This window comes from Impatiens glandulifera, chromosome 7, assembly GCF_907164915.1.
Source record: "Impatiens glandulifera chromosome 7, dImpGla2.1, whole genome shotgun sequence".
NCBI classification, from domain to species: Eukaryota; Viridiplantae; Streptophyta; class Magnoliopsida; order Ericales; family Balsaminaceae; genus Impatiens; species Impatiens glandulifera.
In genome coordinates, this window is record NC_061868.1 from 34,305,993 (window position 1) to 34,378,081 (window position 72,089).

The window sequence follows — 72,089 nt, forward strand, 5'->3', positions numbered from 1 at the left end:
TGTTTTCTTTAATTTTCGTCCATTGCATTCATCTGTCTAACACTTCAAATCCAACAAATTATTCTGCACTTGAACTTGTTCAATAGTTTGTGTAGAATAGAAACATGTTTTAACTTCTAACATAGTTAAATTCGAATTGAAAGTCATAAGCTGTAAACTATAGTCAGACCCTCGTCTCTACTGTTAACACTGATCCTAACAATTCATGTGTGTGGTGTTTGGATTATTAAATTGATATTTTGTATATAAAAGTAGTTTAGAAACTTTGTGTTCTTACCAAATTTAATAAATCATTCTAGAATAAAAACGCCTAACTTGGTCAAAATATTTTAATTTAGTAAAATCATGTTTGTGGGCCCTTATTCGAGAACAATGGCTTAAGAACATGTGTGTTGTTGTATTAAATGAATGGTGTGTTTGTGGGCTAAAAACGTCTTTTGAATTGACTTAAAAAAATTATTCAAACAATGTACATGTTAATCTTTAATTTCCTTTAATTTTTATGTTAATTTGTTGTTATTGTTTTGTTATTATAGATTAACATGCTTCTTAAAAAGTTTTCGATTTTGGAGTATTTTGAGCTAGTAGGTGTTCTTGGTGTTCTCGACGTTCTCGGCCAAGAACACACCACCGTGATTTTGGACTAGCGAGTGATTTTTGTATCCATAACCTGGCCTTCAACCAAGAAATCTAGCCATTGCTAGGTGTCTTATTTTATTTTGTAGGAGCGACCGAAAAAGTTTGGTTGTGACTTAGTTTTTGACCGAGCGAGAAAACCAGTCAGCCAACCATCCGATTGGGAAAACTTAGTCGCGGTTGAGAAAGTAGATACCCAATCGTGTTTTCATGATGCGACTGAAAAATGAAGCAAGTCGACCAAGATTTTTCGTGAGCCTTGCCTCCGACCAAGTTGTTTAGCCATTGCCTAAGTTTTATCAAGGTTTTTCCCCATGCGAACAAAAAACTGTCCAGCGACCGTGAATCGCCTAGCTGGCCTTCCAGCCCGCCTAAACACGGTCTGGTTTTAGCTCTTAGGCTTTGTTTGTCGTGCAGTTTTATTTTATTTTGTTTATTATTTTTAGTTTCTTGCTTTAGCTATTTTCTAAAAATACCAAAAAAAATAGATAACACTTGAAAATAATATTTCAACAAAAACACAAAAAGAAATTTTGTTAAGGAACTCTTTGACTGAAAACTTAATATTTATTTAAATTTAAAGAGTCAAAACTTCCGAACTACTTGTCCAAAAAATATGAAATCGATATATTTGTTCCCACAAAAATATTTATAAAAATCAATTTTCATATTTTTCTGAGCACTTTGATATTTTTCGACTTTTTCTAATAAGACTTTGTAAACGTTTGAGATGTTAACATTTTTCCAATGCAGGCTTATGTATATCATGTTCATCTAACATATTCTTTTGCAAGATTTTATCGTTTTGTATGTATACATGTATAATTCATGTAGTAATTGTTGTATTTATTTACTTATATATTTGTTTATCACAAACATCAAAAGGGCGATGTTTTTGTATGGAATCTTTTATCATGGGATTATAACTAAGCTTGTTTGTAGACCGGGATGAATATATTTTGGGCGCGGAAAATGACCATAGAAGAAAAGTAGAAAAATTATGAGTGTCCAGGGATTGAAACCCTGACCTTGAGCCATCTAAGTTTGGTCCAAGCCAACTGTTTTGGGTTTGCTCCAAACCTATTCTATTTCCCTAGCCTAGGCCCAAGCCTCCCAAACTTCTTTCAGCCTTTTAGATCTATCCGGACCTGCCCCAAACATCGTAAACCCTTAATCTATCTCGAACCTAGCATAAGGCCAAAGCCCAAGCCTGACTTAGGTCCTATTTGTTTTTTGGTTTTTATTTTTAACCATTTTATATTCATAAATGTCTTCAAATATTGTATTAAATTCTAAAACAAATTTAAAATTGTTGTAAATATTTTTCTTGGCATTTCTATAAATTATCTCGATTTTAGGACACGTTAAGAATAATTTTATCATTTTACCCTACTTTGTGGGCTTATAAATTGAGTTTTACAACTTTAAAAAATAGGAAAAAAATTCATATATAATTCTCATATATTTGTTGACCATTTAATGAACTAACTTTAATTTGTGAAATAATTTCAGGTTTCAACTATTTTTCCTTCCTCCCTCACCACCGGTATAGTTCGTTTTTAATTATGCGTATTCTAATTACAAACTGACTGGTCTAGATGCATGTTTAGGAACAAAATGAGTGTGGTGCCTTAGTTATAAGTTTGAAACTAAACTTTTAATTTTTGAAGTGTACTTAGTTTAAATTATCCATTTAGTGTAAAATTGTCATATTTTATACTTTTTGGAATGCAGATTGGGATTTGAGGAATGCAGATTGAGTTTATAAAATAGAGTAAAAAAAGGAAGCTCACAATAGGCAAAATTTTAAAACTATAAGTTTTATATTTTTGTTATTTATTATGTAATCTCTATTTGTTTGTTTCTAATCAAATACTTTATGATTATTGTTTTTCATTCTTTATTCAAAGATAGGGACTGTCTAACTTTGATTTTGACTATTTCTCCCACTTTTAAGCTTTTTAATTAAATGGCACTCGTTATAGACGAACGCATGGGGGTATAATGTCGAAGTCTTTTTTCCCCACGTAACTGAGTATTGAACCTCCTAGCATTTATGTTAAATATTTTTCCTAGTTTAAAAAAAAAAAATATGTAATGACTTATAAAAATACCTAAAGACGTATCAATCCAATTTTAAACTGAACAATTTTAATTTTATTCAAAATGTTTGCTTATATGATAACGTTTTATCAATAATTATTAGTGATGATTTTGAGTAAATGATGATGATTTTTGATAAAAAAAAAAACTTAAAATGTATTGATATATATAAATAAAATAAGTAATAATAAATTAAAATATATAGTATTTTAATATTTTAATTAATGAATTAATTGATTTGATAAATGAGAGAATATAAAGTGATATTTAATTTTGTTGGATTATTTGAAAAACTTAAATCTGAACCAAGTGAGTAAACTAGTTTTAAGAGCATGTTTGATTTTTTTAATCCAATCATAATAAAATTATATTTTATTCCATTTTATTAATATTATTACTCAATTTATTAATTAAAATACATTATATTTAAAAATAATTTAATTGTATCTATATATATTAATACTTTTAAATTATTTTACAAAAAAAATATCCTCATACTCAAAATCACCATCACTCAAGATTTTATTAAATAAATCAGATTTGTTTACATAAACACAAACCAAACAAGCTAATAAAATAATACTAAAAAGTTAATAAATAACCTTTTTGATTGATGTATGATTTTGACTCACAATTGCTGGAGTGAATGGTTTCAGTTACCTCTACATGATAGTCCCTAGCCGGTCACATCATGGTCAATCCTGTCAATGCATTAAAACGGTAAGGGAATCAAATATAGCTATGACCCACGAATTGACCTAATCCAACAACTGGTCTGGAATAAACAATATGACCAATATTTCACTCTTCATAATACAATAAAATAGTGTTTTTCTTTTGTTTATTAAGTCTCATATAAAGCGATTCTTTTTATTCACATGCGTGGATGCATGGGACGACAAGGGATGTTTAGGAATGTCGACCTAAATGAGAAAACTCCAATCCCTCAATTCAACCGTACATCATCGATTCAAAGGAAAACTTATGGGTCCCATGCGCCCCCATTTGTTGGATTAATCATTCACTTTGTTCAATTATCTGCTCTACATTCAAAATCTAATTTTGCCAATGCCAATCAAATATATATACTTATAAGTCTTTAAGAGTTTAAAATCTTCCTTACTGAAACAGTTGGAAAGAGTTTGGATTTACAAATTGTTATCTCAAACTCAATTATTGTTAAAATTACATTGATTAAAGGGAAGGAAAGTACAATCATTCAAGAAAATAATTGATCAATTTTAAAAATATAATAAATAAATAATATAGCTTCCTCACTTTGTAGAACTAAATAATAATTAAGAAGAAATCTCTCGCCTAGTACAATAAGAGGTGGATACTAACTTTAAATTTCTGAGTTCGGATCCGTCAGACGACAAATTCCGCGTTTGGTTAAATGGTTAAGTGTGTTTGCGGGTTACATACAAAAATATACGAATAATCTTATCTAAATAAATAAATAAAACATACTTCAATCATTTCTCACATATGTTTTTCCTTTTTTTACCCACTATCACCACATCATAATAAGTATGGAGTTATCATTTAGCGAATAGTATGGTTTATTGCTCCGATCAAAGAACTCGGCCCAAGCTATTATGATACTAGTTCTAACATTAGTCACTAGTGAAAAAGTGGTGAAAACCGAGAGTTAAAACTCTCGGTTTTGACCATATAACTCTCGGTAAAGAGACCTTACCGAAGGTTTTAGTAACTCTCGCCATCCCTCGGTAATGACTCTCTCGGGATTTCCACAAAGAGAAAAACCGAGAGTTATATGAAAACTTTCGGATTTTTCTCTTTTGGAAAAACCGAGGGTTTTACAAAGAACTTTCGATTTTTCTCTTTTTGAAAAACCCGAGGGTTGTACAAATAACTTTCGGTTTTTCTCTATATGGAAAAACCGAGGGTTTTGCAAACAACCTTCGGTTTTTCTCATTGTGTGAAAAACCGAGAGTTTTCATATAACTTTCGGTTTTTCTCTGTGTGGAAAAACCGAGGGTTTTACAAAGAACTTTCGGTTTTTCTCTTTGTGGAAAAACCGAGGGTTTTACAAAGAACTTTCGGTTTTTCTCTTTGTGGAAAAACCGAGGGTTTTAAAAATAACTTTCGGTTTTTCTCTGTGTGGAAAAACCGAGGGTTTTGCACACAACTTTCGGGTTTTCTCTTTGTGGAAAAACCGAGAGATATTACAAAACTTTCGGTTTTCCCTTATATGAAAACCGAGAGTTTTCTAATAACTCTCGGTTTTTCCACAAAGAGAAAACCCGAGAGATTTCATTTTTACCTTCGGTTTTTTCATGTAAATTTTTAAAAATGTGCGGATTATTTTGTTCGAAACCAAAACCTGTTCAGCCACCAAACCAATATATCAATGATAAAAGAAATGCAACATACATTAAACGATCACATTAATTGATCATGAACATTACAAAATTCGACACCAAACTAATATTCCGAACAATCTGTTCTAAATTCAACCACTAATGAAAAAAAGTTTTGAATCGAAACAACCTTAGCTTGTGGGGGGAGGAGGTGGTCCTTGCCTCATATACAATTCTATTCTCTCCATTCTTGCGTTCATCTCTGACTTCTCCCTCTCCATTCTTTCCACAATTTCTTCATTTCTCGCTTTCATTTCATCCATTTTGCGCCTTCTTTCTTCATCCCTCTTCTCCAGTTCCTCCAGTTTGAGCTTCATCATTTGATTCTCTTCTAACAATCGCTCATTGTTTCGCTGTGAACTGTTTCCACTACGACGATCCTCACGAAAGTGTGTGGGCCGGACGCCTGATCCCATTCCGAAGACGACCCCGTGTTTTTGTTGTCCGAACACCCTCTCCGTCAATTCAAAATCAGATATTCCCGGTTCGTTACTAACAACCTCCTCCATCTCAGCCTGCACAATTCAAATAAAATATCATTTCTATAATAAAAAAACTAGGCATATTCAATTCACTTACAATTTTCTCTTGCACGTGTTCGTCCGGGACGGGAGTTGGGTTTTCTTGTGTCGGTTTTGGTGTACGGGTCCTCTTGAATACTTCAATTACAGAAGGTGGTCTTCCCATTTCAATCGCCTGTTGAAATAAATGATTTATATAATTAATAACAATCTTTATATTAAGTTATTACAAATAATGTACTTACCAACTCGTCTTCAATTTGTGCAAACGGTCTACTTCCCGTTCGATGCGGGAATTTCAGATTCTTCCGATTCTTCATATTTGTAGTACTGTGTCTCTGTATTTGAAATAACAAATGAAGTTAGATTAATTAATATTAACTCTTATTTGAATTATGAAACCGTACCTTAAACGTTTCTGTGAAGAAATGGTTGCGACACACAAACTCCCAATCATCTCGATCGTAGTCCGGTGGAGGATTAGCCAGTACCGCCGCTTCGTCTCCTTTGTGGACGCGGATATAATTTTTGTTCAAATCCGACCGCCATCTATCCCATATCTGATTGGCGTGTCCCAACCCCGTCGTTCGAAAAGACTCAATGTCACCATTAGTCGCTTCGAACGGATCCTGAAAAAAATAACATCCAAATGTGAAAAATAATTATTTAATGACGTAATGTATAATCAAGTAATAATTATTAACCTTGATAGCAGTCCACAGTGAATCCAATTGGTCTGCACTTAAAGCCTTCCACTTGAGAAGACGGTGTGAGACGGCTGCGGGGTCCCGGATAATCGACCCCACATGTCTAGACCACCGTGTCCTTCCCACGTCTGTACCGCCTGGCCTCCCATCCTTCTCTCTAAACGTTAGAGGGATCCTCGTCCCCGCTAGCCTCTTAGACAGCGCTATATTCTTGTTCTTCCCCCGTCTCTTGCGGGCAGAAGATTCTTCAAAATTATCAAAATCTTAATTAAATATGTCAATCAATTGAAACACTAACTAATTTGTAAACGAAATACCTGTCGATGATGGGTCGGGAGTGGTCCCGTGCTCCTCCTCGTCATCCTGCTCCTCGATAGGCTCCTCAAGACCCTCGTGTTCAGCCTCATCGCTAGGCAGGTTATCAGCGAATGTGCTCTCTATAAACTCTGCGAGGTCATCATCGTCTTCACTCTCGTATGTTCGGGGAGGCGCAGTAGCTATCGGGACCACAGGAATCGGTGGTTGGTCTCTAGAAGACGATCCTCGTCGCTTTAACGACTCGGATTGGGCAAGTAGGTTTTGGTAACTCTTATCCAATTTCTTGGGTGTCTTCCTCATACTCTTCCAAGTTGTTTTAGGACCTTCAGACATTCCTAATTTCACACCATTAATAAAAATGAGTGAATAATTGAAATAAAGTAGTAATAAAAATGAATATAAAGTTAAAAACATAATTAAATCTACCTAATTAATTAATCTCAACTATATGTTTGTAAACCGCGGTTTTATTTTTGTCACAATCTTCCAACCGGGTCGGGCTGACATATCAGGGGCGTAGAATACTTGTTTTGCTTGACTCGCCAATATATACGGGTCTTGACTTTGGGTTTTCAAAATTCGGTTTACATTTACACTTACGAAGCCATATTTATCCACTTTCACTCCTAGTTCCCCCGAGTGTGTATCAAACCACTTACACTTGAATAAAACAACTCGTTTGTGAGAATAGTATTGTAATTCGATTATATCCGTCAAAACTCCGTAGTATGACATAGTTTCAGATCCGTTGAATTCCGGCACGGCATCCTCCGACTGATCATCGTCGTCATCATCATCATCATCATCATCTAAGTCATCGGCATCTTCATCGACATTGTCATTAACCACTTGAGTAGTACGTCTCTTTTCTCCATGAAAATACCAATACTCATAATGAACATTTATTCCATAAATGATGAGGTGAGTCTTCACTTCGTCTATTTCCATAAACGGCGTGTTCAAGCATTTAACGCAGGGACATTTCACGGTTTGTCGGGATGTATTCCTAAGAGCATACTCGAGGAATTTGTCAACGCCTTGTTCGTAATCTGGATGATCTCGACGTAAGGTCATCCAGCTTTTATCGGGTACTTCCATATTTCTAAGAAATTGGAAAACAACCCGCATTATTATTTACTTAAATTTGTCTAAATTAATTAGGCTTACATAATTGTAACATAATCGCTACCTAATCTATCATTATTCCAAAAGAATTCAACATTAATCTAACATTTTCTAACTAAAATTTCACCTAAACAAACAATAATAATCAAATCATTCAAATAATGACACTAACCTAAATCAACAGTAATCAATTGATTCACAAACCTAACATAAATCTAAACTAAATCTAACATTTTCTAACTAAAATTCCACATAAACAAACAAAAATAATCAATTCATTCAATAAATGACTCAAACCTAAATCAACAATAATCAATTCATTCACAAACCTAAATCTAACAAAATATAACATAAATCAAACCTAACATAAATCAAAATTAAATCTAACCTAAATCTAACATAAAAATCCAACATAATTCTGACAAAATCTAACCTCAATCTAACATACATAAACCTAAATTTAACATAAATCAAAAATTAAACTAACCTTGAAAGAAAAGAGCGACGAGAAGAGCGGCGGATGTAGATCGACGGGCGGGCAGCGCGCGGATGAAGGTCCTAATCCAAACCTGATGACAAGAACTTTAACTAATCAAAATTAACCTAAAATCCAAATCTAACCTCAATCTAACTCAAATTAAACCAATAAAATCAAACCTAAATCAAAATCAAACCAATCCAATCTCATATCAAACCTAAAATCAATTTAATTCATACCAAACTCAAATCAAACCTAAATCAAACTCAAACCAATCCAATCTCAAATCAAACCTAAATAAAACTCAAACCAATCCCATCTCAAATCAAACCTAAAATCAATTTAATTCATACCAAACTCAAATCAAACCTAAATCAAACTCAAACCAATCCAATCTCAAATCAAACCTAAATAAAACTCAAACCAATCCCATCTCAAATCAAACCTAAAATCAATTTAATTCATACCAAACTCAAATCAAACCTAAATCAAACTCAAACCAATCCAATCTCAAATCAAACCTAAATAAAACTCAAATCAAACCTAAATAAAAACTGCAATCAAATCTAAATCAAACTGAAATCAAACTAAACTCAAATAAAACCTAAAATCAAATTCATCAAACCAAAATCTAACCTAAATCAAACCTAAAACTAACCTAAATCAAACTCCAATCAAAACAAAAAATCATCATATCTAACAAATTAAATAAATCAAACTATATAAATCAACTAACCTAAAATTATATAAACTAACCTAAATCAAACCCTAAATTGAACCAACAAATAATCTTAATTCAAACATATAACTCAAACTGACCTTTGATGCAGGTGGTGGGGGGTGGGGCGGCGGCTTGGCGATTCTCCAATCGGCGGCGGCGGTAGGAATCCAATCGGGCCGGCGGCAGTGCGATTCTTCAAGCGGCGCGGCGGCGCAGCAGTTCTGCAGTCGTCGTCGAGGTCTTCAAGCGGCGGGCTGTTGGCGGCGTCGTCTTCAATCCGGCGTCGTCTTCAATCGGCGTCGGGGAGAGTGAAGCGGGGCGGCGCGGAAGATGAATCGGGGAGAGAAGAAAGATAGAAAGAAAGAAAGAAAGAAAGAAAAGGAATCGGGCGTTTTGTTTTTTTAATTGGTCATTACCGAAAGTTTTATGAATAACTTTCGGTTTTGATCAATTACTTATTTCCGAAAGTTACTCACAAAACTCTCGGTTTTGATGTTTCATTATCGAAAGTGTTATGATTAACTTTCAGTTTTGATCAATTGATTAATTCCGAGAGTTAATCATAAAACTCTCCTTTTTGATCAATATTTCCGAAAGTAAGGTAATTAACTTTCGGTTTTACAACTTGGCAAATTGTTAAATTTATTGGTTTCTCACTTTCTAATAACCTTGAACAACATTAATTTAACACATTTGATATCCTTAAAACATGTCCCAATCCATATGATCAAACATTACACAAATACATAGGATAATCCTACATAAACATTCATATACACTTCTCTATATGATCAAACACATTCTTGAACACTTCAACATTAAACACAGTCTAAAATTTTCAAATAAAACACACACTTGATAATACTAGATAGGAGTCTAAATTAAAAAGTAGAAAACCAATTAATTTAACAAATTGTGAAATGGTAATTCCGAGAGTTAATGGTATAACCTTCGGTTTTGATGGGTATTTCCGAAAGTTATACCATTAACTCTCGGAATTACCATTTCACAAATTGTTAGATTAATTGATTTATAATCTTCTAATGACCTTGAACATCATAAATTGAACACATTTGATAACCTTAAAACATTAGACAATCCATATGATCAAACGTTATACACATTAATGTGATCATCAAACACAAACATATATATATATGCACACTTCTTTATATAATCAAACACAATCATAAACATTTTAACATTAACACACAATCTAAATTTTTCAAAAACAACACACAATTGATTAGATTATTTAGGAGTCTAGATTAGTAGGTGAAAAACCAATTAAAATAACAAATTATGAAGTGAAAACACCGAAAGTTTTCTATATAACTTTCGGTTTTGAAGTGTATTTCCGAAAGTTCTATATAAACCTCTCGGTCCTAACCTGAAACAGAATGTTTTTGGAAAGGGTGAAAACCGAAGGTTTATTTGAAAACCTTCGGTTTTTACCCTTCCCCATACTTAGAAAAAAATCTGAATTTTTTAATGTAAGGTCAAAACCGAAGGTTTATTTGAAAACCTTCGGTTTTTACCCTTCCCCATACTTAGAAAAAAATCTGAATTTTTTAATGTAAGGTCAAAACCGAAGGTTTATTTGAAAACCTTCGGTTTTTACACTTCCCCATACTTAGAAAAAAATCTGAATTTTTTAATGTAAGGTCAAAACCGAAGGTTTATTTGAAAACCTTCGGTTTTTACCCTTCCCCATACTTAGAAAAAAATCTGAATTTTTTAATGTAAGGTCAAAACCGAAGGTTTATTTGAAAACCTTCGGTTTTTACCCTTCCCCATACTTAGAAAAAAATCTGAATTTTTTAATGTAAGGTCAAAACCGAAGGTTTATTTGAAAACCTTCGGTTTTTACCCTTCCCCATACTTAGAAAAAAATCTGAATTTTTTAATGTAAGGTCAAAACCGAAGGTTTATTTGAAAACCTTCGGTTTTTACCCTTCCCCATACTTAGAAAAAAATCTGAATTTTTTAATGTAAGGTCAAAACCGAAGGTTTATTTGAAAACCTTCGGTTTTTACCCTTCCCCATACTTAGAAAAAAATCTGAATTTTTTAATGTAAGGTCAAAACCGAAAGTTTATTTGAAAACCTTCGGTTTTTACACTTCCCCATACTTAGAAAAAAATCTGAATTTTTTAATGTAAGGTCAAAACCGAAGGTTTATTTGAAAACCTTCGGTTTTTACCCTTCCCCATACTTAGAAAAAAATCTAAATTTTTTAATGTAAGGTCAAAACTGAAGGTTTATTTGAAAACCTTCGGTTTTTACCCTTCCCCATACTTAGAAAAAAATCTGAATTTTTTAATGTAAGGTCAAAACCGAAGGTTTATTTGAAAACCTTCGGTTTTTACCCTTCCCCCATACTTAGAAAAAAATCTGATTTTTTTAATGTAAGGTCAAAACCGAAGGTTTATTTGAAAACCTTCGGTTTTTACCCTTCCCCATACTTAGAAAATTTTCTGATTTTTTTAATGTAAGGTCAAAACCGAAGGTTTATTTGAAAACCTTCGGTTTTTACACTTCCCCATACTTAGAAAATTTTCTGATTTTTTTAATGTAAGGTCAAAACCGAAGGTTTATTTGAAAACCTTCGGTTTTTACACTTCCCCATACTTAGAAAATTTTCTGATTTTTTTAATGTAAGGTCAAAACCGAAGGTTTATTTGAAAACCTTCGGTTTTTACCTCAAGATTTTAAAAAAAAATGGGTCAAAACCGAAGGTTTTCAAATAAACTTTCGGTTTTGGCGATGCTTTTTTTTTTTAAAAAAGATGAAAAGTCAACAAAAACATAATTATTTAAAAATATTAAACCAAACCAAACAAACATAATAAAAATAATTCAAAAAAATTAAAACATAACTGTCATAAACCCATAATAAATCCATAATAAATCTACAAATTAATTATTAGATGGGGTGGAAGGAGGGGGTGGTTGATTTAGTCGACTCCTCAACAAGACAAGTTCCTGTTCGAGATTCTCTAATCTCTGAGACATTTCGGCCCGGTCCGCTTTGATTTCACTGAGCAAACGACCTCTTTCGGCATCCCTTAATCGGATTTGTTCCATTTCCAGCGTCATCTTTCTGACCTCTTCCTCACGTGCCGCAATTTCTGATTGTGTTATCAGATTCTGGTAACACGGATGCAGTTTCTCCGGTGTACGCCGAAGTCTCTTCCATGTCGAATCACCCATATCCTAAATGCATTTCAGATATATGTATATATATATTAATCAAACAAAATAACGTAAACTAACATAAATCTAGATCTATAATATATATTTATATATATAAACTTAAGAAATCTAAATCTTACAATAAACAAAACAAAAAAACCAAATCAAACATATTACCTGAAGAGAGGAGAAGAACCCGCGGCTTGGAGGAGGCAGGCGGCGGCGGCGGAAGAGAGAGAAAGGAGAAATGAGTGGAATGAAAAAGAGAAGGGTTTGGGTTTGTATTTATAGAGGTTGATGCCGAAGGTTTTCATAAAACTTTCGGTTTTGATATTAGTCAAAACCGAGGGTTTATTACAGACCCTTCGAAAAAAACCATAACCAAATTTAGAATTTTTTTTTAATGAGCAAACCCGAAGGTTCTTTGTAAAACTTTCGGAAATGAAATTTTCAAAAAAGGAAAAACCGAAGGTTCTTTGAATAACCTTCGCAATTAAAAAACCAGGGATTTCAAAACCGAAGGTTTTTATAAAAACCTTCGCAATTAACCCACATCCAACACTTAGAATTTTTTTGGGTTTTTTGGGAAGGTAAAAACCGAAAGTTCTTTGTAGAACTTTCGGTAATAATTAATAAACCCGAAGATTTTACACCCCTTTCGGAATCTATTTTTAATCCCGAAGGATTTGTTCCTCTCGGGAGTATTTAGGAGAGGTTTACAAAACCTTCGGGAAAAACCGTCGGTAAAGGTCCTTTTTTTACCAGTGAGTGTCACGTTCATTTTTTTACTTTGTTACATATCAAGCACTTTCGTGTTATATTTACATATTTAATAAACAAATTTTCAGATTCTTTTGTTATAGGAAATTTTAAATAATTTTAAACAGAATTTCAAATCATTATCTAAATAAATAATCTAAGATCGTTTATATTGTATTGTTCATAAAACAATTCATGTTAGATATGTGGATCGCATCAAATTGTGTATAACGTTTGAAGCCATATGTACTTGGATATGGCTGGTAATTTGGTGTCCAATGGGATGATTGCTCGTTCATCAGTTTAATGGCATCTTTCGTGCCATAGTGTTCCTCAATTATTTTTCCCTTAGCCATTTTATTTAGTTGGGCTTGCATCTCTTCCTGCATGGCTTGAACTTGAGTCATCTGGCGTTCATATTCCGTTAGTGGTGGTTGTTTAGCTGTCGGAATTGGTCTTTCCTGTGGTCACAGAGGATTGAGTATTTTTGCATGTGTCTCGTGTTGTTCCTGTGTGGTTTGGTCGAAATCTTCTTTAGAGTCTTCATAAAGAGGGACTTCCTCTTGAGTTCGAGGACTAATAGAACGAGGATTGATGGGAGTGAACACAACCGGATTGGCTGGTTAGGAAATCGAGATGATGAAGACATATTTTGGGATGTGGGCGATATTTAATGACTAACTAAAAAATTTGTGATTAGCGCAAGTTGTTCCATCACATGTTGTAAAGTTGTCTTCATTTCCCTAAATTTGCTCGTAGAGACCGTTGTCATATTATGACGAATAAAGCGTCCAGTTTTTGGATCTCTCTTTCTATGGGGTCGTATTAGTTGTTGTAGTCGTGGATTGTTGCAAAGAGAAATAGGTGAAAGTTTACAATTATAACACAAATATAATGCAATGCATATGCATCAAAAATGAATCCTAGGGAATGACCATCTCCTTGTGATTCAAAAGCCAAACATAGAGTTGTTATACAAAACACACCCGTTAAGTTTGTTACAGACATATCTCTCTTGTTAATATTTACAGAGAGAGTCTAAAAGATAGAGTCCTACTGTAGCATGTTCTTACACTATAAGTTTCCTCCTCTTCATTCTTCTTAAACTGCTCGTATTCTTCGAGAATGGCAGTCATGTAGTTTTTTCGTTTCTTTGGGATGCCCATCTAGGAGGCGTTGTTCCACCTCTCGAGATATCCCACAGGCCTTGTGATCAATCGATGTGTCTATAGCGATGGCATTTCTCGTATAAGGGGGTAGGAGGTGACCCATTCTAAGCCCACAAGCATGATCATAGGTCCATCATCCATCATGTATGCCATCTTTTTGATGCGATACCACAAGATTAACTCCCTGACTTCGTCATCTTTCTCGGCAAAACTTAAATCATCATTCGGTATTGAAGTGTAGGGGACATGATGTCTCTAGAATATATTGGCGAAAGGCGTCCAAGTTTATCTAGTAGTTAGATGTAGAGAACTAAAGGTGAGCATATTTTGCTCACAATGGAGGTTAAGAATAAATCAGTCAACCCTATTAGCGTTTCAGCTAGAATGATACTTAGGGGTCTTTGTTTCTCCTACGCATGTGGTATGCAACCTCTAGGATTTTGGAGGATGGATTGTCATCCGCTGGAGCTAGGAAGAAGTGGCTAACAGGACTGTTATTGTCATCATGGAGGAGATCATAGTTAGGGGGATTTCTCCATTTATGACCTCCATCTTTGTCTATTTTTAGAAGTCGGTGACATTTTTTTAGGATTGTCTCAGGTCTTGTCTTAATATATATATATATATATATATATATATATATATATATATATATATATATATATATATATGTATTCCTCTTATAAGAGCTTCCTCAAGGACATTGATTCCACAAATGACTTCAGATTCAAAATATTATTGTTGTCCATCATCAGGATAGTTCAGAATTCTTCTATGGTCAGGCACATTTTCCTTTCTCTCATAAAGTAAACTGTCTCACGGGGCTCCACCTCCTTTACATTTACATCATGAAGATCTTGTTTATCTTAAAGTTTATAAACCTCATGATGGGGGTCAGTCCATAGATCCCATGGTTCCACTCATTTTTGTGGAAGTTATCAATCAATGGGACCAGGGAGATATCCTTCAGCATGGACATCGTTTGAGATTGAAAATTTAAAACATTTACAAAAATGTGTTTATTTTGAAGAAGAGACATTTTTTAGTTGTTCACTTAGACTATAAATGCATACACATAATACATATATAGTAGTCATATATGTAAGAGTTGTAGTGATGAGGTTTAGTTGTTTGTGCACGACAAACAATCGGCTTGGAGAGTATCTAGGTTTTTTGTGATAAGGGGAATCATAAGAGAGTATCATTCACCGTTAGTGAAGGGAGTAAACCACCGTCATAAACCAGGGAATATCAACTCAATCGGGAATTTCCCCCCACCTCCACAATGCCTATGTCCTATCGGACGGCTCATCGCCAAAGGGTGGTGTCGATCCCATGAATTATAGTTTTTCCTCTCACAACATCACTTATTTAGTAACATGTTGTCGTTCCTCATCGACAATCTTTGCACATATGTGTAGAAGTACCAATTCTAATTGTGTACTTCTTGCAAGTAATGTTAGGGATATGTACCCTTTGCAAGTATAGGAATTTAGTAGGATAAAACATATGCATCCCTTAGGTGTTGTACCTTTTAGGATATGCCCAATAAATTGAAAATGTGATACAAACATTTTTCAAAAACCAAGTTTATGTTTTCGAGTTAAACAATTTAATCCCCAGTAGAGTCGCAAGAAAGTTGTAACCCCCGGAAAACCCTTTTCACGGAAAAACTCGATGTTCGAAAATTTCAACATCATTTTGCGTGTTAGAAATATTTTTTAATAAAACATTATTTTAAAAGATTTTTGATAAATCCTGACTTCTTTGACGTTAATCATAAAAATAATTAATTTGGGGTTAGGTTTAAATAATCCTTAGATTTAAAATAATAAAATTAAAATTAGATTTTAGAAATCTGTTTTTAAATTAATTACAAAATAATTAATTTTAAAAAATTATTTATTTAAAACAAAGTCGTTAATTGATTTTAAATCAATAAAAAGATGTACGTGTACAAATGTATTTATCACTAGAATTTTATTTAGTTTGAAGTTTGGTGATACTCAGGAAAAGTCTTTCACGCTTCATCATTTGTACCCGTTTTAAAACGGTCTCTACTTTTTAAAGTCTTGGTTTTTAAAAATTAGTTTTATAACGTTTTTATTTTAACCAATTATTTTTCTAGTACTAGACATGCATAGATTTTTGTTTTAGGTATTTAAAATCGTAACAACAATATTTACATGATGGTACTGGTTACTAATGATGTTGACTATAGAGAAAAATACCTGAAGAACATTAGTATTTAAAGGCATTAAGGTTTAAAAATAAATCTCAAACGAGCTCTTATCAAAATATGTTTTTATGGAAATATCTCAAAAATATTTTGAAATCAATATCTAATTTTTTAATTTTGAAAAATGGTTTGAAGTCCCAAAATTTAAAAAAAAAAATGAAAATTGAAAAATGCAACCAAACAGGCCCTAGGATCTGTGTCCTCGGTCTTGGGTGTGTTTTTATCAGTTAGGGTCTAAGACCCTCGGTCATGGAATCGGAGATCCACAGTCAAAGTGTTGGAGTCTCTCGGTTGGATGTGGAAATCCTCGGTCCTAGGTTAACCTGGGGATAACTTCATCGGTCTTAGGTTTTAGGAGTTCTTGGTCGGATATAAAAATTATCGTTTGGACCTCTCGATCCTGGATAAAAATCCTCAGTCGGACATCTCGGTCCTAACTGAAATTTCTCGGTCGAACCTCTCGGTCCTAGATGAAATTTCTCGGTCCTGGTCGAATCTGTCGGTCCTCAAGAACATCAAAACTGTAGATTTTTGTAGTTTTGATTAATTCCCAAATCATTTGATCGAATGACTTAGGTAGCTTCACAAAGCTCCTAGGAACATCATGAACATTATCCCAATGTTTGATTTAACCTAGATGTTGTTCGTTTTCATTAAAACAGTTTAGGAACCAAAATCTGATTTTTTTATTTTTAAGTTCTAATGAAGTGTAAGGAGTTTTCCAATAGCTACCTTATACTTACACTTTATATGATTTATTGGTACCAAAACTTGAACATTGGTTATTCATTTGGACCAATTCAAGAACATAGAATTTTCATTTATTTTGGAAATTTTGATTTTGATCAAACATGATCGGGATTAATCAAATAGGGTCGAGATTAATCAAACATGATCTAAATAGGTGTCCAATATCATTGGAAACATGTTGTGAAGCTTTCTAGGCTGTTGTTCTTGAGGATTAACTCAAGAACAGAAAACTCGATTTTGAATATTTCAAATTCAAATTTGGATTTTTTTTAATTTAGATCGATTAATTGTGTTTGGCTTCAACAGAAAGCTCACAAATAATCCTTATCATTTCTCAATCAAGAAATCGATTAACTAGACAGTATACCGAACTGCCAAAATTGAAATGTAAAAATTCCAATTCAAACTTAGAGGATGATTGGAAGCTTACCAAGGATTGGAGAACATTTCTTGGATTCTATGAAAGATTTGGGATTGCATGGATCCAAGCTTTGATGTCTTATACTAAAATTCTAAAACTTCAGAAGTTTTAAAGCTTTTATGGCGGATTTTGTAAGGGTACCCCCGATCTATGTCCCATTTCATATCTTAGCACGTGTCAAGAGACACGTGGCAATAAGGAAAGACTACCGCGAGGAAGCTCGTGGTTCGATGCGTTTCAACCTTGGTTTATGTGTTAGGCATCTTTTAAAACAAAACATTTAGTTTTTAAAAGATTTTGAAAATACTTGGAGCGGTAAAAATTAATTATATAAAATAATTAATCCTTTGTTCAAATTTTAAATAATTTGGGAGGCTAAATAACAATTAACCTAACCCAATTTAAATTAATTAAACATAATCAATTTAAAGATTATTTATTTGAAAATCAGAGTCGCCAAGAGATTTTATGAAATCAATAAAATGATACGTGTACAAACGTATTTATACCAGATTTTCTGAAAAGAGTGGTTCGTTGTCTGTTTACGCTCGGGAGAGGGCGCTATGTCCTCTACTCCCACCTAAGGACGGTTTTCAAAATTCCTCTAAAATAAGCAAAGTCTGGCTTCTATAAATCTAATTATACCATTCCTTATCTTTAATTAGTAGTCTATGGGTCCTAAATGAGGGTAGGCTTTAAATAATTGTATAAAATTATTTAAAAGAGGTGTGTACATGTTGCGTTGATGTTTAAATTTAACAAAACCTGAAAATATCATAGGAGAATGTCAAAATTTAAAAATAATGGTTTGTCCTTTATCCAAAACATTGGTTTAGGAAATATCCCGAAAGTATAAAAAAAAATTATTTTCTGACCTTTCAAGATTATTTGAAAATGGGTATGGGTTCCAAAATTAAAAAAATAATTTTGGATTTTGAAAAGTGCAACCAAATAGGCCTTAGGACCGGAGTCCTAGGGTCTGGGTTCGGTCGAGATCGGTGGGGATCGAACCATGGCTCGGTCGTATGGGTCAAGGGACTGGAGAGCTCGGTCCTAGGCTTGGGAGGCTTGGTCCCAAACTCGGGTGGCTCGGTCGAAGATCGGGGAGGCTCAGTCCCGGGTCAAGTCTACTAGTCTAGGTTATTGGTCCTAGGGTTAGGTAGCGATCGGTCCTAGGTTTGGGGCTAAGGTCAAGTTTACCGGTCTTAGGTCAAGTGAGGGATCGGTCCTAGGGTTAGGTTTATCGGTCTTAGGCTAAGTGAGGGCTCGGTCATATGTTTAGGTTTATCGGTCCTAGGGTTAGGAAGCTCGGTCCTAGGCTAAGTGAGGGATCGGTCCTAGCTAAAGAACACAGGTCCTGCTCCACGATCCTAGCAAAATAACACATGTCCTGCTCCACGGTCCTAGCTGAAGAACACCAGTCTGTTTTCTCGGATCTAGGATAAAATCTTAGGACGGGTGTTCTTATTTTGGTCCAAAATTTCAAAAGTCCATAACGTTTGATTGGAATCATGAAATCATGATCTGTAGGCTATAGTAAGTTCATATGATCATGAAGAACAAAAGCCCTACAATAATTCATGTTTTTGAAGACCTTACAATGATCAATTTTAAAACACCATTTTTAGGTTAAATTTTGGGATCTTTTTAGTTAGCTCATTTCAAAACCTGATTTTTATTTCATTAGCTTTGAAATGATGAATATAATTGATCTAAACCAAAACAAGAACATCATAACATCATTAAAATAGTTTTTGAATATTAAATCAAAATCCAACTTTTTTAAAAACTCAATTTGATCAAACATGATCAAAATGATGAAACAGTTGCTTAGAATTCATCCTAACATGTTAACAAACATGTATAACAACTAATTGGATCAACAAATACAGATTAAAGCAAGAACACATAATTTCAAAAATTCAAATTTTCAAACTTTTTTTTCTAAATTTTCAGTTTAATCAAACATGACCAAAAAATGATTACAGTTGTTTGGAAATCATTCAAACATGTTTACAAACATGAATAGCAACTAATTGAACCAAAAAAATCAAATTAAACTCAAGAGCATAAAATTTCAAAAAAAAAATCCAGTTTTCAAGTTTGATTTTCTGAAATTTTTGATTCATATGGATTTGATACAATTTCTTTCAACATAAAGCATATATGTGATATATAGAATGATTCTCAACAAAGAAATTTCATAATCAACGTTAAGAACAAGATTAAACCGATCAAACAAGAAAAATTGAAAAAATTTAATTTTTTCAATCACAAATCGTGATACAAACGATATGAATGCATAACAACGGTGGGAGAACACTCCTTGGGTGTGTTGGAAGTTATTCAAGAGCCTGGATTGAAACTTGGATCATCAGAACAGGTTTTGACAAAAACTAGTTCGCCGAAATCTTCAAAGATTGATTTCAGGTGATGAAATCTGGTGATTGATGAGTTGCTGTTTGATGATATGGTAGTGGAAGGATAAGGGTTTTACAGTAGAGGAAGGTCGGTTGAGGAGGGTTAATTTGAGACAATTTTAACCTTGGATGAGCTTATCCCTAAAATCCTATCTGTTAGTTGGCTGCCTTATCTACAGTGGGATAAGGCTGGAGGATAAGAGGGAAACGCAAGCGCTGACGAGGGTTCACATGGCCAAAAAAATCAAAGGATTTGATCGCCTGTGGAGGAAGCTAGAGCTTCTGGTAGGTTGGATGTCGGTGAGGTCGCGATTCCGGTGAGGTCACAATTCCAGCAAAGAAGACGAGCCAAACGGCATTGTTTCGTGTAACGGGACGCCGAGTTCCATTTGGTTTTGTCAGCGGTCAGCCTAGTTGACTAACGGGGTTAGTCCGTCCCTTTAGTTGATTTAGTGCGGGTACAACGTGGCTCCATTACATTCGTTTGTGTGGGAGAGTCTAGGCTGTTGGATGAGATCTAGGCGCTCATCTAATGGTCCAAAATCCTGCTACAGAGATTAAACATAATTTCAGCTACACCGGATTATTAGATTTTATTTTTATTTAAAAGGTTATTAAAAATCGGTTTTTAATTCCTTTTAAATTCATTTTTTCACCAAAAATTTCACAAAAAATACTTCTGGAATCATAATAACAATTATGATCATATATTAGTTTTTAGTAATTTTTGGGAATTTTGGGGTATTTTATTTAATTAGTTTAAGTCATGAATTAAACATAAATTATGAATAAATCATAGTTAAATATTTTTAACCCCTTTCTTGGTTTAATTTGGGTAAAATAAATACAATATTTTATCCTCAAACTACTTTTGGAATTTTGGAAATTTTCCTGTGACCCTAATTAGGTTTTAATTCCTTCTTTAAGTTATTTTGAATATAAAAAGCCAAAATATTAATTTAATATTATTAAACATAATAATATTATTTGAAAATAGGGTAAGTCAAATTTTCATGCTTATAGATTTATAAAATTTATTGATTGAGGACTTGAGAGTCGATCTCCTCCTTCAAATTCATCAAGGGAGGCTATTTATAGCCTCTTAAAGTCTGTTCAGGAAACAAGTTGATTGGATTTAGTCAAAAACTATCAATGGTGTTTTGGCTGTTATTGATTTAACTTTCTCGGTCATGCCATAATGAAGCTTATGATCGTAGGCAAAATGATCATCGTGATAGGGTGACCAGCTTTTGAATCAGCCGAAATGATGGACTATTGGCAAAGTTCCATCTTTAACAAATTAAATATGGGATTCGTCCTTATTTGTTCTTCATCGCGAGGAAGAAGACAAATCAGACGTAAAACGACACTATTTTGGGCGTAAACGTGGATGTGGAGCATTCTGTTTGTGTTTCGTCTAGGTTCCATCCGCAACCAAGCGGTCCGTTGCGTTTCAACTAACGGCGCTAAGGCGCGCGTTAGGTGATTCTCGGCTTCGCGAATGCGTGCTCCTTTTGTTGCACTAGGCGACTCCAACACATATCCGAAGGTTGCGGGTTCGATTGTAGCAATCCTTCTGGATTTCGGCTACACCCGATTACAGATTTATTTTATATTTAAAACCAAGGTTTATTTCAAATTGATTTTTCTTTCACCTTTTTGTTTATTTTTAATCAATAAAAAATATACAAAATATTAAAATAAATATGAAATTTATTTTGTCAATTTATTTTATTTTTGTATACTTTTAGGTTTGAAAAATAATTAATTTTGGATAGAATGGATACAAAATTTATCTTACATTATTTATTTTTAATTCCTTTGAATTTTTTTAAATTAATTTGAGATGTAATGGATACAAAATTTATCCCAAATTATTTTATTTATTTTATTTTGCCATTATTCTTAATTAATTTTGGATTTTATTTTTATAGTAATTATTTCAATTAATTTTTTAATTGGTTTTTGCTTTAGGGTTAATTATTTTGATTTATTTATTCAAAAATAATTTAAATAATTATTTTTAAATTTATAAATTGGATGTGCAAAATTTTAGAATTTTAGTGTTATCTATTAAACAAATTAATAAATCTTCAATCAAACTTCAAATAAATACTTACTTATGTCTACATTTTATAGCAACTATAATCTTTAAATAAAAAGTAGTTATTTATTATTTATTAGTAACCATTAAATGTAATCTTTTAATATTAAATATAGAATACAATAAAACAAAATTCAAAATAAACATGTGCTCTCTTTAATTTATTATATATGTAATATATGGATATTGAAGATAATTGTTTAACTAGTAAAAAGAATTGAAATATCTCAAAGATAGATAAAATCATACTTTTTTTAATCTCAATAATTAAAGATATATCAATTTTAATGAAAAGATAAAGATAAATATAAATATAAATATATGACCAAATTAAATTAGGACGACTATGATACCGATTAAATATGAACATGAACGAGAAAGTATACATTAATTCATAATCTTTTAAATCTTCTATTTCCATGATGTTTAATTTTCTTTTCTTACAATGAAATAAATATTCCAATTGATGAGTAGATTAATTAGGTTTTTCAAAGACTATTATCTACTTTACAAATAATTAACATTATTTATTTTAGTTTAATTATTTTTAATTTAATTCTTTACAAAATTAGAAATATCATCAATTATATTAATGACAAATACAATGAAAATCATAAACTTATTTCAAATTAGATTACATTATTTTGATTTATTAACAAAATTATATAAAAGATGATATATATATAATTATTTATTATATTAGTAACTCAAATTAGTTCAATGGTGTAAATAAGACAACTAAAATTCATTACATAAATATTTATATTTTTACAGTGATAGTAGTGATCACATGACAAAAAGAAATGCAATTTATAATTTGAATCGGAAAAGTCATTCTTCTGGGCTTTGATTTGGCATTTGTTTTGCTTCGTTTACTATATATGTGCTTTATAAATAATTTTCATAATTGGTTCTGTAATGGACCGAGATTATGGTTCTGTATAAATTTATCTTAATTCTCTCTCACACTGTTGAGAGATATCAAGCTCTTCATTGTGAATTCGCATGATTAATAGACTTCTGTTTTAAAATTCATTTTGGGGTTGACATGTGTTTTAGTTAGATTATTATCGGTTAAGTAGAATAATAATAATAATAATAATATTATTATTATTATTATTATTATCATTATTATTATTATTATTATTATTACATACAATGGAATTTACTCTTTCTTTGGAAAAAATAATCTAAGAAAAGTATACAGCTTTTTTTACTCTTGCACAACAATACCAAGCTTTCAAAAAAAAAAAATTACTTCAAAACAAAAGAAAAATAGTTGTTTAGTTTTCTACTACTATAATGCTCTAATTTAAATGACTAAGTGGAGTTCTATTTTTCTTTTAGGACGTGGTTCCGCTTCTCTCTTCTCTCTTCTCTCTTCTCTCTTCTCTCTTCTCTCTTCTCTCTTTTCTCTCTCTCTCTCTCTTTCTCTTTCTCTTTCGTAGTGTGAATAATCATCACGAATTAAACACATAGTCTACGACGACAAAAATTTATCGTATGACGCAAGGACGGACCCAGAATTTCGAACTGGGGTGGGCTTGAAAAAAAATTATGGTGGACTTAAAATAATAACGAAAAAAATTTGAAAAAAACAATGAATTATATTAATTTTTTTTAAGAAATTAAAGGTAATGTCATATTTTTACCGTAAAAAAAAAAAAAAAAATCTTTTTTTCGAAGTCCACCCGAACCCCTACATAGATTCGTCCCTGGTACGACGGAACATCGTAAAACCTCAAAAAGGCTGATGACACGAGGCATTCACCTTCTTTTATGTATGTGGAGTTATATTAGCTTCTCCAGTTGAATAAAACTCATGTGACATAATAATAATAATAATAATAATAATAATAATAATAATAATAATAATAATAATAATTGTATAGTTTGAAACCATAGATAAGAAGAGTAGAACACGACTAGTGTTTGGTAGGATATAATTTAGTTTTCAACTACAAATAATTTATCCATTCATTAAACCATATACATCCATAAGGTGTAAGAGAAAAGTAAGGTTTGTTGCAGGCATGAATTCAGCAGTCATCCCCATAATAATATATTTATTTTGTTCAACATAGACGGCATCAGCGATCTTCCGGCCTTTATTTTCTATCCTTTTTTATTTGAATAGTAGGAATATTTCTTAATTAATTAATTTATGTATTGCTCCCTATTTTAATCCATCGCGATATCGGAACAAGACTGAGTAGGAATTGGCAGCGAAACTTCTGGCAGTGGATATAATTGAAAATTCGAGATTTCATGAAAGAGTGATTATATAATGATCCGATGACTAAACATTCCATGAATTCTAGTTAACAAATGTGAAATGAATCTTGTATTAAAGGGTTTGCCCAAAATGTTTGCAAGAAAACTTAAGCATTAACTCCCTAAACCCTAAACCCTAAACCCTAAACCCTAAACCTTAAACCTAGATATGGGTAATTTCCAATGTTTCCTTATCTTGTTCATTGCTCTTGGCAGTTGAATTTATTCTCCGGAGATCATGAAGACTGAAAAAAAAATAAGACTCACATTAGATTGTGATTTGTTAAGTGTTAACATTACATAAGGTTAAAACTACATGTTTGATCTTGGGTTATTTGAGTTTTTCAAAACATTTTAGTAATTGATCCCAAATAACCCTTTTTTTACCAAACAATGTTTTTTCAAATAACCCGAAAAAAAAAACAGAAAAGAAAAACCAAGATCAAACAAACATACCTACATCTCTGTGGCACCCTCCAGGAGGACAAAGAAGATTTCTTCAAGCTTGGTGGCAATGATAAGAAATGTTTCCAATCTTCAAGCATAACCTTAAGATCGTTAAGCTTGTTATCAAGACCGAAACAACAATTTGCATGCATGGTGCAAACTTGATTCAAATCTTTGCTCGGTTCACATAGTCCGCCAAAGTAAGCAGTACTTAAGAATCTCATATTCAGACCAAGGTCAATGACGAAATCATCGTACTTTATATTATTTAAGACATCCTGATCATGATACCCTGGATATAGTTCTTGTGATGAGTACCAGAACTTGTAGAACTCTATTGACCTGTTATTTGACCTTACAAATTTGAATCCTCCATTTGGTCTGTTATTCAAATCATTGGAATTGCCAAGGAAATGATCACAGGCGATTTGGAAATCAGCGTCTATATTGAACAGAGGAAATGGATCTCTGAACCACAGGATATCAGCATCCTGTAAGAGGGAATCAAATATAACCCAGGTTGTGAGACCAAATGTAAAGATGCAGAACCACAAGCAAGTTGAGAAAACACAATATATGCATATGCCCATTTGAAAATAGCATTAACTTTGGGGAATAAACAAACCATTATAAAACTAAGTCATGAAAGCCAAAAGTATCTCAAACAACATAAGAGAGAACATCAAATCATTGCTCCAATTTGAGGTTCTCAAATGAGCTCAGGTCAGGTCAACTAGAAGATGGACTTCATCAACAAATGTGCCTCCCACATTATCGGGCCTTCTATCCTTGTAGTCGACACCACCATGAAATCTTTGCATATATTTGTCGAGTTTCGATCTAGCGATCTTTTCATCCTTTTATTTGTACTCTGTTCGCGTTCAGTAAGAAACTTTGCCAACATGCTGATGGAAGCTCTACCAAATGTCGAGACAATTATTCTCGCAGAAAGGAGATATCATGTAACTTTCATTCGCATGGTCTTATCATCCTTGCACGCCTACTCCAGACAGTTCTCAACTCCTCCGCCATCTATCTTGAAATCCTTAAATAAAATGGAAAATGGGAAAGATTTCTACTTGCCTATGATTGATTATTTCAAGGGATATAAAATGAGTAGCAACATAAGAATATTTTTTTTAAGTAAAGACATAAAATAAAAAAACAAGATAATCAGTTAAATTGAAAGTCGGAGTTAGGAAAAAGAGAGCACCGTGAAAAGAAAATTGTAACCCATCTCCAGAACAGATCGAAGGAACTCAATCCTTCTCCACATCATCTTCAGGTAATCATGGGTCATAAAGTATGCCTCCCCAGAGAAGTTAGTACCGGGTTCAGTCGGAAGAGCAAAGCAATGCATATGTACTGCTAAACAACGAGAAAATGCCTTCTCATCCAATGCAATAATCACCAAATGTTCTAAAAGTCTATGTGTTCCCTTTCCAACTCTAAAACTTTCAAGGAAGAGATCAATGATTGAATTTGGTGCTGCCCATGCTTCGTTTAAAGTGGTTAATATCACTGTCCCATCATCCATCGCAGCCTTTTTTAGCACTCTATCAAGTTTGAACTCATCATCATCCTAAGAAATAATTGAAAAAATCAGTAACTAAAGTACATGTATTTGTATATACCAAGAAAACAGCAACTGCATTATTAATTTTGCTAGAAAGAAGTCAATGAATTAATTAAAAAACACCGAGTTACAATAAAAAAAAATGCTCGGAATCTCCTAAATTAGAAGGCATCCCGAAAAATATGCTCTTCGAACCCAAGCACATATAAGATGAGCCGGGTTAACAAAAAGATCTTAGCAAAAAGAAAGCATTAAATATGTGGTTGTGAGAGCTAAAGCATGTCTGCACAAAACACTTTTGCTCTCTAGCTGACTTCCAAATCTTTGATGTTAATTAGGAGCATCAGAAACTAACACTGAAGAGTCAGCATTCACCAAGATGGATAATTCATCAATGAGAAGCGTTGTATGATTAGCAGTTCTTGGTTTTCATCATAGACCAAGATGCAAAAGGACATGGGTTAACATAATTGAAACAAGTCATATCCTTCTCATGAATTTCCTAGATTAGCCAAGATGGAAGACATAATTTTAATTGAAGAACAATGATGAAAAGTAAACTAACCATATTGATGTATAAATATAGATATTGTAAGCATTTTATACTGAAAAGGCAATGTAGAAAAATCATTCAACTTAAGAACAAAAACATTAAGACTACCATAATTTAAGCATCCAACTTAAGAAGAAGCAAATCATAATTCTGGGATCTTCAGAACCTGCAATGATAATTAACAGAAATTTGTATAGAAAGTCTATGTAAATTAAGCTTCTTCAAGGTAGTATTTGATTAGATTCTACATCAATTATCATAGTAGTACTGTATATATATGGGAATCCAACACAAATTTCTGGATAAAGTAACAAAACCCTCAAATCAAGTAACCAGTTAATCTAAAACAGGAGATTAGAACAGCAGCGGCATAGTCGCAAACCAGAACAAATAAAACATTGAAATTAGGAGCAAGAGAGTAAGAACACTAACAGCTGAATAATTGACAGCTGAATAAGGAAATCCAAAGTGAAGCTGAGAGGAAAGATCAAATACAGGGGGAAACTGCAAGCCAGCTGAATCGGCAGCCTTGTAGAGGAGAAAAACAGAGAAAAGAACGGCGGAAGCAACTATTAGAACGACGGCGAGAGAACGGCGGAAATGTGCTTCAGAAGCGTGGCCGAAGAAGAATCTAGTGGGATGAGAACGAGATGCCATTCCCGGAGATCGCCTCCGGTGAAATGCAACTCCTCTGTGACCTGGAAATAGCTTCAATTTCATGGTCATCGAATCGAGATCGAACCATGTTCATGTAGGAGAGAGATAGCAGTTCGATTTTGCCGTTACACACGTTTTTCCTGTACAAGTTACAACGATTGCTATGAATGAAGCCCTGTGTGCAGTAAAGGGAAAACTAATTCTGGTGCTGGAAATTTATTTTGTTAATAAATACAATAACAGTTTTCTTATTTTTAAGTTGAATTAGTTTACATAAATTTATTGTTTATATCCTATATATTTTTAAAACCTTTTGTTATTAAAATAATGTGTGAATAATTGTAATAAACATTTTTATAAAGATAGCTATAAAAGTTTGTTTTGTATTGTTTCACATATTTTAACTCATACATATGATAAGTGTTTTAAATTTCTTTAGCGCCTAACTGAGGCCTAGCGCCTAAGCGGGGCATATGCGATTAATACTCTGCCACAGTATAGACTCGGGTTCGATTCCTGGCTGGTTCAATTTATTTTGAGTTATGCTAGTTTTAAAAATTAAAAAAAACGAATTCGGATTATTCGAAATTCGAACCGAATATCAAATTTGAATTCGGTTCGGTTTAACTAAAATTTATTCGAATTCGGTTCGGTTTTCGAATTGACTAAAAAAATAAAAATTCGAATAAACCGAACCGAGGAACTCAAATAACCCAAAAACCGAACCGATTAACACCCTAATATGCGGTGTACTAAAATTTAACAATAAATTTCTTGAACAATGAACCTAAAGTAACATTAAACAAAATATACATAATATACCTAAATACAATTTATAAATATTTTATTTTGTAATGAACTTCCAAAAAGAATAGATTAACCAAGAAGGACCCACGTGATAAATAATACCACCTAATTTAGAGTTAACAAAAATCATTCATACTTATCATTTTCTTTAACGGATTAAAAGCAGGCATCTCCTCCAAAAGATCAATGGCCAAATGATTGGCATGTGGATATAGAGAAGAGAATAGCGTAAAGTATTTGTCTTTGCAGTGTCGATAAATCGAAGATCGTCTTCCCGAGTCCGATAATCTTTTCCGACTAAGCAAACATTGATGAGGTAGACAACTCACTGGTAGGTTCAGGTTTTAGACGAGGTAAAAAACTCACTGGAAAGTCAAGCAACTTTTACATACGAATAGAGGCTTTTCGGTGCGCTAGTCTAGCGCCAAGCGCGTAGGACGAAATTTAGAACACTGCATCTGGTAAAAATGAAGTTTGTCTTATAATAAACATTTACTTCTAAATCAATTAGGTTTACAACTAAATGAGTATGATACCAAATGCAAATATTATAGCCAATGTCATTCTAATAACTAAATAATGAAGTACTTGAATAACCAAATTCCAAGTAATTCTAATAACTAAATATTTCACCGAATATATCATGAAAGGAAATTATCTTAAAATGCATAACCATCATCATCATTATCATCTGTGTCACTTTCAGAGCAATCTTCATCATCATTAGTGTCATTTTCAGAGCAATCTTCATCATCATATGTATCATTTTCAGAATCATCTTTATCATCTCTGTCTTCAATTGGCAACCCCAAATCTGTAAGCAACTTATTTGCTTCAAAAGAGTTTCTTGGTAAATTATTATCAGCTGGCAATAACTCACACACCAGGTCAAGAAGAGAACCCATAACAGTCTCAGACAAATTATGTTCAAATTTGAAATTTACCAACTTTAATGTAGTTGATAGCTGAGTATGATGTGGATGACCTTTCCAAAGAGGTTGATAAGAAGCTTGCAAGACTTTCAAAAAATTACTAGAACTATCTTTTTCAGCATTTTCTGAATCAGCGTTATCAATTTGCGATGTAGAGCTAGGATGGCACGCATTCAATTCTTCATCTTTAACAATTGCAACTTCATTTGGAGAAGGATGTATTTGCTGATGCGGTTCACCATGAAATATCCAAGTATAATAATTTTCAGTAAAACCGAATTCGTAGAGATGATTTCTACAATCATCCAAATCTTTGCATTTCATGTTTACACATTTTGAACATGGGCACCTGATCTTGTCACCATTCATGTATGCAGCTTTACTAGTAGCAAATTTCAAAAAATCTTCTACCCCTTCAAAAAAATCTTCATTCCATCCTTGACGATCAGGCAATGTTCTGTAATCCATCCATTTTCGATCTTCTCTCATCTTTTGTGAATTCTGTATAAAATCATAACTTTATTAATTGTTATAATATATTGATTATAATGTCAAATAAAGTATAACTAGTTAAAATAGTTGATAGAAATTCATAAACAAGTATCATTCATTAACTTAAGTGTTTGTTTTAGTGTATTGTCCAATATGCCTTAAAGCTCTTGGTTATGTGATTCAATCTTGCATCATGTTTGATTGTAACAATTCACACCAAATTAATATCAATACATACAATTTCATGATAATTTGCAAAGTTGAATCAATACCCACAACATATATAGCAATATCTTGCAAAATTTGAAGCAATAATCATATATAGCAATATCTTGCAAAGTTGAATCAATACCCACAACATATATAGCAATATCTTGCAAAATTTGAAGCAATGATCATATATAGCAATATCTTGCAAAGTTGAATCAATACCCACAACATATATAGCAATATCTTGCAAAATTTGAAGCAATAATCATATATAGCAATATCTTGCAAAGTTGAATCAATACCCACAACATATATAGCAATATCTTGCAAAATTTGAAGAAATAATCATATATAGCAATATCTTGCAAAGTTGAATCAATACCCACAACATATATAGCAATATCTTGCAAAATTTGAAGCAATAATCATATAAACTAAATCAATTAAAAAGCATAAGCCTTTACTCACCTCTTCTTATTTGTCGGCTACCAAGAACAGTAGAAGTTGCTAGCGATGGCCTCCCGTGGTGGCTCTTAAGAAACTGCAGGGAAAAAAGAAAGTTACAAGATGAAGGGGTTAGGGTTTTTAAGGTGGTGCGGATCGGTATATAGCGGGTCGGGTCAAGCAGGGGCAATGAATGGGCTATACCACGTTTGGCCGCTAGTTACAGTCAACTGCAACTTTATCAAAGTTTGACCAGGGTCCAAGATGTGATTTCAATTTAAATATTTAAAAAATATATTATAATAATTAAACAAATTAAAAATTAAAATAACCCTGCTCTCTCAACAAATTCTGAAAACCAATATGGACAAAACCTTCCAACATGTGCCATTTTGTTTTGTATTTGGAAATATATTATTAATTTAAGGTTTATTTAATACAAATTAATTAATTAATTAGAATAATAACTCTAAGAAATAAATAAATAAAATGTCTTTATTATAGTTGCCAGAAACAAACAGATAAAGTTACAAATTTATTAATAAGAAGAATTGATTGAAAACATATTTACATAAATATATTAATAAATAATAAATTAGAAGATAAATTTTTCCTTTGTGGTATTTTGTTTGCTCATATATCACGATTTTGTTAGAAATCTTGTCTTAAAAAATAACAGAAAAATATATATACATACGATGTTACAAATAAATAAAAATAAATAAGATATACGAAGAACAATATCACCGTATTTGATGGTTGATTCGAGGCATGTGTTAAACACATTTCCCTTAAAACAGTTCCACCGTCTCCCCATGTGCTAGAGCTTGTCACAGATGGTTGTCTCCCAGGGTACAACGAATCTAGTAGTGATTCAGCACCGAAATCACTACACAACGAGCTTGATTAAGTATCTGAACTATCACCGGGTTTCAACGGAAAATATCGAGCGAAGAACTCGAAGAACACTCACAAAACAAGAAGAAGACTTTTGGAATTCTAGAGTGAGAAAGATGAAGGATGAAGTATTTGTAAAATGAATAATGAATGAGTATATATTGCTGAGAATTAAACTTGTAAATAAAACCATCCAAACGTTTATTAGCAATAAATATTGCTCATTCATTTGTTAATTAATCCATAACTAATTAACATCAGCCTATATTGATTTGCAGAAATGCAATGTTAGACATTCAATGCTAATGCTAGCTAATTGAAGAGTCCATACGTTAGCCAATAGGCCAATTAAAGCTAAATGTTTATCCTAACATTATGCTTTAATTTTCTAATTAGGCATTAAATATTAATTAAACAATTAATATTTAATTATAATTTGGATTAAATTCACCGTTAATTCACGTTTGAATTTGTGTGAATTTTATTTGATTTTATTTATTTACAATCTTATTTCCATTCATTAATGGAATTAGCTTAATTCCAACAATCCCCCACATTAATGGAAATTGAAAGATTAACCCGGTGAAAGGTTCAACAGTTGAATTCTACATAGGATAGGTAGGTGTAACCCTTTGAACCTTCCCTTGTGAAAGCATATAACTTTACTAGCTGATTAGTAGACTCGATGTCCTTGAACTATTCTGCCTTTTGTGTAAACGATTACAAACTTTCACATAGAATTCTCCCTAATACATGTCAAGCTCTCATGGTTGTGTCCATTTTGGCCATGGAACACGCGCCTGGTTCTGTGAGAGGGTCTAGAATTGAGCCGTGCAATTCTTTCGAAGTGGCCCCACTTCTCCCTCACATAGGTGATCTCTTTGCTCACAAAGAATCATTAAAAGCGATATACTTATCCTCGTCAAAATATTATTGTTTCGTTATAAGATTAATCCTCAACAATAACTTTCCAAGTCAGTACAATTAGGTTGTCCCATTGAACCTAGTTCTTGGGATCTCCAGTCTGCATAGGTTGGGTTTTCCTTCATACTAACTTATAGTAGGCTAATGTCTCAAAAGACTTCAAATTATCTCTCTATTCAATAATCTGATTAGTGGATCCACAATGTTATCTTTGACTTACATAGTCAAATTTGATAACTCCATTAGAGAGTATAGTCTAATGACATTATGTCTAAGATGTGTATGTCTAGACTTGTCATTGACTCTAAGCTTGTCCAATTTCAAATTACTATCACAATAATTAGAAATTTTTGTTGGTACATTCTTAGTTAACCTTGGAACATCTTCTAATGAGAAGCATAATCATTCGTACATGCTTATCATTTAATTTTTTTTTTTTATGAAAATATTGTTTACTTGGCTAACTAGTAGACAAAATGTCTTTGAACTATTCTGCCTTCGTGTAAACGATTATATATTTTACATAAAAATATTTTATTTTTCGACATAAGTCAAAAATATATATTATAACGTTTAATCTATCCATCATAAGTTTCTTAGAAGATTTCCATACGTAGATTGCACTTCTAAGTGTAAACATATTCACTTTAAGAAGTAAAGTCTTTCATTTAATAATATCAGTATATCATTTGATAACAACATGATATTTCGTTTAGTGCAATTCATATCCTTTATGGATTTAATCATTTTTATCGTAATTTTCAACGATAAAAATATCGTACAAAAGACACGTAATGAAATAATTTTCATTGTCTTCATGATATATATAATTGTCACATCCACTTTTTAATAAAAGTATGATCAAATTTTCATATCATTATTATAAAATTTGTTATAAGTCATATCAAAACTTTATAAACTTCATTTTCATTTATTTCATAAAATCCTTTTGAAGACATTGGTTCTTCATAGTTTTATGAAAATAATGTCAAAATATGACACGTTTCTTGATTTCAAAATCCTCAAATCTAAAATATCGATTTGAACACCAACTCAGCAAATATAAACAAGACATTTTCTTGTTATTTTCTTTCTTTTTGTAAAGTTGCGCAACTTTATCTTTTATAGAGAACATATTTCTTTAACAATAAATTATCTTTTTATTTATCGTAATATACACAATTATTTTTGTGTTATAATCAATAAAAATATTTGCCCCCACATTCGTGTTGGTATCCTTTTTTAAATCACACACTTATATGATTTAAATCAATGATTTTCTAATCAAGAAATTGTCACACAATTCTTTTAAAAATTTATTTTGTTATACTTATCATACAATGAATAAGATAACTATATCATAAATATTTAATTGAATAAAATATAATTTCTATACAAGAGATTAGAATGTTTATTCATATATAAATCATTCTTCACATAATCTCTACATAGGAAATTAAAATATTTAATCAATTAAAATATTTATTTCAACACTTAATTTCTATAAAAGAAATTAGAATATTTAATCAAATAAATATTCACCATATCACATGATTTATACAAAAGAAATCATAATGTTTCAAGCATCTTTGACCGAAGTCGCTTAAACATTTATTTCCGGTTGCACGTTTGCATCCCGTAATATCGGCACGTTTGCCACATTATTCTCAAATCAAACAATACTTTGCTTGTAATTATTTAAACCAAAATTAATATATCCATATATATATGATATTATATTTATTCTTCTTTCATTTTAGTCACCACGATGACAAAACAACTATAATATATATAGTCAATAAATCAGATACATAATATGTCATATATATTCTTAAACAAATATATATACAACTTCATTTATCATTAAAAATACCGTTTAAAAAATACATAATAATTAATTAGAATATTAATTATTACACTTAATTAGAATGTTGATCATTTATCTTTAATCGAATATAAAACTAACTAATTATAAAAATAAATATTCATGTCATCAATTATTCGTTTCTTAATTAATTAGATGACCTTTAACATTCTATAACAATTCTTTGTCAATCAAAGAACACATGATTTGTGACAAATTTCAAAATTATCTATTAAAATAAAAATAGATAGAAAACAAATCTTAATTTATATATATATATATATAAATTTCTAGATAATCATACTTATTATGAATAACATGAATCATCTTTATATTAGCTAATATGCATGATATATATAAATAATCACTTAGTAATATAATCAATTAAAATATAACTACAAATGTACCTCATGTCTTAATCGAAGTAATTACATTATCGTGTTATGAACGATAATTCACGTGACAAATCTAGGTGGATCATTCTCACCGAGATAATTCTTGCGAAAATATTTCGACTTACATAATTGTCTCTTTCAATGCATGATTAGAATAAGTTCTAACACAAACAACTTATTTAATCTTAAGAAATTAAAATTTTTATACTCAATTTATTTCATAATTTCTACATAAGAAATTATAATGATTTCAACATTCATAATTAATGTCATTTAGACAAATCATGTTTTTTTTATAAGAAATCATTATCGACCTCATTCATCTCCAACATATAGAGTCATTTTAAAATTCTGATTTCTACCAAGAAATTATTGGCTACCCATTCATCTCATAATTTCTACACAAGAAATTTGAATGGTTTCAACATCAATGACTAAAGTCATTTTAACTAGTCTAATTTCTATCAAGAAATTATTGACTATCCAATCATCTCATAATTTCTATACAAGAAATTGGAATGGTTTCAATAACTAGTCTGATTTCTATCAAGAAATCATTGACTCCATTCATCTCATAATTTCTATAAAAGAAATTTGAATGGTTCCATCATAAATGACTAGTGTCATTTTATAACTCATCAGATTTCTTTACAAGAAAATGGCATCAAAGAAATCATTGGCTAAATGAGATTCGAACTAGGGACCTTTCGCCTCTTCACACCTTTGCGTCTGAACTTTGAACCACTGTGCCAATACGCCCTTTTATTGTTGTATTACTGTTTACGAACTTTTGTCTTCTCTTCAGAGAAACTTATTTTTCTCTTATTTTTGACTTAAACTCTGTCAAACAAAATTGATAACTTAGTATCATAATCAAACGGTAAATATATAAGACAATTTATATGTACATATATAAATAGACTATATTTCGTTAATAATCAACATATCACATTCTTATTAATTATCACGCTTAATTAATTTAATAATGTACATATATTATAATTAATTATTTTAAAACTGAAACCATATGTTTCAATTATAATTAATTTTAATTACTATTAAATATAACCACAAATTTCATTTTATTTTGAAAATTATAAGTTAACCTTTTAGTTACCTTTTCATTTATTAATAATAATAAATCTAGTAACTCTCAAACTTTTAATGAAAAGGAAAACAAATTATTGTTTTCTAAATTATTTTCAAGATAACATTTGTATATTGAATATACAATTTTTTTCTTGAGAAAATTTATATGTCAAACATATACCAGCTTATAAAATTAAGCTTTTAATAATACAAGAAAAATATTAAAAATTAACATTATACGTGTATAATAAAGACTTATCTTTATTAGTCGATTCTTCTTGTTATTAAGATGAATAATTTCAACTTGCCGAAATGAGCCATCATCTCTTTTGCAACATCGTGACTCGTATTTCTGAAACATCAAAGACAAAGATTTTCGACGGCAAAAGCTACTAAATAACTTAGCACATGAAACTGTTTTAAGATTGTTAGAAATCTTGTCTTAAAAAATAACAGAAAAATATATATACATACGATGTTACAAATAAATAAAAATAAAATAAGATATACGAAGAACAATATCACCGTATTTGATGGTTGATTCGAGGCATGTGTTAAACACATTTCCCTTAAAACAGTTCCACCGTCTCCCCATGTGCTAGAGCTTGTCACAGATGGCTGTCTCCCAGGGTACAACGAATCTAGTAGTGATTCAGCACCGAAATCACTACACAACGAGCTTGATTAAGTATCTGAACTATCACCGGGTTTCAACGGAAAATATCGAGCCAAGAACTCGAAGAACACTCACAAAACAAGAAGAAGGCTTTTGGAATTCTAGAGTGAGAAAGATGAAGGATGAAGTATTTGTAAAATGAATAATGAATGAGTATATATTGCTGAGAATTAAACTTGTAAATAAAACCATCCAAACGTTTATTAGCAATAAATATTTCTCATTCATTTGTTAATTAATCCATAACTAATTAACATCAGCCTATATTGATTTGCAGAAATGCAATGTTAGACATTCAATGCTAATGCTAGCTAATTGAAGAGTCCATACGTTAGCCAATAGGCCAATTAAAGCTAAATGTTTATCCTAACATTATGCTTTAATTTTCTAATTAGGCATTAAATATTAATTAAACAATTAATATTTAATTATAATTTGGATTAAATTCACCGTTAATTCACGTTTGAATTTGTGTGAATTTTATTTGATTTTATTTATTTACAATCTTATTTCCATTCATTAATGGAATTAGCTTAATTCCAACAGATTTTAATTTGATCAAGCTTAGCTCTGGATCGTTTATCATAAGATTCAATTTTACGTTCACTCAAAAATTATGCGCTTCGAACCTTAGGCTTTAAGTTTTTTTCTTTTTTTTCTAGCTATACTTGGAGTATATCTCATAAAATTAGTACACTTATGTTTAAGTCCTAACAATCAAGATAGAAATCTAGATAAACCACAAGTTATGATTTTAATATATCAACTATGAGCGTTCGCCATTTTATCGTTCTTTTTTTCGACCGGGTAATATCTGATATAATTGATATATTTGTATTCTTGTTTTTAACAATAATGACGAATCTCTAGGTGATAACAAATAGGTTTTGTGTTTTATTTATTTGATTTGAGGCCTTATGCCCTTACGCACAAACTTCTTTTAGAAAGGAAATGCCACATTTTTTTTTATAACGCAGTTTCAAGTTTTTGTATTAATTTTTCACGAGCTTTCCTTTGGAACATCAGACATTTCAAGCTTTTCGTAAGACTTGAGAAGGTGTTCAATTGGATACCGCTTTGTTCGAATTTTAGAAAACATATCTCGATTTAGAATAATCATTAAAGTAAATGATATTTCTCTTATTCTTACTTGTCTCTAAATCTTTATTTATTCACTTAGTACACAAAAATTACTCTGCTTTATTGGGTTTGCGTCGCTTAAAGAGGTTACACGTATATTGAAATCAAAAAGTTTTTTAAAATAAAATTAGACTTTATAGTTAAACCCATAAAAACCGTTTGTCGAATCTCAACCGAGATTGGGAATACAATGGTAGATTTAACATATTTCTTTTCTTAACCTTTTTCGATTTGAAGAATAAAACCTCACGAAAAAGAGTAGCCACTTAATTTTTCTGGACAAATTAGGAAAAAATAATTATGGTGTATGAACACCAAGAATTAGAGATTTTATTTTGTGGGTTCGGTGCTTGGTTACATGTGGGAAAGGACATCAGTAATAAATCATGTATGCTCATTGAGTTAAATAGACTCTATTACTATAATTTTGGTCTTTTTAAAAAAATATTAGTATTACAACTTACTTTTTATATGTTTTAAACCTTTGTTTAAATTTCTCTAAAAATATTAGTATTACAACTTACTTTTTATATGTTTTAAACCTTTGTTTAAATTTCTCTATCATGTTAGTAATAGTGCTAGGGACGATTGCGCACATTTATGTGGTCCTTACGACGATTGTGACAAAATACATATGTACAAATATGAAATTCTGCAAAACGAGTGTTAAACGTACATAACATACATAGACATTCGTCATAATAATTTTTTAAGTTTCAAAAAAGTTATGTTGAAAAATGTCAAAAAAATTAAAGAGCCCAAAAATATTTGAAATTCGACATCAAGATTGGAAATAGTTTTTTAATAATAATTATATTAATTTCATAATTTTTGAACAAGCGGCTTAGAAGTAATGATTCTTTAAACTAGAAAAAAAAGTTAATTTTTCATCCAAACGGGCCCTTATTTGATTATTTTATATTTGGTTGAAAAAATTATTTTCATGTGTTTTATATTATTTTTGAATTTTTAGCAGTTAATTAAAGTAAGGATAAAATAAAAATTAAAAAAATAAACAAAAATTATAAAATAAGAACACAAATAGAGCCTTAAGCGTCTAGGGTTGGGTCGGTCGTTGGGTCACGAACATCGGTCAGGTGAAGAGTTGTCGGTCGCGTATAGAAAAACTCGGTCGAGGCGTCAGTCAGAAACTCAGTCAAAAACCATGTATGGTTGGTTTTCTCGGTCGAAGGCTAAGAAATTTTACCGTGAATGATCCTCGATCGTTTTTCGGTCAAAAACCACGTTAGAGGTTCCAATCATCAATCAAAACCAAGATCAGTCAGATGACCTAAATCAATAATACACACTACACAAATAATATATATTATTTTTTATACATTTCTCTCCGATTGATTGATTTCTCTTCTTTTCTAAATATTTTTTCATTTTCCTTTCTCCTATAAAATAATTAATATCATATTAATAACAAATAAATTCATTTCAAATTCATATATATATTAACTAGGAAAAAAGCTCACTTAGACGTATATACTTGTACAACTAACTCATTTAAACGTATGTACTAATAAAAGGTCATTTAAACATATGTACTATCAAAAATTAGCTCATTTTAGTAACCATGGTTAACTTTTATTTTTAAATTTATATATTTATTAATTAAATATTAATATATTTTCTCTCTTTCTTTTTCATTAATTAAACTAGGTAATTTATTTTATTCTTAAATTTTTTATTATTTTAATATTAATTTTTATTTTATATTTCATTTTTTTTTATTAGTTTTTATTTCTCATATTTCTTAAATTTTCATTTTTTTAAAAAAATTTAACAACTTATTTATAAATTTTATGTTTTACTGTAATATTTTTTTGAAAGGTTTTTTCTTATTTAATTTAATATAATAAAAATGAAAAAGGGTTTTTTTATTTAGTTTAATATAAATAAAAATAAAATTAATAATTTTTATTTAATTTTTATTCACAACTTATATTAGTAGTAAATTAATTGTTTTGTCTAATATTTGATTATTACTCTTTTGGTGTTTGATGAATGAGTTTTTATTATTATCCAATTCTTAATTATTAATTAATTTATTGTTGAAATAATTTTTATTATTATATTCAATTATTGGGATAAACAAATTTAAAATAATTAATAATTAATGTAAATATAAAAAAATATATATATAAAAAAGAAGAAAAAATATAGAGTTAAAATAATTAATGATGAATGCTCGTGTATATATATATAAAATAAAATTAAAATAATCAATCATAAATATTAATATAAAAATAATAAAAAATTATAAAAAATAAAATAAAATAGAGGGTCATTTATTAGTAATAAATGAAATAATAAATGAAAAGAGAAGAGAGAAAATATATTAAAATTTAATTAATAAATATATAAATTTAAAAATAAAAGTTAACCATGGTTATTAAAAAAGGCTAAATGAGCCAATTTTTGATAGTACATATGTTTAAATGAACTTTTATTAGTACATACGTCTAAATGAGCTAGTTGTACAAGTACATACGTTTAAGTGAGCTTTTTTCCTATTAACTATCACTTATTTTATATATTAGGATTTTATTATTCCGAAACAGTATTTTTGAAAACCAATCGAAACGACGAGGACTCCAAAATAATTATAAAAATTCTCTTAGTGTTGACATAGAGGTTTTATTTTTGTTTTTGTTTTTATGTTTATTGAGACCAAGCTCATGATAAACTGCCTACGTATTCTTATAACCAAAAGAAATCATGTCCAACGTAGTTCCGTTTACAAAATAAAGGTCTTAATATTTATTCAAAAACATGGTAACATATAGTCTAACACAAATGAAAACGAATGTGTTTTTAAACATATGAGATCCTCTTCTTACACTCTTCCTCAAAGAACTCCAACCTTTAGAGGAAATATACTCGACCTCAAAATCACCCCTTGATCGACGTAGTCTTTGATAATATGTTTTAGGGTGAGGCATTCGTTGATGTGATGCCCTTTCGTTTGGTGGTACTCATAAAAGAGGACCACTCTTTTCTCTTTCTCTGTTGGGGGTATAACTACTCGCGGGACGAGAGAATTTACATACATATGATCTTTCAACATATTCAGTGATTGCCTAAGAGACATTCCCAAATTATCGATTACCCTTGAAGATTTTGGGAGACCACGCTCATGTTCTGTCTATTCATTCGATTTTTGAGTTCTTGCCTCTATGCCTTCAAGGTCCTTTATTTCAACCACAAATGTTTTGTTGTGCATTCCTTCATGAAGAGATGGTTTCCATTTTGCTAAGATCTCGTATACATTGCATCCTGTGGATATCAACTCCTTAAACAAAGTAATAATGACGATATTCATGAAGGTTTGATAAGTTTTGTTTAGATATTTCATGATTATGATGGTATGTTGTTCTTTGCCTTGAAAATTGTCCATCCTTACAAATGTACATCTCCATAAGCTCATGAACGTTAAGAATTCCTCATTTGCTCCATGCTTCAAATTCCCGAATTTTGCAATGTAGGAAGAGTCAATTGCCATGAGATCATGGATCGTTAAAGTGAGGGCATCGACACGTTTTGCGAGTTGTAGGACCATGTCCTGCAGCTCCGCCATTTCTCGTTGGGTTGCTTAATTGAACATCACTTATTGGTTAGCCATTTTTTGAAGAAATGCTCGACTAAAAATGAAAAGTGTCACAAGAAAATTTAGTATTTTATACAAGAACAATTTCAAACTATGTCGCTTCTTTAGGATTACATTGTCTACACTTAGAGAACTTTTTTTTAACCCTTTATCATGACTATAATAAGTTTTCCATTCGATAGAGTGCATCATCTCTCAAATTTTATCTCGTGTTAGCATTTTCTGTATGTTTGTATATACACAATGTATTGCTCTATCGTTGCATGATTAACTTTTTTAGCAGTCCATCTCGTTTAATCGAATTCCAATATCCTTGAGAAGAGACCAACAAGAAGAATTCAATTCTAAGTGTAATGTGTCATGGGTTTAGGATCGTGGCAACTTGCATTTACTTCTTTATGTGGGTTTCAAGGAATTGATAACAACGGGATCTAGATAGATTTTGCAAGATGTTGTGGATCTAAGATGAGCGATGCCCATGTATTCTTGCGAGAAACAATAAAGGGAAGAATAAAGCATTTGCGAATTGGTGTATGTGCGTATGTCGAGGTAATCGTCATGAAGAGTCGTGAATTCTGAGTTAAACGGAACTCATCCATTCGTCGTTATGAGGAGATAAGATAAATTCCACAAAGGTTTGTGGATTCTTATTTGAACAATGCTTATGTGTTTGTCGAAGAAAGGAAATGAGGAATTTTTTTAAAAAAAAATTGTGAACTCTAAGTTGAATGATATGACAAAGTGATATGAGGAATTTCACGAAAAGTCTTGAACTCTAAATTGAATGAAGCAGGTGTTTTTTCAGTGAAGGGATGCGAGGAATTTCATAAAGAATTAAAAGTTCTGAATTGAATGAAGGTTGTTTGTTGATGAAGAGTCGTGACTTCTAAGTTGGATAACGCTCGTGCGTTCATAGGTAAAAAATGATTACCACAAAGACTCAAGAATTTTGAATTGAATGGAGCTTGTTCGTCAATGAAGAATTGTGAATTCCGAGTTGAATAATGCTTGGACGTTTCATCGACGAAGGATAAAGAGAATTCTACGAAAATCGTGAATTGCAAGTGAAGCGAAACTCGTTTTCTTGTCAACAAAGAATAAAAGAAATTTCAAAAAGAGTCGTAGATTCTAGGCTAAGTGGCGCTCGTGCATTTTGTTGATAAGAGATAGATAGAATTCTACTAAGCATTGTGGATTATAAGCTAATTGAAGATTTTTTACTTATTGGAAAGGATTAGAAGGAATGTCATGAAGAGTCATGAATTTCAAGCAAAGCGAAGATCGCTTTATTGTCGACGAAGAATTGAAGAAATGCCACAAAGAGACAGATTCTATGCCAAGTGATGCTTGTGCGTTTCGTTGATAAGATATAGATAGAATTCCAAGGAGCATTTTGAATTCTAAGCTAAGTGAATCTTGCTTTCTTGCTGACGAGGGATAGAAAGAATGGCATAAAGAGTCATGGATTCTAAGTTGCACGATGCTTGCACGTTCATTATGTGTCTCCTCAATTATGTGGTATGTTTTCGTGGGGCAAGATGGTTTAAAGAATAAACCAAAATAGTAATATGATTTACTCATATGCATGTATATCCTAAAACGTAGAATATGCACTCATATTCCCGTTCATAAAAATAATAAGAGTGTTAAAAGAAATTAATGTTTTTTATTTGGGTGTGGATAAATATGATCACAATCATAAACGTGTATATCTGTCTTCTTCACGTTAAAAAAAAAACACTCATAGTTTGTGAGAAGTTACACTTGAAAAGCATAAAAGAAAATTTAATATAAGTCTTCCTCTCCATTGATTTCCCTCGTCTTTGGCATGATCCTCTCCCTCGATTTCCATAGGATGATGGCCTCCTCTTGATATGATTTTTTTAGTTTGGGACCAACAATCAAACATCTAATATCAATGGATCTGTGTAAAAAATACTCAATTATTTAAGCCCTAGTCTATGTGTGTAAGCCCCATAGTCCTGGTTTAGCTCTAGGCTAAGTCCCTCGGTCCTGGGTTTAGGAGTTCTCGGTCCTAAGTTTCAACCTCTCAGTCCTAGGTCCTGAAATTCCCGGTCCTATGTTGGACCTCTCTATCCTAGATATAAAAAATTCTCTATCGGACCTCTCGGTCCTATTGAAATTCTCGGTCCTAGGTCTCGGTTCTAAGTTCGAATTTCTCGGTCCTTGGTCTCGGTCATGGTCGATGATTGTTAGTCAAACCTCTCGGTCTTCAAGAACACAAAATTACAGTTTTAGAAATTTGTTTTTTAGCTTGGATTATCTTCTTTATATCTCATATACTTGATTGGTACCAAAACAAGAACACTACCTATTCATTTTGACTAAATCAAAAACTCAAAATTTCAATTATTTTTAAAAAAAAGTATTTTGACCAAAATGATCGGGATGGATCAAACATGATCTAAATAGTTGCCCAACATGATTATAATAATGTTGGGAAGCTTTTGGGCTGTGATTCAAAATAATTATCCCAAGAACAACAAATACATTTTTTTTTAAATTAAATTTTTTGTTTTTCTATTTTAGGTTGATTGATTATTTTTAACCTATCCATAAAGTTTGTAAATGATCCTATGATCGATATCCAACCATAAAATACCATAAACAACCAACATACAAGCTTATGCAATTTGAAATATAAAAATTTCAAATTCAAACTGTAAATATGAATTAGAGGGTGATTGGAATTTTACCAAGGATTAGAGAACACTCCTAGATCTTTAGAGAAGCTTAGATCCAAGTTTTAAGGTCTCAAATAGAAAATTCAAAAAATTCGAAAGCTTAAAGCTTTAATGGAGGATTTTTTATTTTCTTAGATTTGAAGGTGGAGCGGATTCCTTTATTTTAGAATAACTCAGGGGTTGTATATATAGCATCCCTAAGTCGGTGGAGGATTCAAGTGGATTGAATTAGCCAAAAATCATTTGTGGTATTTTGGTTGTTCTTTCTCAACTTGGTCGGAATAGGGATGAATCATCTCTATTTAGATATGAGAAATAATCGACGTTGTACGGTGGTTATTTCGTCTTTTGAATCAGCCGAAAAGGTTGACTATGGAAGAAGTTCTACTTTTGAGAAATAAAAAGTGGATTTATATCTTCTCCGGCGATCGCGGTGAATACGAAGGTGGCGCATGAAACGATGTCATTTCATGCGCGTTCTGGCATCACGCTAGTGGTCCGTTAACGAACGGGCATACCATCAGCATCATGGCTAACAGATCTAACGCTCGGTAAACTAATCCGGTGTGATGCGCATGTGCTTTTCCTCAGTTACAACCGGCTACGCGGGAGTGTCTAGAGCGTTGAATGAAAATTCAGCGCTCATCTGATGGACACGATTCTTGTTGTAACCAATTTTCACAGTTTCGGCCACACTAGATTGCAGAATTTATTTTTATTTTAAAACCTTAAGGATTTGTTTGAAATTGATTTTTCTTTCACCCTTTTGGCTTTACTTTTGATATTTTAAATATAAAAAATATTAAAATAAATATAACAAATATTTTACCAATTTATTTATTTATTTTTGCATATTTTAGGGTTAAATAAATAATTTTGGAGGATGAAAGAGAAATTTGACGAAATGACCTTAAAGATGGCCTTAAATGCGCTGGTGACCAGCGCATAAATCATATTGCGCTAGTGACCACTTAAAAAATTTTTGACAAAATTTCCCCCGTTGCGAGATGCAACCGAATGCCCTGTGAAAAGTCCTCAATGCCCTTACTATTTAATATACTTTCTCTCCTTTCTTCCATTTTCTTTTTTTCTTCCCTGTTCTCAATCTTCTCCTCCTTCTCTCTAAAACCATAAACGTCGAACATCCAAACGACCGAACTCCGACGACGGAATCCCATTGAAGGCAATCATGAGCACAAGGATGATGTTCGGTATTGGTATGCTCCTTTATCCTTCGCTCATTATTGTTTATTTCTTATTTGAACGCATAGTATGGTTTAGGGTTTTTTAATTGATTCGCCTTGATTGAATTCAGATGTCGATGGGGTCCCTATTGATGAGGTTGGATGCGGTGGTGCGGTCTCATATTGATTCACCTTGCGGAGCGGGCGCGATGGTTGATCGCTTGATAGTTATCGAATGCATCTCGCAGTTAATTGTGTCTCGCGGATACGTCTCGCGAATGCGTCTCGCGATTGCGTCTCGCGAATGCTTCTCGCGAATGCTTCTCGCGACCTAAATTGCGTCTCTTGACAATGATAAAAGTTTATACTATGATTTGTTTTAGATTTTATGTGAATATCCAAGGGAAACTATGAGAAGTGGAATTAGAAATCAGCTTGGAACTAGAAGAAAATTAATCTAGTCAATCTGAAAATGCATAATGATGCATTGGATGTGATTCATCATCATGTTCAACCCTTAAGTAAATGATAGCCTCTCACCAAAAAGCTCTGTAATTTTAAGGTCAGCAAGAATGCAGGAGGAAATCAATATAGTTGTATCCAACATGTTTTCATAGTTTCAATATGCACAAAATGATAACTTTGTTTTATCAAAATAGTTTACCAAGAGCTTGAGGATGTATTCAAAGTTCACAACTCACAATTCACAATTATAGAGTTATACCAAGAGTTTACCATAGAATCCTTTATTTTATCTTTGTTTTAACAACACACAGGCACATCTATACAGAACTAACATATTCTTTCTTCTTATGATCATTCAATGTACATTTACTGAAGTCGTAATTCTTGGATAAGGAATATGAAAAAACTAATTATTGCATTTCATTGTTTCTTTAATAAATTCAGGAATGAAATACCATCACATTTACATTATTCCGCAAATGGAACATACATAGACATGTTTATTTAATCAAATGCATGGTACAATAATTTACATAAAGAATCACATGAGAAAATAAACACATTGCTTAATAATAGTCAATGAACATTTCGTATGATCAAACCCTCGAATATGGTGTAGAGGTCCTTGTTTTCGGGTCCAAATGTCTCTTTAGTTTTTCTTGGTGTCTCCTAAGTTTAGACATTAACAAGATAATCAAAGCAAGTTGTCCCAACAGTTACAAATACAATTCTTTCACCATCATTCTCACTCATTTTGATCGCCTAAATAACAAAATCAAAACAAATCATAGTCCAAACTTTTATCATTGTCAAGAGACGCAATTTAGGTCGCGAGACGCATTCGCAAAATGCATTCGCGAGACGCATCCGCAAGATGCATTCGTGAGATGCATCCGCGAGATGCAATCGATAACTATCAAGTGATCAACAATTGCGACGGCACCACCGAATCTAACATCATCAATAGGGACCCCATCAACACCTGTATTCAATCAAGGCGAATCAATTAAACACAAAAACATTCATCTATAAATGACATAAGGGTTAAAGAGAAGATAAGAGAAGAGAAAAGCGGCTCCTCTTCGTTGCAGTTCAGTTCGTAGTTCGTCGATGTCTTTACCTTTGTGTTCGAGTTTGTCGTTCGCATATGAAGAGAAGAGAAAGGTGGCTCATCATCTCCGTCTTAGGGTTTGGGGCGGAGAAAAGAGAGAATGAGAATAAACAAATGGAAAAAAAAGGTTTTTATAAGGGATGGGTTACGAGACGCACGTGCAATTGTGTCTCGCGAAAGGGCAATTTCGTCAAAAAAATATGAAATGGTCACTAGCACAACTAAAATTATGTACTGGTCATCAGCGCATTTAAGGCTTTTTTATGGTCATTTGGTCAAATTTCCCATATGAAATGGGTATCTCATTTCACCCTAAAATATTCATTTTAATCTCCTGATTTTTTTAAATTATTTTAAGATAAATGGGTACAACATTTATCCAAAATAATTTTTTTTATTTTGGCCATTTTTCTTAATTAGGCTTTAATTATCATAATAATTAGTCTAATTAATTGTTTTTATTGGGTTTTTACCATGGGGTTAATTATTTTGATTTTATTTATTCAAAAATAAATTAAAATAATTATTTTTAATTTTATAAATTGGGTATGTAGATTTTTAGTAATTACATGTATATAGATTTTCATGTCTTTGGCTTTATAGTAAGGAAGAGTTGTCCAACCGACAAGGATGATCCGACCATCAATGTAAGGAGGTTTCTCAATTAGGATGTCCTCATCGTCGCCAATCATGATTCTCTTTCATATTACTAAGAGAGTTCACAAAATGGAAGAAAGGGATAACCCTGAGTTTTCTCCTATGTTCATAAGCTTATAGGACATCGCTTAGTAAAGGAACAAGTTGTCATTCCACATTTATAAATCTTAGCATGTAAGATATAGATGTATAAATGGTGTAGCATAACACGTACTATATTACCTTAAAGTAAAGAGCTCCAATGCATGTAAGACAAATAAGTTTTAAAGTGTAAAATATATTTCTAAAAATTTTGGATAAAAATATATTTCGAGTTAAGCATTTACGTGCTCCCTAGTAGAGTTGCCAAAAACTATACACGATAAAAACTGCTCAGCTTTTCTGCATTTGCGTAGCTTAAAGAGATTAATCTTTTATTGAAATCAAAATTTCTTTTAAAATAACATTAAACTTTATAGTTAAATCCCATAAATAATATTTCCGTCAAATCTCAACCGAGATTGAGAATACAATGGTAGATTTAACATAGGTCTTGTTTTTAACCTTTTTCGATTTTAAGAATAAAATCTCACGAAAAAAAGTCGTCACCTAATTTTTCTCGTAAAACTAAGAAAAGATGAGTATGGTGTAGGAACACCTAGAATTAGAGATTCTATTTTGTGGGTGCAGTGATTGGTTATATGTGGGCATCGACGATATATCTCGCACGCCCATTGAATTAGATAGACTCTGCTACTATATTTTTGGCATTTTTAAAATATATTAGTTATACCCCTTACATTTTATGTGTTTTAAACCTTTGTTTAAATTTTCCTATCATGCTAGTCATAGTGCTAAGGACAATTACCACATTTACGTGGTCCTTTTGACGGGTGTGATAATATATATAAGTAAATATGTTAATCATAAAAGAAAAAGAAAAGAGAAGAGAATAGCACAAAAACAAATACTTACATACAAATATGAAATTCTACAAAAACAAGTGTTAAATATACAGAGACATGCATCATAATAATTTTTTAAAGTTTCAAAACGTTTACAGAGTTATGTTGAAAAATGTCAAAAAAAATCAAAGAGCCAAAAAATTATGAAATATAACATCGAGATTGGAAATAGTTTTTCTTATAATAAATATATAAATTTCATAATTTTTGGACAAGTAACTTAGAAATACTAACTCTTTAAAGTATGAGAAAAGTTAAATTTCACTAGTAAAAAGTGCTCATCCAACCTAAATCCCAATTCATCCAAAATACAATCATCCAACTTAAATCCCAATCAAAATATTGAAAGATAAACCTAAATCCCAATTCATTCAAAATACCGACCAAACAGCCTTCATTCTGAAAATTTTATATTTTAGTTAAAAAATAATATTTTCATGTATTTTATATTATTTTTGGATATTTAGTAGTTAATTAAAGTAAGGTAAAAATACACCCAACAAACAAAATAAACACAAAAATAAGAAAACAAATAGAGCGTCTAGAGTCAAATCGGTTCGTTGGGTCAAATATTTTTCTCAATATCATTGCTACTTAATATATTTTTTTCAAGGTCAAATATTTTTTTTTTCAAGCTGAAATATATTGTCTTTATATTGTTATGAATTATGAACTTATAAGGATTTGTGAATTTAGACATAATATCATTTCTAAAGACAAATATGTAGTATAAAACTATTTTATTTCAAGATACAACAAACCTAAAGAACACATTCAAACCTATCAAGAATTTAACATATATAAATTGCAACTATTCTTTTTAAATTATTTTAACCATAAGCATACCAGACATATTTAATTGAATCAATGTGGATCATCCATAAGCTACCATATTGGAGTGAGAACCAGATAAGCTAGCCGAATAAGCATTTAGCTGGAACAAATAAGCTGAAAAAACTGGTCAGAGATGCAATGAGCCAACACTCTTTCTTCTCTTCCAAACAATTGGCTTCTTGTTTGACACAATTAAAATGCCTGATAAGAAAAATAAGCACATTCTACATATGGCCTTAATCATACTACTAATACATTGATCTGGGTCTGATTCATACATAGCTAGCTAGCTAACTACCACATTGGGACTAAATTCTCACAAGTAGAGAAGAATCAAAAAGAAGAATATGCGCCTAAGAAGTACTGCAAAGAGCAATAGAAAGATCTAAGTTAATATTGTTCTTTTTTTCAGAACCAGAGTGAAACGAGAATGCCTCGCTAATTTCGCTCAATGAAGAACCCGAGCTCTGAGCTGCAGTCGGGAGATGCAACGAGAGTGATAATGAAAGTTCACATGAACTACCAGTTTCTTTATACATCGATTTCCCATGAGCTCCAGCATTTTCTTGAACTTTATCAGTCTTGTAAGATGATGACAACACGGGTACTTGCAAGTCTTCTAACATTGCAAACTGCCAAAAAAACAAGAACAACTTTTGTGTCACATTTTTATTGAAAAGACAAGCATAAGCATGAAAAAGTCGTAGTTTTTGGTATCAACAATTATTGATTGAATTCATGAGTTGGAACCAATTGGAAAATGAAATGCGTAAACCGACATGAATATCGTGATAAGGAAACAAATTGTCAATAAGACTAACATAATAATATATATTCTCTACCAACTGCTTGGAAAATTTAAGCCTTTCTTTGGAAGGCTTCTATTGAAGCCAACTTAAAGTTTCAATAAAAAAATTCACTACCAACTACTCCAAGAAGCTTCTATTAGCATATTTTACATGAAGATGATGTTGACATAACATAATGCAATTGTTTTTGTATAGAAAATACAAGGCTTACTTGGTCCTTGTTTGATTATAATTATTTAGGATTAATCACAAATAATCGACTAAAAATGTCAACTAAATCATCCATCCATATTATCTGGTCTAATGGGACCCTTCCAATCTGATCAATTAGGTAAGATTTTAACCTCATACTAAATTACTAGTGCTAGATCTAGTGTGTATTGTATGAAGATTCCATTTTCTTTTTTCTTACAAAAAAAATTATTATATATTCTTTTATCCAAATAACCCACCTTTTAATAACCTCTACCAAACAAGATGAAACTATTTTCAGGTCTTGAAAATGACAACTAGGGCCATACAAAACTAAGATCAAACAAGGGCAAAGTTTCCAAAAGGTGAGGAATTATTATGTGTCTTCTTATTATTCTCTATCTCTTCTGATGATTTCAGGTCTTAGGATGAATATACTTTTGTTCAGTAAGAAAATATTTTGTTACTGAACAAACTAGAGGAGAAATGAAATATGTTTCTTCTTCTTTTTCTTTCTTCTCTGTCAAGAGAGAAAGAGAAAGAATGATGGTAACTGCAGTAACGTTCAGTGGTAGAAGATTTACCATCAAAAGGTAGAATTATATCCAATGGTTAGATGAGGGGACCTCAAAATCAATAAATACGCAGTAAAAAAAAAAGAAGCTATCCAAATCTAATAAACAGTATTTGAGTAAAAGTAAAAAAGAATATACGTTTCTGTAACTTGAAAATCTAGCTTGGGGAAAAACAAAGCTTGCACTCGATAACCATCATAAAAGCTCTCTGAAACCAAACAGTAGTAAAAAGATAGAGAAGAGAGAGAATTTGGTACTTTACCTTATGGAGATGAGGTGGATTTTCCAATGGGTAATGGTAGAAAAAGCCACGTGGCAGGAGACAGATTGGATTTGGGACGGTAGAGATGGACGGAGGAAGATGAATTTCTTCACTTTTGTCATCAGCCATGGCCTGTTGCTGATTGTACGGATTGGTGACCGTCCGATCACATAATAATGATATTCTCTGTTTTTGGCCGCATTTCTTAAAGCTTCCATTTTCTTCCTCCTCTTCTGAAATTGTCTCCATTCGAGATCTGATCAATGAAAATTTCATATGGGTCAGTTTGGTTTCAAATTTGATCATATAGTTAGCAAATGACCCATATATATGATAACAAGCTTTTTACCTTTTTCTATAGAGACCACTGTAGAAATGGGAATCTGATTCTTGTTCTTGCATGGGTTTTTTGAGAATTGAATGGGAGTAGCTTCTGATTTCATCTTCATTTTCTTCTTCATCGTAATCTTCCACATAATAGTCATGTTTTCTTTTCTTAGAGGAACTTTTATCTACATTAAGATTATAAAATGAACAATTTCTAACTTTTAATGTTATTTCTAATTAATAATATAGTAGTGGGAAAGTTGTTTCAAATGGGAGCATTATTATTATTATTATTATTACAACATGAGATTTACTTAAACAAAACTTTTCCTTTTCTTGACCAAAACAAAGAAAATAGAACAAGAAGATATAGGTCTCCAAAGAAGAGTGGTTCATAATGTCATTTCTCATATAGAAAATCAAGTGAGTTACCAAAACCTTATCTTGGATTTGCTAACTTTAGTGATTTTTCTAATCTGTCAATTTCAAGGGATTGATATTTGATACAAAGTCAACCATTAAGATCTTTTTGACAAAAAAAAATGAAAAGTTCATCAAAATTAAACTATACATAAATGACTATGACAATGTCAAGGGTTTTACATAAGATGGCAAATTAGCATCCAATGAAAAAGGTGGGTTTGGAGAGTTAAAGTCCATGAGAGGAACCAAAAGGAGGATGATAATAATGGTGAAAGTGAAGGAAAAATGTCCGGATTTGGATGAATTAGAGAAAAGATGAACATTGCCATGTATGTATGTATACAACAGTTGAAAGGTTCATTCTGTTCATCCTCACTTTGGCTAATGGCTATAGATGGGGGAACAAACTTTCATGGGGAATGAGAAGGGCAATAAATGAATCCATTTCTAAAAGAATAGACAAAATGAATTATATGAATTATATACAGTAAAGTCATCAACTCTTTTTCCCATGATCACAGGAATAACACATGGACCATGACTATAATTATACCCAACTCCCGTACATTCCATAAAATTAACTCCGGGTTGAATTGAAAGCGGTTAAATTCAATGTTACTTATTTTACTCTTTCAATCTACTAGATCAACCACAATAAGTTTCTTATAGAGCTTGTTCTATTGATTTTTTAAAATGATATATTTCATTTTGCATATAGAAAGATAGACATATTCAATATTTCAATCAAAGTGTGTTTTTTTACTAAAGTTCAAACTCTCCTTCACTTCAACTACCAATCATTTTTACCAAAAAAAGGAGATCTAGTGTTTTACCTTGTTTGATCAGGTCATTCTTCATACTTCTGTACATCTGATTGAAACAAGCCCAAGAAGAAGAAGATGAAGATTAAGGAAGTTTATGATATCAATATATATATATATATAGAGAGAGAGAGAGAGTGGGGAGAGAGAAAATAAAAAAAGTAATGAACTAAAGACCTGAAGATGGCTTTTGACATGAGAAATGGTAAGCCCTCTAACATCCATCAACTGAAGAACAAGCTTGGGAGTTGCTTCTGCAAATTAAAAAGGGTTGAAAATTAACATGGGATAAGAAACGGTAAGAATTATTTGAAAAAGAAAAAAACTCGTACTTTCTTGACCACCAAGTCTATCAATGGCATGAAGAAAACAGTGGTGTAAATCAGGAGTCCATCTCAAACGAGGAACTTTAGACCTAATGTACTGTCTCACTGCTCCATTACTTCTGCCGCAAGTTGCCATTTTTTCCGACGAACAAATCAAAACCGTCCGGCCAAATATTGTTTCTTCCTTTAATATTTTCTTTTTCTTCCTTCAAGATTCGAACCCACTTGAAAAGATCTCTCCTTTTTTTCAAATCCCAGGTTTACAGAATGGACAAATAGAGGAAAGATAAAAAAGAGAGAGATAGAGAGAGAGAAATAAAAAGAGAAAATTCCTATGTGCTCTGACCTAACCCTGCAAAGGGAAAATTCTCATCACGAGCTGCTGATCCTCTTGAACCGAAATCATTACATATACACAAATATGAAAACCGATGTTGTAGCTGATATTATCCTACTGCCGCGCTGATCCTTCTGCACCTTCTTTGACTCTTCTTTTCTCTCTCCTTCTCTCTCTTTCTCTCTGTATTTATAGGTGGAGTAATAATTCTCTGTTTTTTTTTTTTCTATCTTTTTTTTGGTTTCTCTCTCCTTCAATTCTAATGCAGACAACGTCGTCATGATCACAAAAGCCCATGAAGAATTTATGTGCAGTTTGCATTTCTTTTTTCTCCTTTGTACATACGAAAGGTTATTATGACGTCTTTTCCCTACTGTTTTCTTCTGCCGCTACAGGTCAAGGATTCTTTATTTACAATTTTACCCTCTTTTATTTAGTCAAACAGATTAAGGTCTCGTTTGTTTTAATTTTAATATAGTATTTGATTCTATTTTATTTATCTATTTTCTACTAGAAGGTGTCAAATCAAAGTGAACGAATCGAATGAGAACACTATTTACTTACGTTTGTCTTACTTCTATTCCAATAGCTTGGTTTATTTTTTGAAAAGTTGTTTGGGATTTTGTTTTATAAAATTTGATAAAAAAATGTTAAGTTATTTGAATTTTTAATTGTTTAATTGCTAAAATGTTAAAGTATACTTAATTTAATATTTTAATTAATGAAATGAATTATTTAATGATTAAAATGATAGTATGTGATGTTTTAGATATAAAAAAATAAAAAAAATGAGTAAAATAAGTTTTTTTATTTCTTGAATTATAAATTTAAATTTGTAAAATTAAAATAAATATTTTAATTAATAAATTAAGTGATTGAGGTTAAAAAAATTATAATATCTTAATTCAATTTTTAGTAAAACAATCCAAACTCAAACAAGCTCTCAAAGTACCACAAATATTGATAGATATTTATATTTTAGATATATTTTTTACTATTTTTAGATTATTTATGTTTTTAAAAGAAATGATAAATTCTCATTTGTGATTCATAAAAAACAATTGTAAAAGGGTTGATGAATATTACTTTGAGACTTTAGTAAACAAAATAAAAGATAAATTTATTTGAAAATAGTTCATAAAAAGTAATATAAATGAGTTATTTAAGTTTAACGAAAAAATTATTACCAGAATTGAAATAAAAATATTAAAGAAAATACAATATAAAATAGTTCATTAATGATCAAATAAAAAGAATAAATTTTAACTAACACGGATATTTTCAAAAAGATCAATGACCTATCCAACTAACTCAATTGGTTTACCCAATAAAACTTATTCGATTGTACTAATAATATAATTATGAATTAAACACATTTATCGATAACGATCATTGAACGTTCTACAGTTTCTTTCAAGTCAAATGGTTCACCAGAAGATAAACGGGATAGGGGTCCAACGACCCAAACCAACTGAATTCACCGTCTTTATCCACACTTTCAACAACTAACGATAGATTCCGGCATAACCCAAATATTAGTCATATTCCATAATAAACTACAAATTACAATGAGTAGAAATTTATCATAAAATTTATAGATAATAACAAATTAACCTAAAAGTGAAACATACAAAATATATCAAACAAAAACGAATACTTTTAGACTACTTATATTATTAAATATTTTGTTATTTTAAATAACTCTTAAAGTTTTTAAATTATTTAAAAATAATCTTCAATTATTTAGTAAAAAATCATTAAAAAAATAAAGTGATTAATATTATAAAAATATAATTTTAAAAAATCATTCATAATATTTATATCATTTTAATATTTTACTCGACTAACATAACTAAAATATATAAATTATTTAAATAATCACCATTAGTAATTATAAATAAATCAAATTTTACAAGGTCCTAGTATGGATAGAGTATTATTTATAATATCAAGAATGTAAATAATGCACAAGGGTTATGGTAACCTAATTAATGTCTTGATAGACTAATAGTAATTATAAGAATAAAATAATATTATTAGGGGATTTAATCTTACCTATATATATTAGAAAAATTCAGTCATTCTGTCATTGGAATAAAATATTTTAAAAAAATATTAATATGTAATAAAAATATATTTTTAGTTTAAAATTAATAATATTTAATTTGATTGATAAAAAATATTATTGATGTTAAGTTATTTAAAAATTATAAATAACAACTACCTAAGAAAGCCACAGTCAATTTCAATAATCCAAATGTTAATAAATAAAACATGAAACAAACAAACTTTATATTTACATTATTAATAATTGAATCTAATGGATTTCAAATAACTCAAACCAAACTATACAGTTAGAATAACGATTTTTTTAATTAAATAAGAGCTATGATTTACCCACTTAAACTCGATTAAACCGTTTTTAAATTAAATCGAACCCGTGACATTTTGGTATTGACTCTTACCACTGAATTACCTTGATGGGATTAACTATGATAACAAATTTATTTTTCATAAAGAGGCTAAGATGAAATTCAAACTTAATTGAAACAATGATACAATTTTTCTCATGTATGACCCAAATAGGAGATGATATCTAATTGAATTAATACTAAATAATAACAAGAATACAACTCATTTTAACTTATATTTACTATCTCACTAATATATATTTATATTTCATACTTTCTTTCAATATTATTTATATACTAAAATACAAAAAGTTCAATGAATATTTATTTTGTTAAATTAGATTTATATACATCATCTAGTTTAAATAAGATCATTTTGCCCCTCTCTGCAAGGGCCCTAACATGATCCCTTCAGCTATTTTCATTGAATGAAGTGGATTAATAAGTGTGATTACGTGATTGTTTAGTAATTACTCCAAAGATTCTTTGGAAACACAAAAAAAACTAACTTAGGGCTTGTTTGAGGAAATAGTTTTTTGGGTTTTATCTTAAAAACTCTTGTTTGGTAAAAATTAGGAAAAAATTAGTTTTTAAATTTGAATATTAATTTATCATTTAACTTTAAAAGATATGGTGTAGGTGAGAGAATTATGATTTAGAGAGAGGATAAAATTAAAGAGTAATTTTGGTATTTAAATAATAAAATTATTTGATTTGATAGTTGATAAGATGTTTGAGTTTTGGGATATAAACTGGGTTTTATCCCAAAAAACTCTTTCATCAAACGAGCTCTTAAATAGCTTGATTATAATAAATAAATATACTTTTAAGAAATTTTAAATAAACTGTGTTTTAGGCATCCCTGGAATCATTTATAGATCTTTGGAGGGTTGAATATTCCAATCTTTATAGACTTTAGTCTTGATTGAATATTGAATGATTAAATAATTGTAATTGTTCTTCTTCCTTCTTCTTTCTTTTCTTTGGAGTGGAAATATTCCTGTTTGGCTGTCTTATGGGTCTCTCTATGGTCATTTATTTTGGCTACATCTCATTTACAACTTTTAACCTCTTCCTAGGTTAAAGCCTAGTAATTTGAAGATAAGTTATTTTATTTTAATTTCGAATAAATTAAAATGAATAGGTTTTGTGTTGTTTATTAATTAGTTGTATTTGATTTATTTACCTATGAGTTGTTGTTCAATACTATTAAGAGATAGATATTTGAAAACTTTGTTTCTATAACTGGATTTGGGTTGGGTATGACTTTAAATGATAAAATATTAATAATTTTTTAAATATATACAATTATTTTCGTATTTGAAAAATAATATTTCTTATAAATTAATAATATTAATTAAATACTTAATAAAAAAATGTTTTCATAAATGTATCATCATATCATGGTCAAAACTTAATTAAAACTAAAAAATGTTGAATCTTATTTGATTCTCGATAAAAATATAATATTTAAAATGAAGAGGGATAATAGGGGTAAAAGATTTGAGATTAATTGACCGTGCTTAATATTGTACATGTACCTTAATTATATGACAGCAATTTTTCTCTCTTTAATTTTAAATTTTACAATTCACATAAATAAATTTAATATTTTTTAAATTTATTATTTAAGAAAAAGTATTGAGTATTTTCTCTCATTCAATTTTTTATTATAAATAATATTTTAAAATTATTAATATGTTTATAAATTATATATATTTGTTATATATATATATATATTATTTTTTTATATATAATTTTAAAAGTTGAGTTCGATGCAAAATATTTTTATTATTATTCATTTAATTTGAAATTAAATTAATATGAGACAAATACTTGATTATTAAGATGATTCAACTCAAATCATAAACTACTAATAATCAAGATAAATATAATTTAAATTATGAACTATGAAATATTAATATTTAACGTAAATAAAAAAAAATATTAAAAGATAAATAAAATAAAAATACTAAGAAATAAGAGTTAACATAAGTATGATTTAAAATTGTGTGCTAATTAGTTGATTGAGTTTTAATACATTAAATAAGAAAAAAAATATATGAAAAAAATCCCTTCTCTAAAAAACAAAAATGAAAAAGAAGAGATTTTTAAAAAGTTTGAGTAAAAAATATATATATTTAATTTTTATTTTATATATATATATATATATTTATTTATTTGATTTATTCATTTTCCATATTATTACTCTTTAAAAATAAATAAATAAATTAATTATTAATCACAATATAAACAAATAAATGAATATATAAGAGAATTAATTAATTAAATTAAAAACTAATTATTATTTATATATATATATTTAACCTTTTATTATCTCTTATATATATTTATCAAATATAATATATATATATATTTATAAAATATTAATGAAGAGAAAAAATATAAATTATTAATGAAGAGAAAAACTAAATATATTAAATTATGTTATGTTAGTTATCAATCCTAATTATCATTCACAATATTTTCTCTAAAAATATATTAGTTGATGAAACGGATATGAAAACTAGACATTTATAAATATATCTTAGTTTTAGCATTATAGATAAAGATGGTGACAATTACTAAATTAAACTAAATTTTAGGTTGTGATATAACATGACACAAGTGTCTAAATCAAACAGGGTCTTCACTGTTTATAAATCTTGTATATGTTGAAGTAGCAAAGACAATGAACATTTTGTGGTCCTCCAGCTCGCAAGAGAAAAAAATAAAAAAATCATTGGAGAAACCATATTATTATTGAATTGTAAAATTGATAAATAATATAAATGTATTTGATAAAAAACTAAACTTTTTGAATCAAAAGTCAATGTCTAATTTGTGACCCAATTTAAAATTTTACAACATTATTTAGCAAGGTCTTATAAAATTTGAGATTTTAATTAAAACAAGATTTTAATTTTTAAATAAATTGATATTCAATTTTTAATTATAAAACTAAGAAATTGAAGAAGGATGGGGTATCTTTTCGATTACTTTATGAGGATGATTTCGACTACTTAATTCGTTTATATGTACCTAATATTTTGTTGAAAGATAATCTCTCCTAATGATTTGGCTTACAACTTTTGTATTTAATTGCATTCAGATTAAAACTTTTGAGTCTTATCTATTTCTTCTTTATATATATATATATATATATATATATATATATATATATATATATATATATATATATATATATATATATATATATATATATATATATATATATATATATATATATATATATATATATATTTTAATGTTTATAAAAATAAATTATAGGAAAAAATAAATAAAATAAGAGTGTTTTAGTTTTTTTCTTCTTAATAACATCTTGGTGGTGGCCTTACAGAATTTTAACATAATCCAGGGGCAAAAGCAGTAAAAAAATATAAATATTTCCAGATTGGATAGAAATGTCTATCACATTTTTAAGTTTAGTTTGATTCAACGTTTAAACACTGCGCTTGAACGTTTACGTAATAAGCTGATATAAGTAATAATTTCACACACAAAATTATAATTAACAATATTTTAAGTTTAAACTCATTTTTTTATTTTTCCTCCTCAGCGTTTCTCTCTCATCGCTTTTAAACAATTTTTTATTTATACGAATTTTAATGGTCCGTTACACGAAAATTTGACGAAATGACCCTAAAAAGGGCCTTAAATGCGAAAAGTGTCAGCGCATAAAATAAATAGCGCTGGTGATCCCTTTTATTTTTTTGAACAATTATACCCTTTCGCGAGATGCAACTCCAAGTGCGTCTCGCAACTAGAACCCTATAATTTTTTTTTTCATTTGTTACTTCATTTTCTCTCTCTTCTCGGTCTTCTCCGCTCTAAACCCTAATGGCGGAGAAGATTTTCTCTTCTTTTTATTGGCAAAGAACACCATTCCACTATATTCAACGGCGAAGATCGACGAAAAACTTCCAACGGGAACTGCGAAGCTCCAACGGCGAACGACGACAACGAAATATAAAATTTCCACTATTTTCGTTTATAGATCCATTTTTGTGTTTATTTCGTTTATAGATGAATGTTTGTGTTTATTTCGTTTATAGAACGACATTGATTCATTGATTTGCCTTGATTCGTTGAATGCAGGTGTTGATGGTTGAGGCACGCGGTTGTGTCACGTCATTTATACTCACAGAGAGGTTTCCAACGAGGAGATTAAGACGGAGGACAAGATTGAGTCTGCAATGTGATGCGTCGAAGTACCATAATAGATATGAATCCAACAGAAGTCAAGAAGAAAATGAACAATGAGAAGCTAAGCCCTCCATCTTCAAGAATTTCAAAGCAATCCTGAAACGTATCATTCTCTTGCTTGCAAGAAACATCCTCTGTTGGAACCCAGTCTTCTGGCCACTCAGATCTTTTCCTGAACAATGGAAATTAGAGAAGTTCAACCCACAATGACATTCATTAAAAAAATACAATTAAACATACAAAAACCAAAAGTAGAGGTATGACCATACATAGGTAGAGATATATAAGGCAAACGTTTATCTTGAGCATAAGCGTGCAGCAATACTAAACCATATTGTACTACTGTCAAGAGTGCCTTCCATATATTGTAACCGCATTCGCGAGATGCACTCGCATTTGTGAGACGTAACTGCATTCGCGAGACGCAACTGCATTCGCGAGACGCACCCGCAAGACGCACCCGCATTCGCGAGACGCACCCGGAATCCGTCGCAACAGTGATATTTATTCAATCAATCCCTAAACACTAAACCTAACAAACAATGCGTTCAAAGAAAAAAAATAAACAAGTCAAGGACAAATGAAGCATACCAGTAGCAGCGGACATCATGGTTTCATGCCTTCGCTGGGATTCCGACGTCCTTCGCTGTGATCCAACGTCGTCGTCGGGTCGTCTTCTTTTTAGAGAGAATGGGAGAATGAGACGTGAGAGAGAAAAAGAAGAAATAAATGAAAAAAATGAGAAAAATTAGAATTTTTTTAATTATATAGTAAAGACATTGTGGACTTTTCACAATGCACTCAGTTGCGTTACGCAACTGGAGGTTGCGTGACGCAATAGGGAATTTTCGTCAGAAAAAAAAAGTGTCATCAGCGCATTAAATTTTATGCGTTGACACTTTTCGCATTTAATTATTATATATATATATAATATTAATTATTAAATAATATTATAAATATAAAAAATAATTGAATAAATCAAACTAGCCCTTAATATATAACTTAATTACTATTTCTTTAAATAATAATTTTTCTTAATTTTTTTTGTAATTTTTTTCTTTCTGATTTTCTCACAATTTGGCTTCACTTATATTTTAGATCATTTACATAATTGATTTATTATGACTATTATCTTCAATTTATAAAGAGTTGTATTAAAACTCTAATTTATAATATGTACAATTCTAATATTGGTGTTAAACTTCCTAGTTTAGTTCTCTTAATCCCCTTAAATTATTTTAATAAGAATTCTTTTTTCTTTACAATTCTGATTATTTTATTTATTTAATTTGCAAAGGAAAAAGAGTATAAGGGAAAACCACCCCTTAGTTCGGCCTTAACCCATATGCATTTAATCACCATACCTTACTCGCATGTTTCACGAGATTTGAATAGTACTTCAAGTTCAAGGACAACACACTATATTCACTATAAATTTCAAGACTTGGAATAGTTAATCATGTAATGTCTTGTCTTATGTGAGACACTCTAATAACATGTTCATTGAACAAATAATCCGCAAGAATAGTTGAAGTATAGAATGGTTTTCCTAAAATCAAAAGGTTCTATATTAGATTACTATTATTAAAGATGTCTTGATTTAAATGAAGGGTCATAAAAGTTGAGTTTGTGGTGGTCTCTTTATGGAACAAACTATGGTTGCAAAAAACTCCATAAATATGAAGGTTTAATCAAAGTATGGCTTGGAATTTTATGAATTATTGTTGTTGATTCGAGTAATCACGCAAACTAATAAGAATAAAGAAAGTAAAAGAAAAACACAAGATATAACGAGGTTATACCAAACTGACTACGTCTTCAGGAGTGTCATCAAATATAATATTTCACTTTTAGTGTTAAAACTTTATATTACATGTTATTTATAGAGTAGTACATTAGGTCACAAAGACTATACTACTCTAGGACCAGCCCAATAATTCTAAACTTAATTATAATGTGTATATAAGTCACATACGTACACAACAATCTCCACCTTAATAAATATGCAATCTCGTAAGAGATAAATCACATTTATCTATTTTTGAGAAATTCAAGCCTTCTAAAAAATAACAGTATAGAGTTTTAGACACTCAAAGTGGGCTGACCTACCATCATTCCTTAGCAACTTGAGATATTCAACAAGCCCAAACAATGTCTAAACTTGTCGGTAGTAATTGACTTCGTCAACATATTATCTATATTTTCACTAGTATGAACTTTCTAAAACAATATCTCATCAGATGCGATCAACTCTCTGATCTTGTGAAATCTCACATCAATATGCTTCGTTCTAGCATGGTACACCTAATTCTTTATTATATAAATGACGCTCTAACTGTCACAAAAATAATTGAACTCCACATTGCTCAATATCCAACTCCTTTACTAGCCCATTAATTAACAACACTTCTTTAGCAACTTTAGCTACTACCATATATTATGCTTTAGTTGTTGATAGTGTCATAGTAGACTAAAGTGTTGATTTCCAACATATAGCCCCCGCAAAGAGTATACACAAACCCGGTTGTAGACTATTTGTCATTCATATCACCATCATAGTCTGAATCCAACATGAACAAATCTTTGTAGGGGCTCGAGTGAGCTAAAGCTCACCCCGAAAAAAAAAAAATTTTAAAATAATTTTCAAAACAATTCACTATTTGTTTATCTAATTATTAAAAAAAATGATAAAACTTACTTTTATCCACTCGTTTTATCTAAACTTTTTTCGTTATTCTTTTAAGCCCACCTAATATTTTTTCAAGCTCATCCCACCCCAACTCTAAATTCTGAATTCGTCCCTAAATCTACATATCCATCTAACTACAAAATTAACTCGTTGACCACTAAAAATAATACCATATCTTGAAGTGTCCTTCATATACCTGAAGATCCATTTGATTGCTTTCCAATGTTGTTTACCCAATTTTGTCATGAACTTACTAACTTGACTCACAACTTGAGCCAAATCTGACCGTGTACAAATCATCGCATACATTAAACAACCAACTACACTTCCATATGGAACATTTGGAATGTCTTCAATATCCTTGTTCAACTTTGGACATTGTTCAAAAGAAAACATAAAATGATTCGCCAAAGGAGTTGACACTAGCTTCAAATTGCTCATCTCAAATATGTTTAGTACTATCTCAACATAGTCCCGTTAAGATAACCACATTTTTCTTGAGTTTTCATCCTTGTGAATTTCCATTCTATTAATCCTCTTCACATCATGTTGTGCAACAATCAACCTATCATCCATCATCCATGTAAAGTAACAAAAAAAAATAAAAGACCCATCATCAAGGTTTTAACATAAACACAACAATTATACTTGCATAATCTATAACCAATTTTAATCATGTAGAGTCAAACCGTTTCTTCCATCATCTTTGAGACTATTTTAATTACCCTTACAATGATTTTTTAACCTACACACCATATGTTCACGTCCAAGTTGAGTGAACCCTCCTAGTTTGTTTCATATAAATTTACTCATCCAAATCATCCTGCAAAATAACAGTTTTAACATTCATCTGTTTTAAATACAAATCACAACTAACTAATAACTATTTTAATCAATGCATAATTTAGAATATTTTAGCTAATTCACTAACTATTTTGATTAACTTTATTAGGCTATAGTAATTACAATTTAGTTAGATAAAAACATTAATCCCACTAAAAATCATAACAGCAAACCCTAATTATATAAAATTTTACATTTGATGTTACTGTTTATTTAAATATATGAAGGGAAAAGAAGGTCAACTAATGTACAGAAAAGTTGGGAAGATAAGTAAAAAAGTAACTCATCAAATCCTGTTTCATATAAAAATATGGATCTTCCTGATCGCCCATGATCCTAGAGTTTTTAGGAAAATCCAACGGTTGAAACTTTAAAACTTTAAACAGGCAAAGAAGAGAGAGAAGGATGAAGTTGAATCTCAAATCTCAATCAAAATCAAATCAATCAGGTTTGAGAGTGGGGAATTACAACGGTCTAAAGTAAAGACTACTTTTTTTCACTCTAAAACGTCTAAAGACTACACACTACCACGTAGGAGTAGCATACGCCGACTATTGGGAAACTCGCAATATAAAGATTTGTTTTTATCAAATTTGTGAAATCATAACATAGATATTAAATTATCACTTAAATTCTTTTAATATATTTAGTTTTATGTTTAGTTTTTCATAATAACAATAATAATATGAATTTTTAGTATATTAAACTATATAAAAATATCATGTAAATGAGTAGGGATAGATCGGTACGGTATACCTTAATGTTTTATTCATATCTTATATCTTATCGAAAATTTCGTTATACAAAAAGTTCATACATTTGTCTTACCTTACCTTAATTTCGATATACCTTGATTTCGGCATATCTTAATTTCGATATACAAAAACTTTATACATTTACCTTACATTGATTTCAGTATATCTTAATTTCGGTACGGTATCAGTATTATATATTTGATACCTAAAAACATATTAACTTAAAAAAAATTAATTTCATCGGTAAAGTAGAGATCGCATATATTGAATAATATTTCAGTATAATTATATTTTTGATATTATTCAAAAATTATATTTTTATAATTAAATTAATATCAAATCTATTTAATTATTTCCTTATAACTATTATATATATTTTAATTTATAAATACTATTTCGGTATATCTACATATACCAAAATTTTAAAAATCTCGTACCGTTACCGTACCAATAATTTCGGTATCGGTATCATATATATCTTACATTTTTTTCGGTATACCTTAAAAAACGATATTTTCGATATATTACGGTACGGTATTTTCAATATAACTATAATATCGATAATTTTTCTCACCACTATAAACGAGATAAAACTATTTGAAATCGACCAAAACATAAATGATAATACAAAAACTCTATAGGTCAAGACATTTTAAATTAAAGTATTTTTTGTATTAAAGTTCAAACTAGAGACTCAAGGTTTTGTTGAGCTAAATTATTCAATTTTAATTTTCATTTATACTAAGAAAAGGATATATATATATATATATATGATATATGATGTGTGCATATTTTATTTACACTTCAAAACTAATTGAAAACAAGTTAATATTTTATAAATCAAATCTTTCATTAAAATATTTTATTTTTATAATTTTAAAATATTAAAAATAAAAATAATTTCTTCGCTTCATCTAACTTTTTTAATATGAAATATTTTTTTTTATATAATTCAATAATTTTCAAACAAATCATTTATCCCATCAAATTCCATCACTTTGATCTTTTTCGAATTTGGGGTTTTTTTAAAAACCTAGAGTGAGAAAAAAATAATGATTAGTGATGATTTTAATTAGTTAATTATTATTTTGGTAAAAAGACTTAAAGGGTATTGATATATATAAATAAATAAAAAATAATAATTTAAAATAAAAAATATTTTAGTATTTTAATTAGTGAAATAAGTGATGTGATTGTTAAGAATTGATTAATTGAAAAATTGATTTGTGTTGAGTTTTTTAAAATCCCAAAAAGAACAATCCCTTTGTTAAACCATTATTAAAATACCATAATATCATATTTCAAATAAATTAGCACTTGTCAATTTTTATTTATTGAATCATTAAGGGCTGGTTTTATTTGGGTTTTTAAAAAACTCAACCAAAATTAATTTTCAAATCAATCATTTCTCAACAATCATATTACTTATTTTATTAATCAAAATACTAAAATATCTTTTATTTTAAATTGTTATTTTTTATTTTATTTATATATATCAATACCCTTTAAGTATTTTTATAAAAAAAAATCATCACCTCCTTAAAATTATCACTAATCATTATTTGTTTTCTCCCCTCTAGGTTTAAAAAAAAAACCTAAATCCTAACCAAGCCTAACTAAAGTATATGATAATTTGACATTTTTAAATACTAAAATAATTTGATTAAAATGTCCAAATGAACTATTTCTCCCAAAAATTTATCATAACCAATTTTTTAGTACTGTTCTGTTGAGTTTTCTTTTTAAATAATTTCATTTTTCTAAGTTAGTTAAATGTTGACATATCATTTCGTACACTATTAATAACATTAAATTTATGCTCTCTATCGACTCATTTTATACTTCAATTAATCATATTATTTAATTTATTAATTAAAATACTTTATTAAAATTTTATTTTTTCTTATTAAATATTAAATACCCATTAAAACATCAAGCAAGCTCTTCTAATTTAATCTATTTCTTTCTCTTCATTATAATGAATGAAATAAAAAATAATAATTTGTGGTTAGTGAAGAGAGGCGCCCAAATTGTCCCAAAGGGCAATGGTTTGTTCTTCTTGTAAAGAAGCAGGTAGCGGGCATTGATAGCAATTAGTAGTAGCTAGCTAGAGCAATAGCAATAGCATGCAGCAGTAAAATAGTATATTATAGTAATACCAGCACGCAGCTACCAAAAGTAAATTCCTCACAGCAAAAGGAATGTTTCCAGTTTATTTATTTACTTTTTAAATAAAATTATTCACTCATCTGTCTCATCAACATCTCACTCTGCCCCCCCTACCATCCTCCTCCTCCTGCAATTTTTTATTTTTGCTTTTGCTTTCAAAATGAATCAGTCTCAGAAGAGACGTGAGGATGAATTCTGAACAAAAATATTTCTTTACACCTCCTTTATTATTGTTCATTTGTTTTACCTTCTTTATAAAATAAATAACCACATATATCATTTTAGGGTTTGTTGGATTAGTGTTTATTTGAATAAACTTAAAAAAAAATAAAAAAAATGTTTTTTTAGTAGAAAGACTAAGGTTTCTTTGGATTTGGGTTAAAATTATAACTTAGAGTTATTTAAAAATAATGATGGCTAGTAATTTTGAGAAAATATAAAATATTTTAAAAAAAGATTTAAAAGATATTAATATATAAAGATAAAATAAATAATAATAATTTAAAATAGATGATATTTTGTTTAATAAAAATTTAGTGATTCAATAAAAGAGAGAAAATAATAAAAAAAAAAATTGGATTATTTAAAAACCGAACCAAATCTAAGTAGGTGGCCTTAGGATTTACAGTGATTAAGGTTGAGAATCTAAGGTCACGTTTGGATTGGGGTTTTTAAAAAATTTAGAGGGAGAAAAAAATAATGATTGATGATGATTTTGAGGAAATGATGATTATTTTTGGTAAAAAAAACTTTAATAGTATTGATATATATAATTTTTAAAAAAATAATAATTTAAAATAGAGAGTATTTTAATATTTTAGTTAATAAATGAGTAACGTGATTGTTAAAAAATAATTGATTAAATAATTAATTTTCATTAAATCTTTTAAAACCCAGAACCATCTATATATATATATAATATTAATTTTTAAATATATATGAAACATTTTAAAAAATATATTATTTAAAAAATATTATTATAAATATAAAAAATTAAATTAAATTGAAAGCCTTAATGGTTTTGAATAAGCCAAATGATATCCCCATCAGAACCATCCTACCTAATAGTTTATGTTTGTTCTTATCATTTCTATTGTAAGTTAAGGTCACTTTCTTTTTATCAATAGTTCTAATAATATTTTTCCTTTAAAACACACCAATTTTATATCAACCCCTAAGTTTAGTACTATCTATTTTTATTCCTTTTAATTTGTTTTCTTTTTATTATTACTTGTACAATCATAGTATATATGCTTTAAAGACTGTAATAGTTTTTCAAATGAATTATACAATTTTGCCTCTAAAATTATGAGAGAAGTTTCCTCTAGAGTCTATAATATTTTTAGTTTTATGTTTTCCTTAGGGTCAGACCTGGGATAAAAACATTATATTATTTAGTTAAGTGTATATTAGGGTAGTTTAAAATGAAAATAAGATTTATTATTTGGTTATAAGTTCAAATTTCACAAATTTTAAGTTTTTAAAATAATAAAAAAAATAATCAGGTAGTCGAACTTTTTTTTCACGTTATTCTACCTAGGATTGATGCTACCTAGTTCTTGGGGCCAATACCTTATATACATGGCAAGTTTGATTCAGTTTATACTCAATTTATTCGTGTTTGATATCGGGGCCAATACCTTATATACATGGCAAGTTTGATTCAGTTTATACTCAATTTATTCGTTCCATATATGTTTGATAGTATTGAGCTTATTCGTTCTAACTTATTCAGTTAAAATAAGGAGACAGAGAGAAAACTGCGTTTAAACGCAATATGTGTTCAATAATAATTTTTTTTGTTTGTATCCGATTATTACGTAAACGTTAAACGCTCAAAATTAAACATTAAATCAAACACACCCATAAAGATTGTACATATGCTTTAAAGACCATAATAGTTTTTCAAATGAATTATGCAAATTTCTTAAAAATTATGATGAGAAGTTTCCTTTAGAGTTTAATTATACTATTTGTAGTTAATGAGATATTCTCATATACATAGGGTAAGTTTGATTCAGTTTATACTCAATCTATTCGTTCCATATATGTTTGATAGTATTCAGCTTATTCACTCTAGCTTATTCAGTTAAAGTAGAGAGTTAGAGAAAACTGTTAAACGCAATATGTATTTGTTAATAATTTTTTTTTATGTATCAAATTATTACGCAAATGTTAAACACTCAAAATTAAACATTGAATCAAACACACCCATAAGGATTGTACATATACTTTAAAGACCGTAATAGTTTTTCAAATGACTTATGCAAATTTGCCTCAAAATTATGATGAGAAGTTTTCTTTAGAGTTTAATTATACTATTTGTAGTTAATGAGATATTCTCATATACATATGGTAAGTTTGATTCAGTTTATACTTCGTTTTGTTCGTTCTAGATACGTTTGATACGATTCAACTTATACTTAGTTTATAGTTAAAGGGAGGTATACTTTTTTTTTTGTTTAAACGCAAAATGTGTTTGATTATAGTTTTTTGTGTTAGCTTATGACGTAAAATTAATGTATCGAATTATTATGCAATCGCTAAACGCTCAAAATTAAATGTTGAAGGAAATACACCATAATAGTTTTGCAAATGAATTATACAATTTTGCCATTATGATGAGAAGTTTCCTCTCTATAGTCTAGGGTAGTTAATGAGATATACTCATATACATTATTAATACACGTTTAAGAAAGTTAAATGATTATTGTATTTATATTATTTGTGATTTTGTTTGGATTACAAAATGTTAGCTATATCATCTTATTTTCAGTCCTCATAAAAAATATTATTATTTTATTTATTTTAAGTGGTAAAGTCCGGCACACAAATTTAAAGATTCTATTATTAAAAGGACACATTAATCAACCAAAATGCAGAGCTAATTTATGTATGAATTGAGCAATTTTTGTTAAATGATAATTTTTTTTTCAAATTAAAAATTTCATTAAATAAAACAAATTATATCTGAGTAGTTATAAGTTAAATTCAAATCTATTTTAAATGTCACGAAGTACATCAAAATTGATCAATGAATACCAATATATACCAAAATATATATATATATATATATATATATAAAAGGCCAAGGCAACCCACTTTTTCATGACAACTAATTTAATAAAATTATAAGATAATTTGTTAAATTTATGGTACATTATTCATACTAACTAAAAGATATTTTAACAGATATTTTAACAGAGTAGTTCAAGATAAAAACTAAGAATTTTTATTTAGTTATGATTTCAAATCTCCCTAAAACAATTTTTTTTATTAAATATTTTTCAACTGGAGTTGGAACATTCTAAAACTCGGGACCGACTCTGCACATGCATCAAAATCAACACATGCAACTCTTCATGTTCTTGGCTGGTGCGGTCATTATGTAAATTCGTTATATATATATATATATATATATATATATATATATATATATATATATATATATATATATATATATATATGATAGTTGTCATTAATTATTGATTACAAGTCTAATGATGCATAAATTCTCGTCGTCAAACATATCTTTAAAATCTTAAATTTGGGTTGATGTATATATGATAAGAGATTCCTTGTTGTGCACGTATGCGCGCATATGGATCAACCATATATATTGTTTCTAATTGTCAAAAAACAACTCAACAAATTAGGTGATGCCTGCATTAACCAACTTGACACCCAAAAAGTTGTAATTTGTCCAATAGTCACCTACTGTCTAATCATGCCGTGGCCTAAGTTAGATACACAACTAATTTATGTGATTCTCTAGAGAATCCCTAAAAAATAATTCAGCATTGTTTATAATAAAAATTTCCCTAACTTAATACTGATTTGTCATTCTCAAAAGAAGTCTTGTTTTTGGATGTTTTCTTTTGAGGGTGATTATGTAATTTGATTTTCAGGCAGGTTTCTTGTCCAAAATGTATGACACCTATTGAAGTGAAAAACTGGAAATTGTTATGAAAGTTTACTTTTATAAGTATCAAGTGTATTGTTCCATGCAAACAAATTGGAGAAATGATTGATACACTTCTTTGAAGCAAGGTGTTCTTCGACATTCATATGCATGAATTCATCATTTGATTGAAGACTTTCAACTAAGGTAAAACTACGAAGAACTATGGTCATGAATGTGAAATTTGCCAAGAATCTTAGATGAAGTAAGATAAACAATCGACAAATTCGAACGAACACGATAAAGCGCCAAAGAGAAATTAATTTTTTTTATTGATAATAGCGTAAAACATAGTTCTATAGCACACCATAGTTACAAACTAAAACATAATAAACAACGCCTAATAGACTTGTTTGTGTAAAAATTATGTTTGTTATTTTCCATATACTTATGCCATAACTCAATAAGTGTATGAATAAGATAATTTATGAGATATGAAATGATTGGGACCAAGATACTTATACTTAGACAAGAGATGAGATAATGATGTATAAAGGAAATATAATCATGTGTTTAAGTAAAGTCTTGAATAAATTCACAAGTTAAACTTTGTGCAAAGAATGATAAGATCTTTACAATTTATTTAGTTAACATTTAAGTTTAATTGAACTTTGTGCAAAGTTTTTATTCTACTCTCATCAAATTTATTATATATTTTTATTTTATAAAATGAGAATTGAGTCTATTAAAATATTTTTAATTAAAATTATGTAAATATTTTTTTATTACTAATGTAATGACTTTTTATAAAATTAATAGGGTAGACTAGTATTAAGTTATTTTCCACATAACCTCATTTTTTTTACTGTTGAACAAGATCTTTTTTCAAATAATCCTAGCAAATGCTCATTAATTAAAAAGTTAAATCTTTATTAATGGGTATCAAGTATCAAATCCAGAAAGGAAAGTTTGAATTAAAGAACATGACACTCAACAAATATTATTAGTAAGGCTATAAACTTAAATAATTTTCTTATCTTAAAAAACTCAAAAATATAATTACCACTAATCAATTAATACCAGTAAATAAGAATTAATCAAATAATAAACTCTGCTATTACTAAACTAAAAGAAGAAACACGTACAAAAAAAAGTGCACACTAAACTAAAACGGTCTAAATTTATTTAACATAATTAAATCCAATAAATTAAAATCCTCCCATGAACTAGATTGTATTTTCATCAATTCATCTTCAACGATTTCCATAGTGATTCTCATCTTTTCAAAACTTTCAATGTTTAGTGACATGGTTATAATATCGGATACTTGGTCATTAGTCTTGCAATGTAAATATCCCTTTATCCTCAATCAAACTATTATTTCGAGAATTTTACCCTCAATCATCTAATTTCGGCCAACCAACATATTCTGTATTCCCCGTTGAACTATTATGTCGAGTATTTTACGTTAAATCATCCCTTGACCTTTTATAAGACTATTATTATTTGTGAATTTGAACAACATTTTCAATTAAAAATAAATAATTATAATAATTCATTTCATTATAATAGACAGAAAAATGGACTGAAAATTTTTCTTTACAAGAATTGGGCTAAACCTAAAACTGAATTGCAGAAATCAGGCCCAGCCTTGAATAATGAAATGGAACTTTGATCCATTTTTCCTTCCGCCGCCAAACTTGACTCTATTCGTTTCTCTACCCCTGTTTCTTTCCCCGCTCGTTCGTCGGAGCTTGCCGACAGAAATCGACTCGCTTTTAGTCGCGCCACCTCTCTTCGTCGTGAGACCACCGGAGCTTTTTTCTGGCCGGAATTCTTCACAGAATCGCAACATTCTTCTCCGCAGCCGGTTCGTGTGGCGCACACGAGGTCTGGCCGGAAAGCATATTTGTTTTTAGATTTTAGCTCGAATTTTGAATAATTCTATGTCCATATGAAACGAAAGTTATGTTTCATATAAGATCTCCATATCGGAATTCTCTTTTATTAGTATGTATTGCATCTCTCAGCTACAATTTGCAATTGAAACATCCAAGCAATCAATCATTAATTTGAAACGA

The 72,089-nt window shown here is 30.1% G+C and overlaps 3 protein-coding genes across 3 annotated transcripts; all 3 read right to left on the bottom strand.

The window, feature by feature from the left end:
- Positions 1-24,481: 24,481 nt before the first annotated feature.
- On the bottom strand, positions 24,482-27,725 carry LOC124946108 (uncharacterized protein At4g15970-like). The gene is made up of 4 exons (XM_047486675.1): positions 27,331-27,725; positions 25,983-26,351; positions 24,783-25,260; positions 24,482-24,567 (listed from the first exon to the last, which is right to left on the bottom strand). The coding sequence occupies exons 1-4, from the start codon at positions 27,622-27,624 to the stop codon at positions 24,545-24,547; spliced, it is 1,164 nt and encodes a 387-aa protein (XP_047342631.1). The 5' UTR covers positions 27,625-27,725; the 3' UTR covers positions 24,482-24,544.
- A 1,151-nt stretch (positions 27,726-28,876) lies between these two features.
- On the bottom strand, positions 28,877-30,593 carry LOC124910525. Its single transcript, XM_047451180.1, has 2 exons — positions 30,465-30,593; positions 28,877-29,795 (listed from the first exon to the last, which is right to left on the bottom strand). The coding sequence occupies exon 2, from the start codon at positions 29,781-29,783 to the stop codon at positions 29,022-29,024; it is 762 nt and encodes a 253-aa protein (XP_047307136.1). The 5' UTR covers positions 29,784-29,795; positions 30,465-30,593; the 3' UTR covers positions 28,877-29,021.
- An 18,487-nt stretch (positions 30,594-49,080) lies between these two features.
- LOC124910201 (protein PHOSPHATE STARVATION RESPONSE 3-like) lies at positions 49,081-53,488 on the bottom strand. The gene is made up of 6 exons (XM_047450812.1): positions 52,683-53,488; positions 52,528-52,604; positions 52,363-52,399; positions 51,129-51,291; positions 50,780-51,035; positions 49,081-49,573 (listed from the first exon to the last, which is right to left on the bottom strand). The coding sequence occupies exons 1-6, from the start codon at positions 52,810-52,812 to the stop codon at positions 49,295-49,297; spliced, it is 942 nt and encodes a 313-aa protein (XP_047306768.1). The 5' UTR covers positions 52,813-53,488; the 3' UTR covers positions 49,081-49,294.
- Between the last annotated feature and the right edge of the window lie 18,601 nt (positions 53,489-72,089).

Excerpts from the sequence above, each read along its gene's own strand:
- LOC124910525 (XM_047451180.1), bottom strand. The coding sequence starts at position 29,783 with ATGAGAGAAGATCGAAAATGGATGGATTACAGAACATTGCCTGATCGT.
- LOC124910201 (XM_047450812.1), bottom strand. The coding sequence starts at position 52,812 with ATGGCAACTTGCGGCAGAAGTAATGGAGCAGTGAGACAGTACATTAGG. Across the intron at positions 52,605-52,682 it reads TAGACTTGGTGGTCAAGAAA|AAGCAACTCCCAAGCTTGTT; the intron begins GTACGAGTTTTT and ends TTTAATTTGCAG. Across the intron at positions 49,574-50,779 it reads ATCCACCTCATCTCCATAAG|TTTGCAATGTTAGAAGACTT; the intron begins GTAAAGTACCAA and ends TTTTTTTGGCAG.
- LOC124946108 (XM_047486675.1), bottom strand. The coding sequence starts at position 27,624 with ATGACCATGAAATTGAAGCTATTTCCAGGTCACAGAGGAGTTGCATTT. Across the intron at positions 25,261-25,982 it reads GTTACAATTTTCTTTTCACG|GATGCTGATATCCTGTGGTT; the intron begins GTGCTCTCTTTT and ends TCCCTCTTACAG. Across the intron at positions 24,568-24,782 it reads CTGGAGGGTGCCACAGAGAT|TCTTCATGATCTCCGGAGAA; the intron begins GTAGGTATGTTT and ends TTTTTTTTTCAG.